The sequence below is a fragment of the Erinaceus europaeus genome, chromosome 23 (genome assembly GCF_950295315.1).
Source record: "Erinaceus europaeus chromosome 23, mEriEur2.1, whole genome shotgun sequence".
NCBI lineage: Eukaryota > Metazoa > Chordata > Mammalia > Eulipotyphla > Erinaceidae > Erinaceus > Erinaceus europaeus.
The window spans coordinates 4,364,743-4,424,751 of NC_080184.1; the positions used below are offsets into that span (position 1 = coordinate 4,364,743).

The 60,009-nt window shown below is 40.9% G+C and overlaps 2 protein-coding genes and 3 pseudogenes across 2 annotated transcripts in view; 3 read left to right on the plus strand and 2 right to left on the minus strand.

The window, feature by feature from the left end:
• Positions 1 to 6,146, plus strand: part of LOC132535633 (vomeronasal type-2 receptor 116-like) — a 20,698-nt gene extending 14,552 nt beyond the window's left edge. The window contains exons 5-6 of the mRNA XM_060182248.1: positions 3,588 to 3,708; positions 5,225 to 6,146. Of these exons, the coding sequence (XP_060038231.1) occupies positions 3,588 to 3,708; positions 5,225 to 6,129 (1,026 nt within the window). The 3' untranslated portion in view covers positions 6,130 to 6,146. The remainder of the gene's footprint in view (positions 1 to 3,587; positions 3,709 to 5,224) is intronic.
• A 7,536-nt stretch (positions 6,147 to 13,682) lies between these two features.
• On the minus strand, positions 13,683 to 14,631 carry LOC132535634 (olfactory receptor-like protein OLF4; annotated as a pseudogene).
• Positions 14,632 to 20,191: 5,560 nt separating this feature from the next.
• LOC107523051 (endogenous retrovirus group K member 5 Gag polyprotein-like) lies at positions 20,192 to 25,987 on the plus strand. Its single transcript, XM_060182249.1, has 4 exons — positions 20,192 to 21,575; positions 23,223 to 23,250; positions 24,916 to 25,011; positions 25,981 to 25,987. Exons 1-4 carry the CDS (start codon positions 20,192 to 20,194, stop codon positions 25,985 to 25,987), a joined length of 1,515 nt encoding a protein of 504 aa, XP_060038232.1.
• A 3,349-nt stretch (positions 25,988 to 29,336) lies between these two features.
• LOC132535635 (olfactory receptor 7A10-like) lies at positions 29,337 to 30,253 on the minus strand (annotated as a pseudogene).
• Positions 30,254 to 30,742: 489 nt separating this feature from the next.
• LOC132535636 (vomeronasal type-2 receptor 116-like) lies at positions 30,743 to 44,856 on the plus strand (annotated as a pseudogene).
• The last annotated feature ends 15,153 nt before the right edge of the window (positions 44,857 to 60,009 follow it).

The following is a 60,009-nucleotide window of genomic DNA, read 5'->3' on the forward strand; positions in this document are numbered from 1 at the left end:
AAAATCAAAAAGAAAGTGGACCATGTAAATGGCAAAACTCATGTGATATCTGAATAACATTAATATGTTGGATTGGTAACAGAGAATTGCAACCAGACATATCTTGCCAAATAAACTAGACACATCTTAATATAAGAAGTGGTTAAGGGGCTGGGTGGTGGTACACCTGGCTGAGTGCACACATTACAATCCCAAGGACCTGGGTTCCACCTACAGATGGAACGTTTCCCAGGCAGTAAAACAGACCTGCAGTTCTATCTCTTTCTCTCTGCCACTCTCTTCCCTTCCTCTTTCAATTTCCCTCAATCCTGTCTACTAATAAATAAATAGAAAATATGAAATATAGGGGAAAAAAGAGGAGCCAGTAGTAATTGGGAACAGTGGGTTCGTAGTTTTGTCAGTGATAGACCTAGAGTACATGGGAAGAAAAAAAGGAATAGGGCAGAGGGTTAATCAAACAGACTACCATGCCTGAGGCTCCAAAGTCCCAGGTTCAATCCCCTGCACAACCGTAAACCAGAGCTGAGCAGTGCTCTGGCAAAAAAAAAAAATAAATAAAGTAAAAAAAAATAAAGAAAAAAAAATCTAGTAACCTCAGTAAAAACTAAGACTTCTCTGGGTAGAAGACTTCACCAGTATATCCTCAGAGCTCACCTTTCCAGAACCCTACCACACTAGGAAAAGAGAAAACAGGCTGGGGGTATGGCTTCACCTGCCAACACCCATGTTCAGCAGAGGAGCAATTACAGAAGCCAGATTTTCTTCAGCCCATAGAGAATTTTTGTCCTTACTCTCAGAGGGATAAAGATTAGGGACACTTCCTATGCAGGGGACAGGACACAGAATGCCATTGGTAAAAACATTATGCACCTGTTATCTTAAAAAAAACTAAAATGATTATGAAAGATAATGATAAATGGGACTGTGGTTGGGGTACTGGGTGGTGGTGCACCTGGTTCAGTGCACATGTAGCAGTGCTCAAGGACCCGGGTTCAATCCCCAGGTCCCCACCGGCAGGGGGAAGGAAGGTTTTGCAAGCAGTGAAGCAGTGTAGCAGTGTTGCAGGTGTCTCTTTTTCTTTCTCCCTCTCTATCTCCCCTACCCTCTCAATTTCTGGCTGTCTCTATCCAATCAATAAAGATAATTTTAGAAACTTTAAAAAAAGAAATGGAACTGAGGGATAAAGAGATAAGTCTTTTGCTTTGATGGCTCTGGAACATTGTGGTAAACACAGTGATTCTTTTTAAAAATATTTTTATTTATTATTGGATAGAGAGAGAAAAGCTGAGAGGGAAGGGAAAGAGAGAGAGGGGGAGAGAGAGAGAGAGAGAGAGAGAGAGATGTCTGCAGCCCTGCTTCACCACTTGTGAAGCTTCTCCCCTACAGCTGGGGACCAGAGTCTCGAACCTGGGTCCTTGCACACTGTGATGAGTGTGCTTAACCAAGTGTGCACACCACCAGGACCCTTCCACAGTTATTCATATAAGTGTGTGTGTATGTGTGTGTGTGTGTGTGTGTGTGTCTGTGTGTCTGTGTGTGTGTCTGTGTGCACGCAAAATCCTATAACCTATAAAAGTTACAGTATTTCAAACCAATGTTAAACCCATGAATAATTATCTTAGCCTGGCCGAACCACCATATAGAATCTTATAGGACTCAGTCTATCAAACTAGTAAAGATGGCAGGCAATAGCTTTCTAATTTCAAAATAACATTACCCAGATTGTTAAATGAAAACAATGTGTTAGTAAATCAGAGACACTTTGATTAGTTGGAATGGAATAGAGACCTCAGAAATAAATCTTTGGGTCCTGGGCAGTGGTATATCCAATAGAGCCTATTTGTTACAATATGCAAGGACTGAGGTTCAAGACTTGGATCACCTGTAAGGTGAAAACATCATGAGCGGTGAGGAAGGGCTGTAGATATTTCTCTTTCTCTCTTATTCTCTGTATCCCCCTCCCCTCTTGATTTTTCTCTGTCTATATCTAAGTAATAAATTTATCAAAAAGGCAAAGAATAAATATTTTGTGCCAATAAACTTTCTACAAGAGTTCCAAAACTCACTCATCAACAAGTAGACTGCTCCTTCAGTAAATGGCTTGGGGGAAATCTTAAAGTCATCATGAAAAACTATGCCATTGAACACTGCTGTAGTTCTGTTTACAAAAGGGTTAAAAGTGTGTTCCCAGGTGCTGGGCGGTTGCTCAGTGGGTTAAGTGCACTTGGAGCAAGGACCTATGTAAGGATCCAGGTTGGAGCCCCCCACCGGCTTCAGGCAGGTCACTTCACAAGCAGTGAAGCAAGTCTGTAGGTGTCTTTCTCTCCCCCTCTCTCTCTTCCGTCCTCTCTCAATTTCTCTGTCCTATCCAACAACAACAACAGCTACAACAACAATAACAACTACAACAAGGGCAACAATAAGGGCAACAAAATGGGAAAAAATGGCCTCCAGGAGCAGTGGATTTGTAGTGTAGGCACCAAGCCAACTGATAACTCTGGAAGCAAAAATAAAAAACATTTTAAAAAGTGTGTTCCCCAAATGTTATTAAAGAACTAAAGGTAAACAAAGAAAAAAAAAAGGCATCAGAAGAAAATAAGTGAACCTTTAATGATATTGGCTGACATAATGACTTTTGGCTATCCTACCTCAAACACAGACAAGTACTTCAAAAAAGAACAAGATAAATAGAGAAAATAACTCTTCAACAAGTTGGATATTGAAGGCAAACTTGGACTCTGTGGGGTGCATTCCATCAAAGCAAAAGACTTTGGGGAAGGAGTTAAGGGAGGGAGGAGAAAAGAGGCCTTAAGGCTCAAGTGCAGGATGATGGGGAAAGGAACTAAGCTAGGGGTGAAATTGTTCTCAGGTGGGGACCAGAGTCTTAAACCTGAGTCCTTGCACACTGATGAGTGTGCTTAACCTAGTGTGCTACCACCTGAGCCCTTCCACAGTTGTTCATATAGGGGTGAGTGTGTGTGTGTGTACGCACACACGTGCAGAGAAGGGAAACTGAACCCAAGTTTCAACAATGTCCTAGAAATCATTAACCCCCAAGTTGAATGAGTCAAAATTTGTGTATCAGAGGAAACATTAGGAGGGATAAGTAAATTGTGGAATTGGATGTAGTATTTGAAAATAATATATCTGATAAGCAGCTATCAGGAATAGATGAAGAAGACTGAAAATCAGACATCAGAAATATATATATATATATATATATATATATATATATATATATTCTAAATGTGAAACCCCATAAATAGGAATTTTCCTAAAAATGATGTGCACACGATATCACGAATAATCAGAGTAACAAAAGTCAAAATCACAATGAAATTGTCCCTAATAATTATTAAATGGATACTAAGAATCCCAGTTGCTTAGAAGACCAGGTTTTGGATATCAGTTTCATGACAATTTATACACACACACTTTACAGCATTGGACTGCAAACCACTCTTAAATTATTTAAGACGACATATTTGTATTACCTGCATTTTTACTATGATACAAAAGATATAAAGGGAAAGTTCTGTCATGTTATGGTTAAATAATGGTGACAAAAGTTCTCTTTTGTACCTTAGCCTCCCATATCAGTGTGTAACCAGAGGTGTGGTCCGGGATTCAAGAAAGTTACACAGTCTGATGAAACCTGCTGTTTTGAATGTGTCTTTTGTCTGACAGGAGAGATTTCAAATACACAAGGTACGGCAATTTATAAATGCTCGCTAGGACTCCATAACTCTCATTACTTCAATGAAAAGCAAAGACCTATTATTGGTGTCTAGTTCACCAGTGCATTCTACATGTTGCTTTTTCAACATGTTAACTTTAAAAAAAAATTTTTATTTATTTATTTTTTATTTAAAAAAAGGAGACATTCACCAGTGCATTCTACATGTTGCTTTTTCAACATGTTAACTTTAAAAAAAAATTTTTATTTATTTATTTTTTATTTAAAAAAGGAGACATTAACAAAACCGTAGGATAAGAGGGGTACAACTCCACGCAATTCCCACAACCAGAACTCCGTATCCCATCCCCTCCCCTCATAGCTTTCCTATTCTTTATCCCTCTGGGAGTATGGACCCAAGGTCATTATGCGATGCAGAAGGTGGAAGGTCTGGCTTCTGTAATTGCTTCCCTACTGAACACTATTTCACCATACGTGAAGCTTCCCACCTGTAAGTGGGGGGGGGGCACTCGGGGCTTGAACCAGGCACCTTGTGCACTGTACTATGTGCATTTACCCAGGTTCACCACCACCTGGCCCTTGACATGTTCCTCTATGTGATAGAGGGCTTCAGGTATAATATCAAAGTCTCTGATTCATTTTGAGCTGATTCTAATGCACGGTGTTAAGCGGAGGTCCATTTTTCTTTTTACATATGCCTTTCCCAGCACCATTGGAATATTCCTAAAGAAAAGACCATTGTTACTGAATAAACAAACTATAATTTCAGTGTAAAAGAGAAGTATTCCTGCTGTTTACTTACACACTATCTCTCCTTTCACCTCTCCATGAAATGCTTCTGAATATCCGGGCATCTATTCCATCACTTCAGACCATGAGATCATATGAGAATTATTGAAACTGACCTCATGCTCAGATCAAGGGAAGACACCAGTCTAGAATAAAACCATGTCTTTCAGTATGAACTAATACATTTACAGGGCAGGTCTTTATTACTGGTCAGAATACAAAAGAAGAGCTGTGATGTATTTTTTTTCGGGAGAAAATTGGTTCTAAAAGCTTTAAGACTCTCAAGGTGGTTCTTCCTCTTTTTCAGTCTGAAAGTGAATAATAAATCCAGATGCCTAGCTAAGCACATGAAAATATATTTTAACAGCACATAATTTCAAGGTTTTGAAATCCCAGTGTTTGAAAGCCAGTGTTGAGTGTAGAGATCTATTATATAGACTCTCCATGATTGGTCAATCAGAGAATCACAGCATTCACTGATCAAGAACCATGCTAGGCTGAACTCATGTTTGAATGTGCTCAGTCTTAGTTGGCATTTGAAAATGTTCCCCTTGGGTTAGGAATAGAAAATCTTATCTTGGTGTAGCTAATGTTTACATCAGACGGAGTCATTATATAAAATGAATCCAAAGGTCATAAAATACAATGAATCAAAAAATCATAAAATTATATTTTGGCTTTGCCTTGACGTGAGGATGAGGTGAGTTTTCATTGTCAAGCCTTTGCTTTTCTTTCCAGATGCACGGGAGTGTATCCAGTGCTCTGAGCAAGAATATTCAAATGAAGAGAGAACCCACTGTCTCCCCAAGTTGGTGACCTACTTGGACTTTGAAGATTCCTTGGGGATGGCTCTGGCCTGCACAGCTTTGTGCTTCTCTGTGCTCACAGCTGGGGTTCTGTGGGTCTTTGTGAAGCACCAAGACACCCCCATAGTCAAGGCCAATAACAGGACTCTCAGTTACATCCTGCTCATCTCCCTCCTCCTCTGCTTCCTCTGCTCCTTTCTCTTCATTGGGCATCCACACCCTGTCACCTGCATCCTCCAGCAAATCACATTTGGACTTGTGTTCACTGTGGCTCTTTCCACTGTGTTGGCAAAAACCATTGTTGTGCTTTTGGCATTCAAATCCATGAAGCCGGGAAGAATCATGAGGTGGCTGTTGGCATCAGGGGGTTCTAACTATGTCATTCCCATCTGCACTCTTGTCCAAATGGTTATCTGTGCCATCTGGTTGGGACTGTCTCCCCCCTTCATTGATGTAGACACACACTCTGAGCCCAGGCATCTGCTCATCGTGTGTGACAAGGGCTCAATCGCTGCATTCTACTGTGTGCTGGGATACTTGGGCTCCTTGGCCCTGGTCAGCTTCTCCTTGTCCTACCTTGTCCGCAACCTGCCTGACACCTTCAATGAAGCCAAGTTCTTGACCTTCAGCATGCTGGTGTTCTGCAGCGTCTGGGTGACCTTTCTGCCTGTCTACCACAGTGCCCAGGGGAAGCTCATGGTGGCCTTGGAGATCTTCTCCATCTTGGCCTCCAGTGCTGGTCTCCTAGTGTGCATCTTTGCTCCCAAGTGTTACATTATTCTGATCAGACCTGACAAGAACTCTTTGAAAAGTCTAAGAAACAAAATAGACCGCTGAAGAAATATACATACTTAGGTTTTATTCCCACATGTCTCTATCACAATTTCATGATTCTAAACAAATAAAGGTAGCAGATTTTGTATTTCAGTAGTATCTGGTAACTGAACTGACCTCAATAAGAACTACAATTCTGCGAGCAAATATTAGAAAAAACTTGATGGTAGAACAGATTGAATATATGTCAGGCACCATAATCCCTTCCTTGGCTTCCTTGACTCTGCACAGCCATTTGGTACCTGTTCAGGTAGCACGATCTTCCTTCTATTCTTTTTTTTAAAAAAATATTTATTTATTTATTCCCTTTTGTTGCCCTTGTTGTTTTATTGTTGAAGTTATTATTGATGTCCTCGTTGTTCGATAGGACAGACAGAAATGGAGAGAGGAGAGGAAGACAGAGAGGGGGAGAGAAAGACAGACACCTGCAGACCTGCTTCACCACTTGTGAAGCAACCTCTCTGCAGTTGGGGAGTTGGGCTCTTGAACCAGTATCCTTACACCAGTCCACCAGTCCTTGTGCTTCATGCCAGGTGCCCTTAACCTGCTGTGCTACTGCCAGACTCCCTTCCTGCTATTCTTAGACCCCGTTTGATACACTGCCAACCACCTGTCTGTTACAGTTCATGGCACCCGTTGTGGGGCTTCAAACTTATATATACATAGTTCAGTCTGTAGAATGTGCTTTTAAAAAATAATTTTTATTTATAAAAAGGAAACACTGACAAAAACCATAGGATAAGAGGGGTACAACTCCACAAAGTTCCTACCACCAGAACTCCATATCTCATTCTCTTTCCTGATAGCTTTCCTATTCTTTATCTCTCTATAAGCATGGACTAAGGGACATTATGGGGCGCAGAAGGTGAAAGGTCTGGCTTCTGTAATTGCTTCTCCGCTGAACATGGGTGTTGACCGGTAGATCTAGTCTCCCAACCTGTCTCTATCTTTCCCTAGTGGGGAAGGGCTCTGGGGAGGCTGGGCTTCAGGACACATTGGTGGGGTTGTCTGCCCAGGGAAATCCCGTTGGCATCACGGTAGCATCTGGAACCTGGTGACTGAAAGAGGAGTTAAGTTAAAAAGCCAAAGAAGGGGGTCGGGCGGTGGTGCAGTGGGTTAAGCGCAAGTGGAACAAAGCGCAGGAACCGGCGTAAGGATCCCCGTTCGAGCCCCCGGCTTCCCACCTGCAGGGGAGTTGCTTCACGGGTGATGAAACAGGTCTGCAGGTGTCTATCTTTCTCTCCCCCTCTCTCTCTGTCTTCCCCTCCTTTCTCCATTTCTCTCTGTCCTATCCAACAACAAAGCAATGTCAACAATGGCAATATTAACCGCAATGAGGCTGCAAAAACTAGGGCAACTAAAAGGGGGAAAAATGGCCTCCAGGAGCAGTGGATTCATGGTGCAGGCACCGAGCCCAGCTAAATAACCCTGGAGGAAAAAAGAAAACAAAACAAAAAAAAGCCAAAGAAATTGTTGACTAATCATGAACCTAAAGACAAGAATATTTCAGATGACGGTTTGGGGTCTCTGTTTTGTAGATGGTTAGTAAGCCTGTTTTAGTTAGATTCTATATGACTATACTAGTGTCTGTTTGTTTTTTCTGAGCCTGACATCTGATATGCAAGTGGATCCAAGTGATTATCTGGTAATATGATGTCATGGCTGGAAAAAGGACCAGAAAGTTGGATGAAAGAAGAGAGTAGCTCCCAAATATGTGAAAGGAATATAAATGTTGTTACTTACTGGGGCAGCTTGGAACTCATGACCACAGAATGTGAGCTCAGATCTACAGGGATGCCGAGGTCACATAGGCTTCTAAGCTGAATATGAGCCTCAGATCTGATCAAATCAATGGAATTTACAGTCAACAACATTTATAGAATATGCTTTTTACAGACTGCATCTATGGGACCCCATTGTCACATGGGGTCCCTTGGCTGTGCTAGCCCCAATCACCCTCGGACTGGATCTACCAGTCTTCCTACTACCGACTGCTGCCCACATGATATTTTTTAACCAATAATGTTCAACTACTTTAAAAATTCCGTTATGTAAAATTACCCTCATTCAGTCATACATTCATAAATACAAGTAAAAAATATCAAAGTCATGATCACTGAACTTGTTGATTTCAAAATAGTTTTCTATGTTTGGTTCATCAGCTGGTAAGTTCTGTAGACATTTTGTTTGTATTTGACACAATATGTAAGCTGTTTCACTTTACAAAAATTCTTCTCAGCCCACAGGGATTTTGTGTGCTAACTTTAAAACGTATATATACAGACATTTCTGTGAGGTGTCTTAATGTCTAAGTTCGCATATGTACTGTGTATGGAACCCTCAGTTTCAATCATTGGCATGATGTGTGAATATTAATAACACTGAGTTAGTTCCATCCATAGTGAATCTGGTCTATGACATTTCTTACTCAGTTTCTTTCAGTTTATATTTAGTTTTTTTGGTGGATTTAAGATTTATATTTAGAAGATACTTTTTCCTAGATACTTATAAGTACCTGTGTTTCTTATTCATTTACTGCCTTGTGTTTTTAATTTTGCATGTTTCTTTATCCAGTATCACAATTTAGATAATGCTTTCTTTTTCATTAGAAAGTCCAGAAAATGATTGATTGGTCTCTGGGGAGGAAGGATATAGGGAGAGAGTGTGGGGGCTTTGAGTTTTTCCTTTCTGTTCTTGTTAAGTCTTGTCCATGAGTGAGATCTTCTCATATTCATCATTCTCTTTCTGGCTTCAGATAATGTTTTCTTCAGTAAAGTCAACACACCATAACCATAAGAACAAATCAATGAATTCATATAAACAACTACATAGATAATCACATGTGAACATGTTTTATGGGGTTTCTTGCATTCATCATGTGTATTGATTGCATTTACAAAGTGCCAAATTATTTTCCTCTATTCTAGATCACATTCTTTACTTTTAATTTTTAATTTATAAAAAGGAAACATCGAAAAAACCATAGGACAAGAGGGGTACAGCTTTGACCAATTCCCACCCACCACCAGAACTCTGTATCCCATTCCCTCCCCTGATAGATTTCCTATTATTTATCCCTCTGGGAGTATGGACCCAAGGTCATTGTGGGATGCAGAAGGTGGAAGGTCTGGCTTCTGTCATTGTTTCCCCACTGAACATGGGCGTTGACAGGTCAATCCACACTCCCAGCCTGTCCTTCTCTTTCTTTAGTGGGCTAGGGCTCTGGGGAAGCAGAGGCTCCAAGACACATTGGTGGGGTTGTCTGTCCAGGGAAGTCTGGTTGGCATCATGCTAGCATCTGGAACCTGGTGGTTGACAAGAGAATTCACATACAAAGACAAAAAAATTGTTGACCAACCATGGACTAAGGGCTGGAATAGTGCAGATGAAGAGTTGGGAGGTCCTCCATTTTGTAAATAGCTAGTAGGCATATTTTAATTAAATTCCAAAGGGCCTGTGGCTATACTAGTTTTTTTTCCTTTTTCTTTTTGCCCCTGAGCCTGAAATCTGGTATGGCAGTAGATCCAAGTTATTGTCTGGGGAGATGATGTCATGGCTGGAAAAAGGACCAGAAAGCTGGATCAGGGAAGAGAGTAGCTCCCTAATATGGGAAAGGGGTATAAATATTGTTGACTGTAAACCCCATCGATCTGATGTGATCTGGGGCCCATAATTAGCTTAGGAGCCTTTGTGACCTCTGCATCCCTCTAGACCTAGATCACATTCTTTACCCACTGAACAATCACTATCTTCATTCAATCAACACTTTTGTTCTATTTTAGTGGATTTAACTATCTTTGATTCCTCAAATAACTGAGATCATGTAATTTACAACCTATATTGTCTGGTTTACCTCACAAGGAATAATGTTTCCAGCATGCCTCATAACACTATTTCTTCACTCCATTTTATGGAAACACAATACTTTATTCCACTAACAAGTTTTTATACATTAATTCCTCCTTGAATCAACACTTGGGTTGTTTCCAACATTGGATTCTTGTACATTGGCCACTAGGATCAGTCATGTCTGTGCTAAGCTTTGGGTGGGGCTGACAAAGTACTTTATTTGATAGAGTGAAGCAAAAATGACTGAAGTAAATGTCCCAAAAATATCTTTAGAGAGAGAGAGAAATGGACAGAAATTGAGAAGGGATAAGGAGATAGGGAGAGAAAGAGACAGAGTCCATTGGATAATAGGGTTACAAGTCCACACAATTCCCACCACCAGAGCTCTGCATCTCATCCCATCCCCTCTATTAGAAGCTCCCCTATTCTTTATTCCTCTGAGATATGGGGTGAAGAAGGTGAATTGTCTGTCTTCTTTAATTGCTTCTATGTTGAACTTGGACATTGGCAGGTTGGCCCATGATCCCAGACTGTTTCTATCTTTCCCTAGTGGGGCAGGACTTTGGAGAGGTGGGGTTGAAGACATCGGTGAGGTTATCTGCCTGGGGAATTCAGCTTGGCGTTATGATAGCATCAGCAGCTTGGTGACTGAAAATCATTAAAATATAAATCAGAAGAAAATGTTGAATAATCAGGAATCTTAAGGTAAGAATAAAGCAGATGAGATTTTGTAACTCCATTTTGGAATAAGCTAGAGATTCTATTTTAGGTATATTCTAGTGGGCCCATAACTTTACTAGTTTTTTCCTGAGCACAATAGCTAACATGCAGGTGGGCTAAAGGTATTGTCTGGGGAGATGGTGTCAGAGTTGGAAATAAGACTAGAAAGATGGGTCAGGTAACTCCTAAATATGGGAAAAGTATAGAAATACCATTTACTATAAATCCCATCGATCTGATCTGGTCATATTCAGCACAGGAGCCTGTGTAAATTCTGTATCCATGTAGGTTTGAGCTTACATTTCTTTGTCATAACTAGGAACCTTCTAGGCTGCACTCATTTCAGGAGCAGTCTTCCTCAAGTGGCAGAGTATGTTGGCCCAACCTCTCTTTGGAGAGTGGAGCAATTCCTACCATTGTTGTTCCACATTAAGGGCAAAGTTCTGTAGAGGCCCACAAGTGGGTTCACAATGCTGTCCTTGATTGAGATGACTGGTGGCAGTAGAAAGAATGATCTGTTGGAGATTTACGTCCATCATATCTATATGGGAATCTCAGGATTTCCTGACTAGGGCCAACAGGGAGAACAGAAGCAGCTAGTGGTATTACTTTATAAGATACAGCCATATATAAATATCATAAAAGGTCATGAATTATGGTGAGGTCTTGTATGATACAGCAAATCCTAACAATGTGATTTTCAAAGTTAATCCAATTGCCAAATTGTTGGGAAATTGTGAGCATGTGGATGAACTTAGCATCCCTGCCCCTCAAAGCACCCTACATTCCATGCTACTAATGGCCCATCCCTTAATTATTTACATATCAGTCTCCTGCCTTGTCTTACAAATGACTAATGATCTCCTTCCTAAGTCCCCACAGGGTATTGCTAATTCCTGCCAGTTGAATCCCAAGTAATGGTTGCTAGGGAAGTTCTACCTTTCCAAGCCCTCCCATTTTTCTCTGCCCCTCTCCTAACTATGTATGGATGGTGAAGCCAGTTCAGGGGCAGGCTTCACTCTTCTGAGTCCTGGGGAAGGAGAAAGGGGAGGCATGCAGGGGGAGTTGGATGCTGGCCATTGTGGTTTTTGGATCCACGTGGTTTTAACCAGGTGCCTACACGAATATTCACCCACATGAATAAAGATTTGTATTGCTACCACCACGAACTTGGTTCCTGGGTTATCTCTCCCTCCCACGATGCTAGCCTGACACCAAATGATTTGGTCATAGCTATAATTACCTATTTATTGCCTTCTTAAACCCTAAGACAGCAGGAACCTTCCCCTTTCTCTATAAAGCCCATACACCTCCCAGTCCTGAAACCTCTAGGGTGAGGCTCACTTTCTTCCAAGCTTCTTCCAATTCATACCAGCTGATACTGAATCTGCTGATCCCAACCTAGTCAATGCAACCAGTACCACCTTAGCATGCTTCACTTTGGACTGTGTCCAGAGACGTCAGGCATGGAATGTCAACTCCTCAGCTTCATCACTCTGGTGAGACCATTCCTAGCTCATAGGACTCCTTAACTCCATTTTGAGTGTCACATTTCTTAACAAAACCTCAAAATCTAGATTTAGACCAGGGCCCATGATAATAATTTATTTTTAGTTCATCTGTATTAGTTCTCTACATTCCATGTATATTTAAAATAAAAACCAATGCGGTTCAGCGCATGTTGTGCAAAGTGCAAGGACCGGCAGAAGGATCCCAGTTCGAGCCCTGGCTCCCCACCTGCAAGGGAGTCGCTTCACAGGTGGTGAGGTAGGTTTGCAGGTGTCTATCTTTCTCTCCCCCTCTCTGTCTTCCCTTCCTCTCTCTATTTCTCTCTGCCCTATCCAACAATGACAGCTATAACAACAATAATAATAACAACAAGGGCAACAAAAGGGAATAAATAAATAAACAAAAAAAAGAAATTAAAAAATTTTTTTTTCTAAATTTGGCGTTTTGTCTGAGAGAGAAGAAAAAGCCTAGGGAAAATAACAATTCCAAATGAAGACACTGAATAGTTAATGAACTGAGTCACACAAGCTGCCTAGGGACAACAAAATCAAAGAGACAGCAACTCTTTAAGAAAGATAGAAAATAACAACTATAAAAAGAAGTCAGTTTCTGTCTATCCAATTTTGAGTCCTCAAAAGACTGGCCTTTTTATTTGTTTGCTTGGTTTGTTGTTGTTGTTGTTGTTAATAGGTTAATCTAAATGATCATATATTGACTCATTGTACTTGGCAGGAATTTTCTCTTTAAAAGAGTAAAACAGCAAGAGAGAAAGGAAAGAAGATAGATTATAGATAGATGATAGATATAGAGATATATGATAAATAGATGACATAGATAAATAGATGACAGATAAATAGATAAATAGATAGATAGATGATTGATAGATAGATAGACAGAAAGAGATAAATAGAACTGTGGCACTGCTCTATAGCCTGTGAAGCTTCTCCCCCACCCCTACAGCTAGGGATCATTATCTTGAACCCAGGTCCTTGTGCATAGTAATGTTTGTGCTGTATACACTGAGTACCAATTGACCCTGACTGGCATTTCTTCTCTTTCTTTCTTTCGTTCTTTCTTACTTTCTTTCTCTCTTTCTTTCTTTTTTATAAATGCTCTTACTTTTTTATATTTTATTTATTTATTCCCTTTTGTTGCTCTTCTTTTATTGTTGTAGTTATTATTGTTGTCATTGTTGTTGGTAAGGACAGAGAGAAATGGAGAGAGGAGAGGACGACAGAGAGGGGGAGAGAAAGATACCTACAGACATGCTTCACCACTTGTGAAGCAACTTCCCTGCAGATGGGGAGCCAGGGGCTTGAACTAGGATCCTTATGCCGGTCCTTGCACTTTGCGCCACGTGTGCTTAACCCACTGTTACTGCCCGACTCCTTCCTTCCTTCCTCCCTCCCTTCCTTCTTTTCCTTCCTTCTTTCTCTCTCTTCTCTGTCTCTCTCTCTCTCCTTCTTTCTTACATTTTTTTAGCCCTTGACCAATTGTAATTTCTGTGTTTCCTTCACAAAGAATCTTCTCAAAGCCCCCTTGATGTCTTTGTTCCTGAGACTGTAGATGAAGGGATTGAGCATGGGGGTGGCCACAGTGTACATTACAGAGGCTACCGCACTTGAGTGTGAGTTTTTGGGTAACAGGTAAACTCCAAAAATTGTAGAATAAAACAAGATGACAACAGAGAGGTGAGATGCACAGGTGGAAAATGCTTTATATTTCCCTTGAGCTGTTGAGATTCCACGTATAGAGGAGATGATCTTAGAGTAAGAGTAGAAGATCCCAGAGAGGCGACCACCACAGAGCAGTCCAGCTGAACAGCACATCACCATGTCATTGAGAAAAGTGTCAGCACAGGCCAGTTGGATCACCTGATTGACTGAGTTCACAGAAAAAGTGGGGGATTTTCATCTCTGCGCAGAAGGAAAGTCTCATCATCATTAAATTTTCTAACAAAGAATGCAAGGCACTAATGAACCAGGATCCAAGAACCATCCATCCACAGAGCTGGGAGTTCATGATAACCATGTAGTGCAGGGGGTAACAGATGGCCATGTATCTGTCATAAGCCATTACAGCCAGAAGAATGTCATCCATTGCTCCAAAGAGTAGGTAGAGAGAGATCTGGGCAAGGCAGCCTCCATAAGTGATGGATTCATTCTGTGTCCAGATGTTGTGCAGCATCTTGGGGATGGTGGTGCAGGTGAAGAAGATGTCCACCAAGGACAGGCTGGAGAGGAAGAAGTACATGGGAGTGTGGAGGTGGGAGTCTGAGCTGACAGCCAGGATGAGGAGCAGGTTCCCCCACACAGTGAGCAGGTACATGGAGAGGAAGAGCCCAAAGAGGAGGGGCTGCAGCTTGGGGTCCTCTGACAAGCCCAGGAGTAGAAATTCTGATAGCCTTGTGTGATTATCCACTACCATCAATTCACCATCATGACTAACAATAAGAAATAAGCATAATAAAATTTTACTCCATGTGCAAGCATTGCAGTAATATTGATACACTATTATCTTAAAAAATTAACTTCCTTTAAAATAGTATAATATGAATAAAACTGGGCACACTATGCCTTATTGTTTTATTGGAGGACTAATGGTTCATAGTCAACAATAAATTGAGTAGTTGGTACATATGCAACATTTCTAAGTTTTCTGCAAACTTTCTCACCCCCAACCTCCATTGTCATGCACTAGAACCTGAAAGGTCCCTCCTCCCCTAGAGTCCTTATCATTGGAGCAATACATCAAACCCAGTCCAAGTTCTGCTTTGTGTTTCCCCTTCAGTTCTTAGTTATCAGCTTTTGTCCATGAGTGATATCATTCCATATTCATGCTTCTCTTTCTTGCTTATCTCACTTCACGATTCCTGCAAACTCCATTTGAGATGAAGTAAAAAAAAAAAAAAAAGTTGAATTCACTATATTTAATAGCTGAGTGCCACTGGTTACCTTATATAGCCATGGCACTATATGCTAGGCTAGCGTGGGGGTGCCTCTTCCCAGGCTTGTGCTCTCTGGGTTGAAGAGGACTCTACTGGAGCCAGCCTGTGCTGTTACTCACTCAGCGATGCAGGAGATAAATGACTCAGGTACCAAACACATGGCACGAGGTAATGCAGCCTTTATTGATCAGAGACAATGCTTTGATAGGATAGAACCAGAAGTGGCAAGTTGGAAACGGAAATGGCTAGGAAAGGGGGTGGAGAAAGTCCAAAGTGGGCTGGGAAGGTATAAACTTCCTTATCAACTGTTGCTATGTTTTTAACTGATGGGATTAATGTTACCCTGCAGGCAGGGCAGGTCTCAAAGAAGGTAGATCAAAGGAATGGAATGGGTGGGGATCTTTCAGGCAAAACAATGATTATGTAAATAGGCCATAGTATCAGCAACACAGGGTGGAGCTGGAGGAGCTGGTTTAATGCCCGACCAGTATATAGTATAAGCGTAATATATTTATGACCTGACTATATTTCTAGGCAAAGGTTTTAGGGTGTCAAAAAAGACACTTCCTTCCTAAATCAAATAACAGAGAAAGAGGAAACATATATGTGGTCAGGCTCATTCACCTAAAGAGCATATGCATTAAATAATAAAGACTTTATGCAAAGTCTTATCTCAACTTCTTTGGTGTCTCTGTTCAAATGTCAGCTTGTTTGAAAGTTTCCCTTAGTTTGCAGTAAAAAAATAATAATAATAATGTCATTTTACCTATTTTATACCTATATCTTTGTTTATCTCCATAGCCTTTTCTGCTATCTCAAATTATTTGTGAATCTTTAATCACATATATTCTTTCTCTGCCAGTAGGTTTCGATAGTGTCTTTCTTAGCATGAGAGAAAGGACTTTGGATAAAGTCTGTGCTCATGGTACATGTGGAAGATACCTAAAATATACTTCCTAGCTTCTTTCTACACAAAGACTTCAGTTCCATTTGGTCTTTTCTTTCCTTTGGGCTCTTTTTCACTGAACATTTTGTTTTATATCTTGTCACCTTTTAGTCACCAAGTTGCAGATTCTACCATGATGCCATCCTGACTTCCCTGGTTAGAAAGCCTCACCAATGTGTCCTGGAGCCTCAATCTCCCAGAGTGCTGCCCTTCTATATTTATAAGAAAATATAGAAGCAGGCTGGGGTTATGAATCCACCTGCCAACATTCATGCTCAGCAGAAAAGCAATGACAAGTCAGACCTTCCACCTTCTGCAAAAAATAATTTTGGTTCTTAATTCCCAGAAGGATAAAGAATAGGGAAGTATCTCCCTGGACAGATAACCCCACCAATATGTCCTGGAGCTCTGCTTCCCCAGAGCCCTTCCCCAATAGAGAAAGAGGGAGACAGGGTGGGAGTATGGATTGACCTGTCAATGCCCATGTTCAGCGGGGAAGCAATTACAGAAGCCAGACCTTCCACCTTCTGCATCCCACAATGACCTTGGGTCCATACTCCCAGAGGGTTAAAGAATAGAAAAGCTATCGGGGGAGGGGATGGGATACGGAGTTCTCTTCTAGACTCTCTCTGGGATCATGAGCGTTCATCCCCACTCCTTCAAATGTCCATTTCTTCTTCTTTTGTGATATTTATACTAGTGACTTTATTTTATTTATTTAAAAAATTAATATTTATTCCTTTTCCCTTTTGTTGCCCTTGTTGTGTTAGTGTTGTAGTTATTATTGTTGTTCTTGATGTTGTTGTAGTTGGATAGGACAGAGAGAAATGGAGAGAGGAGAGGAAGACTGAGAGGGGGAGAGAAAGACAGACACGTGCAGACCTGCTTCACTGCTTGTGAAGCGACTCCCCTGCAGGTAGGGAGCCAGGGGCTCGAACTCGGATCCTTACATCAGTCAATTATGCTTTGTACCATGTGAGCTTAACCTGCTGTGCTACCACCTGACTACCCCTCTATTTTTATTTTATTTTATTTTATTTTATTTCTTTACCAGAGGACTATTCAGCTCTGGCCGATGGTCACAGAGATTGAACCTGGAACTTCAGAACCTCAGGCATGAGAGTCTTTTGCATAAACATTATGCTATCTACCTTCCATTCCTTTGTGATTTTTTTTTAATTTGATTATCTTTATTTATGTACTGAATAGAGGCAGCCAGAAATCAAGAAGGAAGGGGGTGATAGGGAGAGAGACAGAGAGACAACTGCAGCCCTGCTTCACCACTTGCAAATCTTTGCCCTTGCAGGTAGGGACTGGGGGCTTGAACCCGGGTCCTTGTACACTGTAACATGTGTGCTCAGAAAGATTCACCACCACCAGGCCCCCTTTGTGATTTTTTAAGCATTCAAGTTTTCTTTGAATTCTGGAGCAAATGAACAGAGGACAATAGGACCTGATGTTGACAAGTGGATGTTGAATTACCAACAGAAGATTATTATTATAATTGTTTTAATGTTTTAATTTGTTGTCACTTTAGTAGGAATTTAAATCTGACCTATCCTCACATAGAATTTCTCTGAAATAATTTAGACTTTTTGAGGGCATAATGAGGAAGGTATTACAATACAGTTATTGGCAAAACACAGGTGAAAAAAAAATAGCAAAGAATGTGATTATGTTCTCCCTTGAACATGGTGTCTTAGAAAATTCAATCATTGACTGCAGGTTTTCCAACACAAAGAACTTCATTGAGGTTGCATAGTAACAACTTCTTTTTTTTTTTATTTAAATTTTTAATTTAAGAAAGGATTAGTGAACAAAAGCATAAGGTAGGAGGGGTACAACTCCACACAATTCCCACCACCCAATCCCCATAACCCACCCTCTCCCATGATAGCCTTCCCATTCTCTAGCCCTCTGGGAGCATGGACCCAGGGTCGTTGAGGGTTGCAGAAGGTAGAGGGTCTGGCTTCTGTAATTGCTTCCCCGCTGAACATGGGCGTTGACTGGTCGGTCCATACTCCCAGTCTGCCTCTCTCTTTCCCTAGTAAGGTGTGTCTCTGGGGAAGCTGAGCTCCAGGACACATTGGTGGGGTCTTCAATCCAGGGAAGCCTAAAAAGGACAGCAGCAACAAATGCTGGAGAGGATGTGGGGACAGAGGAACTCTTTTACATTGCTGGTGGGAATGTAAATTGGTACAGCCTCTGTGGAGAGCAGTCTGGAAAACTCTCAGAAGGCTAGACATGGACCTTCCATATGACCCAATAATTCCTCTCCTGGGGTTATACCCCAAGGACTCCATAACACCCAACCAAAAAGAGGTGTGTACTCCTATGTTCATAGCAGCACAATTCATAATAGCTAAAACCTGGAAGCAACCCAGGTGCCCAGCAACAGATGAATGGCTGAGAAAGCTGTGGTATATATACACAATGGAATACTATGCAGCTATCAAGAATAGTAACAACTTCTATATCACATAGGGTGTTTTCGAACCAAAGGAAAATTACTTCCTTGAGTCTCTCATCAAACTAACTCACCACAAGAGATTTCTAATACATTCTTACCAAGATGTCTAAGTGAAAGTATGAACCAAGTCATGGTTTCAAAAAAGTTAAGGCAGATTCATTTACCTCAGAAAGAAAGAAAAAATACATGCAAGCTATCTTATAACTAAATCCCACTTTAATGTGAGAAATAAAAATATTTTGTCAGTATGCCTTAACAATCTATAACAAAGATGATACTCAGCATAAATAATGAAAGTTTTTAGTAGTATTTGTATTAGTATTAGTGATTGAATAATGATTAATGAGATTGTAAGATAACAGGGGTACAATATCACATAGTTTCCACCACCAGAGTTTCTGGTCCCATGCCCTCCACTGGATACTTCCCTATTCTTTTTTTTTCAAAATTTTTTTATTTATAAAAAGGAAACATTGACTAAATGATAGGGTAAGAGGGGTACAACTTCACACAATTCCCACCACCAGAACCACCAGGTTATAGCAGCTTTCCAAATTATTTTTATCTCTGGAAAGCCCAGAGTAGCTAATACAGCAGCCACATCTTACCTTCAAAAGAAAGCAGGGGGTTCCAAGGAGTGACACACTAGTTGAACAAACATGTTATGTGCCACCCCGTCACGACCACCAGAGAGACTGACAAAGTCATCTCCTCTGGACCTGCATTCAGACTTCAAAGAAGCTGGGCAGAAGGACAGGAATGGGTCGCGCATTCTCCCCCTGTTATTGCTACAAACAATTATACTGTCACAATTGATTAATAATGCTTTGGCAGTGCCTGGTGGGAATGGAGAGTCAGAAGCACCCCCTCTCCCTTACACAGGAGCATATTTGAAAGTTACATTATGAAAGTGGAGAAGGTGGGTCAGCATAGACGGACAAATCAAGTCATGTTATGACTTGCCCCTCATAAAAACAATACAGAGATTGAGGCCTCCCAGGTACAAGTTGACATATTGAAACAAAGAGAGATTAATAGTTAAACTGTACCAGACCTAGATGAGCAGTGGTCCACGACTAGTCAAAGATCTGTATGCCCCCATAGAAGATTAATGGTAGAGATAGCCCTCAGCAAAAGTCTAAAACAATTCTGGGTATGACCTCCCCTGGGAACAGAACAATACAAAGTATTGTACCCATTCTTTACAGTTATGGGGGAATAACATGTAGCCTGCCAAAGCCACAAGACTATTGTTACTTCTTTATGAGCTGGTTGCTTAGACAACCTGAATGTAACCTGAAAAAAGTATAAAAGCTAATGCAGTTTCACTATTAAAACGAGTCCAGATTCGCCCTCCAATAGAGTGTGGTGTCTATCTGTTCTCCCTCGCCGACTCCTGACCCACCTGGGAGGTTGCCTTCAAGACCCCTGACCCTCCTGCTGCTTGTTCACTGAGTGGTCCGCGGCAGGTGGCACCCAGACACAGGGACTTGGGGGAAGACCATCCAGGTAAGGTAGCAATCTGAACTATTAGGAAATTCAGGTCAGGACAGGACCCCGCACGTTAAGGGGACTGCAGCCCCGCCGCTGGAAGTAGCGGTCTCATAGGAAGCGGGAAGGTAACATGGGGCAGGAGAGCTCTAAGAATGAAGGGCTCTTCCTCTCGGTCCTCCAGCAGATGCTGCTGGGACGAGGAATTAGGGTACCCCACAAAGAGCTAAAGCAATTCTTAGCATTTATTAAGAAAAGCAGCCCATGGTTCCCAGAAGAGGGAACATTATCATTAGAGGACTGGAGAAGAGTAGGAAAAGATCTGAGAAAATTTTACTCAGAACAATGGCCCAGCGAGGTTCCAGCTTTAGCCTTCTCTTTATGGAGCCAGCTGAGAGACTTATTAGGAGACAAATCAGAGTATGAATGTTTGGTAGAAGAAACACAGTCTAATCCTAGGAAAAATAAAGGCTATGGAGCTCTTGAGGAACAAGTTAGTCGCCCACTACTAGAGAAGTATAAGTGGCAGAATGATGACTGGTTAGATCCTGAAGAAGAGGCAGAATTAGATGATGAGGCTGCCCATTGTCATAATGATGATGACGGTCTTTTGCCCACCATCCCTATGGCCACGGTGCCTCCCTTGAAGCTCAAAGACAGACAGGGAGGACATAGAGCCCCTGCTAATGCTGGGTTTATGGCCGCCGTAAAAGAGGCAAGAAGAGAAGGGGATGCTGGGTTCCTCTTCCCGGTAATATCATTGGATGATGAACCAGAGTGGGAGCCTTTACCATTAAAAATGTTAAAGGAATTAGCTCAGGCAGTTCAGTCCACAGGAGCTTCCTCACCATACACTTTACAAATAGTAGAAACGGTGGCAACTATGTGGTTAACTCCCTACGACTGGCAGCAAACAGCCCAGTCAGTTTTGAAGCCAGGACAATATATTTTGTGGAGAACAGAGTTTGAAGATCAGGCCAGAATTTACTTGCAACAGGCATTGTTTAAAAGAAGCAGAGGCCCCAAGCCAACATTCTCTATGTTAATGGGCAGAGATGACTGGGGGGATCCCCGGCAGCAGATGAAAATTCCCAGAGAGTCCCTACAAGCTATTTCTAAGATAGCCATCTCAGGGAAGGTTTCGGTTCTCTCTGGTATCAGGCAGAGACCGGAGGAGCCTTTTGAAGAATTTATTGCTAGGTTAGAAGAGACTGTAAAAAGAATGATGCCTGAGTCAGAAGGAGCAGAAATTTTATTAAAACAATTGGCTTGGGAAAATGCCAACACAGTCTGTAAAGACTTGCTACAGCCATTAAAAAGGACAGGGACAATAGAAGATTTTATCAGGACATGCATGGACGTGTCTCCTGCAGTTATTCAGGGAACGGCCATGGCAGCTGCCCTACAAGAACAGACCCTGCCACAATTCATTAAAAACAAGAACGCAGGGAAAAGACAAAAAGGGAAGTGTTTCAAGTGTGGCCAGACAGGACACTTTGAGAGGGAGTGCCCCCAAGGTAGAGGAGGAAACCGGGGGGCCTGGACCCCCACCTGGTCGGTGCCCACGGTGCCAAAAGGGACTCCCTTGGAGGAGGGACTGCAGGTCTAAAACTCACAAGGATGAGACCCCACAAGAGGACTCAAAAAACTCCATCACCCAGATGTGGTAATCTGAAAATAAAAATTATTTTGCTAAGGTAAATAGATATTTAAGGTAAAAGCCTAAGTATTTAAATTGACTAACTTCTTAAAGGTGTCAACGTGACAATTCTTCATCTCCAAATTAAAATACAAATTATATGTATGGTTTTAAGTCAGAGAGGTTCTGGGACATAATGGAGGGCCCCCATAATGCCCTGTGAAACTATTTCTGTGGAAATTAGACCACAACAAAATTTGTTGTTTGTTTGGCACTGTAAATCTTCTGAAAAACATTGTCACAAATGTGTGTTGACTCTTTAAGTAATTTGAGTTTGTTTAGAGTTTAAAATAAAATTAAGAAATCAATATACTTTAGTTAAATTTGGTGTAAAAAACCTGACATTCAGAGATTGATAGATAAGGTTAAATAAGCTAGACTTTAGATTTACTTCCTTTAAAATTCAAGCAGAGCCTTTTAAAATAGATATCACACACTTAGGGTGTGTCTCAATTTTAATTGAGTGTGACAAAAGACTAAAAGAGATATTATTGATATATATAAAGTTGTCTAGTACCCTCTCACTTAAAAAGATAAAATAAACCTAGATAAACAAAAAACATAACTTGTCAATGGTTATGCTGATAAATTTCATGCCTAGAGCTTTTGCTCTGGTACCCCCCTATATATCTTTCCACATTTAAAAATATCTCATTTATTTCAAGACAGTGTCAAAAGTCTATTTTTGATACATACATATGTTTCTGATCTGATAAAAATTTTAATATTTGATAAATCCTTATTAAACAAAATTAGTCTAAAGATGTCATTATAAGATGGTGTAAAAGTAAAAGATTATTTTAAACATATATGACTTTTATAATGAGTAAAGTACTATGATCCTAACATTAAACTAAGTTCTAATAATATGCTTAAATTGTTTAAGTGATTTTAAAATTATACTACAAAGATGATAATCATTTTATTGTTAAAAAGGCCTTCTAAAATTATATAAATACATTTAAACAAATTCTAAGTCATTAGATTATCAATTTTAATATTTTTCCTGGCTTTGTGTATGTCTTGCTGGTCACAAATAAAAGACTACAACCATGACAAGCCTTCACATAAAGAACTAGCCTTTCATATGGTAAAAAGCTTTCTTAAAATAAAAAATTCCCTATATGTAGCCCAATTTCAGTCTATGTGACTTAACAATGTTTTTATGTTTTTCCAAAGATAACAAAATCTCAGCTGATTCCAACAGCCTTAATAGTCTTTACTGATGGGTCCTCCTCAAAGACAAGACCGCAGACTCCACACAACATTCTTGGTGGAACACTCTTTACTATTAATATTTTAATTAAACACACAGAAAAAATATGCCAGTGATGGGTTCTGAAGAACTACAACTAACAGTAGATATGCACTGGTTAAATAAAAAGACCCCCTGTCAGGGTCCTAACAAAGACCAGATCCCGTCCTCATGTGGGGCGAGGGCATGTTTGTGTTTTCTCCTGTACAGATAATGAGGCCCGCTGGCCACCAGAGAGGTCCGTCCAACAAATGGAGGAGAAAGAGACAAAACGCCTGCAGATGCCGAGACCTATGAAAATTGACAGAAAGGATGGAGAAGCTGAGGCTTGAGATCACCCAGCGTTGTTGATAATGATTATACAAGAGAAATTAAGCTCATGACCTTCTCCCCATATGGGGTCGCTGCCATAGTAGTTATAGAGCACCATGTGTTACTCCTTTGCCTTATAATTCCTCCATTCCCTGGGATAGGACTAGGAACCACCTTATGGGCATTTGGCAACACAATGATATTTCCCATGACATTGATACCCTTCAGGCCCAGATTAGCGCCATAAGCGCTTCCTCCCTAGATACCCCGGATGTTTGGGAATTTGCCCAATCTCTAAAAGAGGGTTTGACTCTCAACCCTATTAATTGGCAACATATTCTCATATCACTGGGAGGCATTGTTTTCGTTCTAGTAATTATTCTGCTAATTCTTCCAGTCCTCTTCAAGCTCCTCTCCAGATCCATCAGACAGCTCCAAACCGAATTCCACCGCTTTAAACTAAATAAGAGGGAGATGCGCCACCCCGTCACGACCACCAGAGAGACTGACAAAGTCATCTCCTCTGGACCTGCATTCAGACTTCAAAGAAGCTGGGCAGAAGGACGGGAATGGGTCGACGCATTCTCCCCCCGTTATTGCTACAAACAATTATACTGTCACAATTGATTAATAATGCTTTGGCAGTGCCTGGTGGGAATGGAGAGTCAGAAGCATCCCCTCTCCCTTACACAGGAGCGTATTTGAAAGTTACATTATGAAAGTGGAGAAGGTGGGTCAGTATAGACGGACAAATCAAGTCATGTTATGACTTGCCCCTCATAAAAACAATACAGAGATTGAGGCCTCCCAGGTACAAGTTGACATATTGAAACAAAGAGAGATTAATAGTTAAACTGTACCAGACCTAGATGAGCAGTGGTCCACGACTAGTCAAAGATCTGTATGCCCCCATAGAAGATTAATGGTAGAGATAGCCCTCAGCAAAAGTCTAAAACAATTCTGGGTATGACCTCCCCTGGGAACAGAACAATACAAAGTATTGTACCCATTCTTTACAGTTATGGGGGAATAACATGTAGCCTGCCAAAGCCACAAGACTATTGTTACTTCTTTATGAGCTGGTTGCTTAGACAACCTGAATGTAACCTGAAAAAAGTATAAAAGCTAATGCAGTTTCACTATTAAAACGAGTCCAGATTCACCCTCCAATAGAGTGTGGTGTCTATCTGTTCTCCCTCGCCGACTCCTGACCCACCTGGGAGGTTGCCTTCAAGACCCCTGACCCTCCTGCTGCTTGTCCACTGAGTGGTCCGCGGCAATGTTACCATCCTCATGCACCAGGGTTCAAGTCCTCTATCCCCCTATGCAAGGTGGAAGGGGTTCACTCCATGAGCAGTGAAACAGATCTGCTGTTTACCTTTTTCTCTCTTTCTCTACCTCCCCCACCCTCTTTAATTTTTCTCCATCTTATATAAAATAGAAAGGAAAAATGGCTGCTGGGAACAGTGGATTTGTACTGTGGACACTGTGCTCCAGTGGTTACCCTGGTGGCAACAATAAAGAAATAATAAGAGAGAAAGCAATGGTGCATGTGTGTAGTCATAGTTCTTATTATTGAATATCCCTACAGAAAACTGAATCAAGAGGAAAGGTCCACACTTCGCAACAGAAAACACAGAACCTACGGAAACGGTGAGGGCATTAGACTTGGAGGTGAGCTGAAAGGGTAAGTGACAAAAAGGGTAAGATTTTTCTAAATGGTAACACATGGAAAACAAACACTAGACTCATTACAATGAATCTTTGAATATTAATAGTTGAGGTGTTAAGACCAACGAACTCACCCTAAATGTGAGGCTTCTTACTCAGATGGTAACACGATTTCTCTTCCTATAAGGTGTTGGACAGAACAAAGTAATACTAATATACATGTTCGCAAAGTCTCCTTGTTAGTGAATGTTGTTGCTTTTAAAAAAGTTTTTATTGTCTTTATTTGTTTATTGGAAAGACACAGTCAGAGATTGAGAGGAGGGGAGCTACAGAAAGGGAGAGAGACAAAGAGACACCCGCAGCCCTGCTTCACCACTGGTGAAGCTTTCCACCTGCAGTTGGGGACTGGAGACTGGAACCTGGGTTTATGCATTGTAATATGTGTGCTAAACCAGGTGAGCTACTATCTAGCCCCCGAATGCTATTCTTTTAAGGAGGCATGGTGAAGCCCTTATTCTCTCTGTCTCTCTCAAGTAACTAAATTTTTTTGTGGCAAGTGAATCAAAATGTACCTGTAACCCCACCATTACTAGGCAGTATGTTCCTCCATTAATCAGATTTATAGATGCAACACATGCTAGCAGGACCCCATCTTAAAATTTTTTTAAAATCACAATGGTATACAAATGGCTTCCATGACCAAGGCTCTGAAGTCCCAGGTTCAATCTTCAGCCCATCCTAAGTAATAACTGAGCAATAGTTAATTAAATTTAACACACACACACACACACACACACACACACACACACACACACACACACACACACACCTCGAAGTCTAATATCATAAACCAGAGATGATCAGTTCTGTCATTAAAATTAAAGATTAAAAGCAAGTCTAATGCTCTTTTTCCCTATTTATCCCAGTTGCAAAATTCCTTTAATGTGTTCTAATTTTAATGTCTAATGCACCCTTCTCTTTGAAGGTATTAAATACATTGTTTATAGATAAATTAATCAGTGGAACCAAACAACATGATTTCAGCTCTAGGCTAGGAAGGCTGAGTTCTAAGTTAGAGCCCTCAGGAAAAACAAAATGCTTATTTTCCATCCGCTCTGAACCTTCCTCATAGAAGCTAATGGGCATCCAGTCTTACCTGGAGTGGTCTGTTTTGAGGTTGAAGTCTCCATTCAGAAGTCTAGAATCTCCCCTCTGCATGGCTGATGATGGAGATAGATGCTCTGTTCTGATACAAGAGTGCAGGAGGGGATGAAAATACTGGTTTGGGGATCAGACAGAGGCATTCAGACCAGACATGGTCACCATGCCTGCTGAGCTCACGGCTGAGGGAATACAGGACGGGAGGTATTTACAGCCCCTCAGGTCTACTCATTAGGCTCTGTCTCCATGGTGTCTCCAGTCCTGATCATCTCATTTCCACATGGGACACTGGTCCGGGCAGCAGAAAATTTTCTCCTGTTGATTCTCTGTTCTCAGAAGACATGGGTAAAAGTCAAGTGCGTCCACTTACTACTATTTCTTCTTGAACTCATCTGGCCTCTAGGGTTTTAACTACTTGCACCAACCTTGAGTCAATCTTTCTCTCTTCTGAGTATCTCACATTTAACAATCCTAGGGGTCTCCAATTATTGTCATGGCTGGATACAGCTCCTGATCCTCTAAAATCACGACTTCCCCTTCCCTACAAGGAAGAAGAGTTGTACCTTCTGCTTTGAAACCATGGGTACTGTGATTCTTTTTTTTTTTTTTTTTTTTGCTTATTCAATAGTCATCACCAGGGCTTCATTGATCCAGGTTATTTAAGAGACAGAAGAGGATTATATATATATATATATATATATATATATATAGAGAGAGAGAGAGAGAGAGAGAGAGAGAGAGACAGAGACGGGGAAGGTAGAAGGTAGGTAAAAGAAAGAGGTGTGGAGGTAGAAGATAGGTGATAGATGAAAGAGAGATGAAAGATATATATGATAGATGATAGATAAACAGATGGTAGGTGATAGATATTGAAGATAGATGATAGATCGATAGTTCTGGTGGTGGGAACTATATGGAGTTGTATCCCTCTTATCCTATGGTTTTGTCAGTGTTTCCTTCTTATAAATAAAATTAAAAAAGAAAAAGAAAAAAGAAGTCTGTTGTCTGAATAAAAAATGGCTGATTCTGACTTTGGAATTTTCTGAGACATTTCATTAGGAAAAGTCAAAATTCATTGAACTGTGGGCAACCATACTTCTTTTTTTTTTTTTTAAGAAAGGATTAATTACCAAAACCATAAGGTAGGAGAGGTACAACTCCACACAATTCCCACCACCCAATCTCCATATCCCATCCCCTCCCCAGTAGCTTTCCCATTCTCTATCCCTCTGGGAGCATGGATCCAGGGTCATTGTGGGTTGCAGAAGGTAGAAGTTCTGGCTTCTGTAATTGCTTCCCCCCTGAACATGGGCGTTGACTGGTCGGTCCATACTCCCAGTCTGCCTCTCGCTTTCCTTAGTAGGGTGTGTCTCTGAGGAAGCTGAGCTCCAGGACACATTGGTGGGGTCTTCAATCCAGGAAAGCCTGGCCAGCATCCTGGTGGCATCTGGAACCTGGTGATTGAAAAGAGAGTTAACATACAAAGCCAAACAAATTGTTGAGCAATCACGGACCCAAAGCTTGGAATAGTGGAGAGGAAGTGTTAGGGAGGTACTCACTGCAAACTCTAGTGTACTTCTGCTTTCAGGTATATATCTTGCAGTAGTTTATGGATACGTATGAATATAAGCTCTCTCTCACAGAAACTGGTGTATATCTAGGTTATGGGACTTAGTTAGAAAGTGAACCACCTGAGATGAAATTAGAGTGTACTATAAAAGGAAAGGTCTCACGCGAGTAATGAAGCTGAAGAGTTGTCATTCCATACGTGAAGTCTCTGGACATAGTCTGAGGTGAAGCATGTTGAGGTGGCAATCATTGCGTTGGTTAGGTTGTGATCGGCGGATACAATATTATTTGGTATGGATTGGGAGACGCATACGGGAAAGTGGGCCCTATCCAAGGGTTCCAGGACTGGGGGAAGTAGGGGCTCTATAGTGGAGATGTGAGGTTCTTGCTGTCTTAGGGTTCAAAAAGACAATTGATAGTTAATGTTATCATCACATTATTTGGTAATTGGGTTAACTTTGAAAAGTCCTTTTGTTATGGTTTGCTGTACAGTATCCAGTATCTTGTATATAGCTGTGCTATTGGATGCTTCTAACCTACTTGGTCTAGGCTTTTGAGAGAGTTCGCACATCAAATACACAGCCTATATAAAAAGATTCAGTTTGTGTTTTGAGAAACTTTGAGACATACAATTGATTTTCCCCCTCTCATATTAATTAACTACTGATTTATATGTCTACATTTTGCTAAGAGTGTACATAAACATCATTCCCACCACCAAAAGACTGTGACCCATCCCTCCCACCCACTCCCACCCCCCACTGGCCCAGGAAGCTGCATGTCTACCCCTCACCACAGGGTTTTTACTTTGGTGCCCTACTTACAATTTGATCAGGTCCTGCTTTTGTGTTGAATGCTCTTCTACATAGAGGCTAGAATGTTGAACACACACTTAAGGTGCTATTTTTGTACAGTATAACATTCAACATACACACTGTCACATATACAACATGTTCAAATTGTGTTACTAGTGAGATAATGATTTATAAGACAGTTTTTTTCCTCACTTGAGTACAATTCCTTATCTCCCTATAACGTGTTCATATAACACTCCCACCCCCAGGTTATTCTTTTATTTTTAAATATTTTATTATTTCGGGAGATAAAGAGAAAGTGAGAATGAGAGCAACACACACACACACACACACACACACACACACCAGAGCCCTGATAAGCACTGGATGATATTTCAGCCACCAAGTTGCAGATGCTACCATGACACCAACATAATAAATTCCTTGGGCAGACAACCTCACCAATGTATCCTGCAACCCCACCTCTCAAAAGCCTTACCCCACTAGGGAAAGACAGAAAGAGACTGGGAGTATTACCAGTCCATGCCTATGTCCAGTGGAGAAGCAATTACAGAAGCCAGAATTTCCACCTTCTACATTCCATAATGATCCAAGTTCTATACTCCTAAAGGGATAAAGAATAGAAAAGCTTCCAATGGAGGGGGTGGAATATGAAACTCTGATGGTAGTAATAGTACCCCTCTTATCCCACAATCTTGGGATAATAATCTCAATCATTATTAAATCACTAATAAACAAAAGATATCATGTTTGAGTCCTAGAATTACTGACTTTTTTCTTAGTCCATAGACAATTGTCATTTCATTGTGTCCCTGACAAAAAGTCTTTTCAGAGCCCTCTTGATGTCTTGGTTTCTGAGGCTGTAGATGAAGGGGTTCAGTATGGGGGTGACCACGGTGCACTTGAGTTTGAGCTGTGTGTACCAGAACATCTCAGGTAAACACCTAAGGATGTAAAATAAAATAAGGAGCTCACAGAGAGGTGAGAGGCACAGGTGGAAAAGGCTTTATACTTCCCATGAGCTGAAGAGATTTTTTAAATGGAGAAGACAATCTTAAAGTAAGAGTACAGGATCCCACAGAAGGGACCCCCACCTATGAACACAACTGCAGAACACAGCACTAGGTCATTGAGAAAGGTATCAGAACAGGCAAGTTGGATCGCTTGAGTGAGCTCACAAAAAAAGTAGGAGATCTCCAAGTTTTCACAGAAGGACAGTCGCAACATCATTAAGTTTTCTAACAAGGAATGCAGAGCACTAATTATACAGCACCCAAGAACCAGAAGGCCACAGAGCTGGGGGTTCGTGATGACCATGTAGTATAGGGGGTGACAGATGGCCACATAGCGGTCATACGCCATCACGGTCAGGAGGACGTCATCCAATGTTCCAAAAATAAGGTAAAAAGATTCCTGAGCAAAGCATCCAGTAAAGGTGATGACTTTGTTCTGTATCCAGATGCCATGCAGCATCTTGGGGACGGTGGTGGAGGTGAAGCAGATGTCCACGAAGGGCAGGTTGAAGAGGAAGAAGTACATGGGGGTGTGGAGGTGGGAGTCTGAGCTGACGGCTAGGATGAGGAGAAGGTTTCCCCACACAGTGAGCAGGTACATGGAGAGGAAGAGCCCAAAGAGGAGGGGCTGCAGCTTGGGGTCTTCTGACAAACCCAGCAGGAGAAATTCCATGAATCCTGAAAGATTCTCTGATTTCATCTTGTAGAAGGGACTCCAAGAACTAAGTAAAAGATTATGATTAGCTTCACATAGTATGAATTGAATTAATTATTTATTACTATGTGTTACAGTTTACATTTGCAGTCAAGAAATTCATATTGTAAATGACATTTTTTTTACTTCCTGTATGTTCCCATTACCATATCTGTATGGAAGTTTCCAACCCAAGATGACATTCATTCCAGTATTTTGAAATTTCTCATGTGTTTGAGAATACTAAGTGCTGAATAAATGCCTAGCTTGATCCACCAATCTGTGAAGCTAAAGGAAAGCCTCTCTGATAGGAAATCATGGTAGCCAGCAGACCCAGTGGAAGTCTCAAATATTATGACAGATGGTGATGAAAGAGGTTATAATAAAAGAAAGGAATAGTAGCCCAAAAATGGAAGTAACCCAGGTGTCGAAGGACAGATGAGTGGCTAAGTAATTTGCGGTAAATAAGCACAATGGAATACTACTCACCTATAAATGTTAAAGTCGCATCATAAACCTTTTTGTGGGCCTCTCCAGGACCTTGCCCTTGCTGGAGAGCAGGAACGGTATAGACTGCCCCACTCTCTGAAGGGATGCTGTGACAGCCTACTCTCCCATTCAAGGAAGACTGGTCTTGAAATAAGTGCAGCCTAGAATATTCCCATCTGTGACCATGAACCGCAAGCTCAGACACACAGGGACTCAGAGTTTGCAGAGGCTCCCGTGCTAAATAGGAATAGATATGGCTTCTAGGTCAGATCAGTGGGGTAAACAATGAACTGTATTTACATATTTTCTTCAAGTTTGGGAGCTCCTCTCTGCCCTAATCCAACTTTGTAACTCTATTCTCAACTCTGATACCAGCTTCCCAGACAGTATTTTTACGCCACCTGCATGCTAACTAAAGGGCTCAGGCAAAAAATCACTAAATTCTTTGCCCCTTTGGAACATCCTTAAAATAGACTTCCTAGTTTCTTTCCACCTGAAGACGCCTAATTGCATCTGCTCTATTCCTACCTTTGAGTTTCTGTTTATTAAGCAGTTTTTCCTACTTTAGATCTTACCACTTTTCAACCACCATGTTGCAGATGCTACTAAGATGACATCTCGACTTCCCTCGGCAGAGCACCTCACTATTGTGCTCTGATATCTTGCTTTTAAAAAAAGATTTTATTTATTTATTAATGAGAAAGATAGAAGAGGGAGAGAGAGAGAGTAAGAGAACCAGACATCACTCTGACACATGTGCTGCTGGGGATGGAACTCAAGACCTCATGTTTGAGAGTCTAGTGCCTTAGCCATTGTGCCACCTCCCAGATGCCCCCTTTTTTAATGAGAAGTTCTGACATCTCACTTCTCCAGAGCCCTATGCCACTATGGAAAAGTAGAAACAAGCTAGGAGTATGATGGATCCACCTTCCAATGTCCATGTCCAGTGGAGAACCAATTACAAAAGCCAGACCTCCCACCTTCTATACCCTCGAAACAATGTTGGCCTATACTCTCAGAAGGATAAAGAATAGGGTTCTTACAATGGAGGGGATAGGACAATTCATAATTTTGATGAATCATGTGAGAGAGTCACAGAAGTATCGATCACTCAATCTTACTACAGTGTCTTAAGGAGCCATCTAGATAAGGAATCAGGGCTTCCTGGTTGAATGATTGAAGGAATGATTGAAGGAATGTCCACTTGGCATTTGAATGAGAAGGAGAGAGAAGACAATTTGAAAAGCAAGACATAAAGGTCGCAAGTTGTGTGGACAGGATTCCACTTGTACTCTTGGATTAAAAGGGTATAGATATTTGTGAGTATTAGACTGTAAAATGGTGGGTAGGGGTAGATATTATAATGGTTATTCAAAGAAACTCTCCTACCTGTGCCTCCAAATTCCCAGGTTCAATCCCCAGATCATAAGCCAAAGCTGAGCAGTGCTCTGGTGAAAAAAATAATAATAAATAAATGAATAATTACAATGTTTAACTTATTTTATTGAGGAGATGTTATTTTACAAGCCTGTCAGTAGTGCAAGGACTCATGGTCCCCACCTGCAAGGGAAAGCTTCAGAAGTGGTGAAGCAATGTTGCAAGTGTCTCTCTGTCTCTCATCCTCTCTATTTCTCTCTACCCTATTGATTTCTGACTGTCTCTATCCAATAAATAAAGATAATAAAAACTTTTAAAATAAGAATAGAAGAAAGAGTTTCATTATGTTGAGATCAAAACAGTCCTGCAAGGTGCTACAGTGTAGATGAAATGAACTAAACGTTTAAGTATCCTCAATCTATTAAAATTCAGTGATAAAAGAAAAAAACATACAAGTCCTACAATAAAATTTAGGGAAACCATTTCATGATTTTAGAGTGTGTAATGAATTTTGGTTATAACACTAAAGACAAACACAAGAGCGTAAAGAACAAAATCATAATGACAATGAGTTTTCAAATATTTGTGTGTCAGAGCCAGCAACAGAGAAAATAAACATTCTACGAAATATGAGGTAGCATCTGCAAATCATACATCTGATGAATGGATATTCAGAACAGAAGAAAAGGGCTAGGGGAGATATCGTAATGGTTATGCCTCAGGCCTGAAAACACAGGTAAAATTCTCAACCTAAGCCAAAGCTCGGCAGTGCTACAGTCAAATAAAAATACTGATAAACCTCAATGCATGAAAAGCAAAAATTAGACAGCATTTGGTGTATCACACTAAAGTAAAGGACTCTGGAGTGTATGGGGGGGGGGGCTTTTGGGAGGCTTTCAACTGTACTTACATAAACCATTAACCACTTATAAAATACATTTAAAAGAAAAAATATGTGCATTATTCATTTATCTACTTATTATCCATTTATTATTTATAGCTACAGAGACAAATTCAGAAGGGAGGAGACAGAGAGGGAGAGAGAATGAGAGACTCCAGCAACAGGGCTTCACCTACTTGTAAAGTGACCTCCTGCAGGTGGAGTGCCTGGGTTAGGGTTAGGGTTAGGGTTAGGGTTAGGGTTAGGGTTAGGTTTAGGATGCCTGGGGTGCCAGCTGGGATCCTTGTTCTTGGTACTGTGTGGTACCTTTCAGTCCCCATAGACATTTTCCAAAATATATGAACAAATGGTCCAAAACAAAAGATCATCAACATCATTAATCAACAGAGTAATACAAAAATGAAAATTTAAAAAAAGATGCTTTAGAAAAGGTATTAGAATTGTAGCTCTACTCCCAGAGGGGTAAAGAATAGGAAAGCTATCACCGTAGGGGACAGGATACGGAGGTCTGGTGGTGGGAACTGTGCGAATTTGTACCCATCTTATCGTACGGTTTTGTCAATGTTTCTTTTTTATAAATAATAAAATTTAAAAAACAAAAAATATACCTTTTACAATAGAAAAAAATAATTGTAGCACTAAGTCCTGGGAGGTGGTGCACCAGGTTAAAGGAAATGAGTACTAAGTTCAAGGATCTGCACAGAGTTACAAGTTAAAGACCCTGGCTCCCACCTGCAGGGAGGACGCTTCACAAGCAGTGAAGCAGGTCATCAAGTGTCTATCTTTCTATGTCCCTCTCTATCTCTATCTCCCCCTCCTCTCTCATCTGCCGTCATGATGGCTATTGTACAACAGAATTCTTATTTATTTATTTATTTCCTTTTGCTGCCCTTGTTAATTTATAGTTGTAGTTATTATTATTGTTGTTATTGATGTCATTAAATAGGACAGAGAGAAATGGAGAGAGGAGGGGAAGGCAGAGAGGGGGAGAGATGTATAGACACCTGCAAACCTGCTTCACCACCTTTGAAACGACTCCCCTGCAGGTGGGGAACTGGTGCCTCTAAATGAGGTCCTTGCACTTTGTGCCACCTGTACTTAACCTGTTGTGCTACTACCGGATTCCTGTACCACAACTTTCTTATCCTCTCATCTGCCATTGGACAGCAAGTTTGCTTTCATAGTTGGGCTATTGTGAATTGTGCTACTATGAATAGGTGTGTCTATAAAAAATAATAGTCATATATTCTAGATTGTCTGGTTTAGTGGAACACAGTTGTAAATTATAACTTCATATGATCCTTTCAATTTCATTATAATTTGTCCTAACTTCTTCCCTTCCCTTTACAATCCTATTCACTAGGTCCTCTATCTTTTCTAAAAAAATTTATTGGGGGACTAATGGTTTGCAGTGGACAATAAAATTCAATAGTTTATACATGCACAGCAGTCCCCAGTTTTCCACTCACCCCCTTCTAGGTCCTCCTCTGCCATCATGATCCAGGACCCAAGCCCTCCCCCCACACCCCAGAGTCCTTTACTTTGGTGCAATACACCAGACCTAGTCCAAGCTCTGCTTAGTGTTTTCCCTTCTGATCTTGTTTTTCAACTTCTGTCTATAAGTGAGATCATCCCACATTCACTCTTCTCTTTCTGACTTATCTCATTTAATATGATTTCTCCCAGCTCTATCCAAGATGGGGTAAATAAGGTGACTTTGCCATTTTTAGGGTCCTCTAGCTTTTCCTGTGAGTTTGGCTAAAGGCTTAGCAACTGTATTTAGTCTTCAAAGAACTTAGTTTCATTGATTTTTATTGTTTTCAATGTTATTTATTTCTTCCCTAAATTTAATTTTCTTCCACCTACTGAGTTTGTTTTTCCTTTTCTAGACCCTTCAGATGTAAGGTTTGATTATTTATTTTTGTTGTTTATTATTATTATTATTATGGCAAACACTAGAAGAAGAATTATTATTATTATTATTTGATATGAGTCTGTATCACCACAAATGTCCCATATATTCTGGTAGCCCCTGTCTCCATTTTTATTTGTTTCCAGGAAAGGTTTAATATCTTTTCCTTTTTAAAATTTATTTCCTCTTTCCCTTCTGTCTCTGATTTCTCGGGAGACTGAGTTTTTTTTTTTTTTTTGTAATAGTATAAGAATTTGAACTTCTGATTTTTTTCCTTAAGTGCAGAGGCTGTCTAGTGATTACTATGCTTTCTTTTCCCATTAATATGCTAGTGTAGGGCCTTGGTGGCGGCACATCTGATTGAGCGCAAATGTTATAATGCTCAAGGGCTCAAGTTTGAGCTGCCAGCCACCATCTGCAGGAAGGGAAAAGCTTTGTGAGTGATGAATCAGGGCTGCAGGTGTCTATCTGTCTCTCTCCCTCTCTATTATTATTACACCTGCAGACCTGCTTCATTGCCTGTGAAGTGACGCCCCTGTGGGTGGAGAGCCAGGGCTCAAATGGGAATCCTTACTCCAGTGGGTGAGCTTTGCGCCACCTGAGCTTAACCAGCTGCGCTACTGCCTGACTCCCAATGTCCTAACTTTTAACTTTATTAGTTTGTACTGTCTACAATAAGCAACCAAATGAAAATTGTGTTTGAATAGGTTACCTGCCATTTACAATCATTCTATCTGGATTAGGTATAGAAAATTTTAGCACAGTGTATGCAACTTTGGACAGGTGGCCTGTATTAAGCTTCTTAAAAGGAAATGTTTTGGAGGTTCCCAGAAGATGGCAGACTGAGAAGCTGCTATGGCTTGAGCTCTTACCACATCTCCTGAAACGGTAGGATTTTCTGTCTTTAGTAGGCCCGTCAATAAGGGGTCCTAGCAGTGACACCAAGGAGGTGACTATAACTTAATTTGGGTTAAAAAAATAGAGTAGAAAGAAAGGGGAAAAATGTTTTTCTTTTAAATTATTATTCCCAAAGCACACCTCCTCCCCCTTGCCCCCCCCATAACCAGTCCCTGGGGACCGGCTCCTAGCAGGCTCCCCTGCTGAGCTTCTTTCTTTACCAAGATTCCCATCCCACCAGAGAGTATCATTCATTCTAAGTCTATTCCCTGCTGAAACCTTTGGCCTTTTTTCTTTCTAAGTAGCGAACCAGCTGCCTCTGCACAACAGCTCCCCTCCCCCCCAATAGATAATTAAATAATAAAAAATAAATAAATAAAAAACTCTTTCCTTTCATTGCTTTTTATTATTGTTCTTTTTCTTATCTTTTTCTTTTTTCTCTCTCTCTTTCTTTTTTTTTCTTTTTTTTCTCATTCTTGTCATACTTTCTTCCTTAATCCTACAGCTTTCTGAATTCACTGATACACATTTGGGAATTATTTAGGGGAAGAAATCTGACTCAGAGTGGACTCTGTGAGTATCTCTGCTCAACTTCCCTTCTTCCTTTAGCTATCCCTAGAATATACAGTGGATAGTAGATTTGCATAACTGTCTATTCCTGCTATCCTTGTCTAGTCCAGAGGGTTTTTTTTTTCTTTCTTAACAATTAGCTGCCTCTGCTCAGGAGGCTTGAGGCAATCTGGGACAGGGTGTTTTACCCTGCTCTATTTTATTATTAATATTATATAAAGGCATATATCTCCCCCCCCCCCTTTAGCTTGATCAGAATTAACTCTTAGGGTATCTTTAATTGCTAGGGTAGTGGGCATCTTATCTATTGTGAGAGGAACTTGTCTCATTACTCCTACTTCCTCTACAGACTCTCCATTCTTCCTCCTCCTAGCTAATTAAAAAAATAAAAAATAAATTAATCAACTAAAAAAAAACTTCCCTTTCACTGCTCTTTAATTACAGCTCTTTTTCTTAACTTTTCTCTTTTCTCTTGTTTCTCTCTCTCTTTTTTTTAATCTTGTCATACACTACTTCCTTCCTTATTCTTTGCCTTTCTGAATTTGTGAATTATTTTGGGGAAGAAATCTGACTCAGAGTGGACTCTCTATGTGTGTATCTCTGCTCTACTTCCCTTTATCCTCTTGTTACCCCTTGAATATACAGTGGATAGTAGATTTGAATAACTGTCTATTCTTGCTATCCCTTCTTTCTTTTCTCTTTCTTCTTCACTTGGACTTGGTTGTTATTTTTTCACGGACTGGAGACATTGTTTGGCTAACTGGTAGTGCCTAAATTGCTTCAATACTTGCTTCAGTTGCTATTGTAAATCCTAAGGTTGGTGAGTGCATTTGTCATAAAGGTATTTAGTACAATGTTGCTTGTACTCAAGACACAACAACTGAGGAACAACAGAGCATAAAAATGAGAAACACATAAATCAAAAAAATGGGTAGATCAAAAACAAATAAAACTGCTACTCCAATGAATGAAGACAAGAGCCCAGAAGAAACTACAGATCAGCCAGAAGTAACCATAGATAAGAAAAGTATGCAAGCAATAATAAACTTATTAATCACAGAAATGAAAACAACATTGGAGGAAAGGAATGGCAGTATTAGGGAAACAACAGTTGAGACCCCCAAGGAAAATACTGATTATCTTGAGGCAATTAGAGAACTGAAAGCTGAAATAGCTGTAATGAATAAAGAAGCTGAGGCAAGGGAAAGCAGACTAATATAAGAAGAAAACAGAATTAGTCAGACAGAGGATGAGTTAGAGAAAACTAAGAAAGAGGTGAAAGAGCTCAAAAAGAGATTTAGAGACACTAAAAACAACAACATGGACATATGGGATGATCTCAAAAGAAGTAACATTCGTATAATTGGCCTGCCATAGGAAGAAAGAGAGGAAGGGGAAGGAAACATTCTAGAGGAAATAATAGAAGAAAACTTCCCAGACCTGAATAACAGAAAGGACATCAAGATTCAAGAGGCCCAGAGAGTTCCAAACAGAATCAACCCAGACCTGAAGACACCAACACACATCATAGTCACAATGAGAAGAAGTAAGGATAAAGAAAGGATCCTAAAGGCTGCAAGAGAGAAACAAAAAGTCACATACAGGGGAAAACCCATAAGATTATCTGCAGACTTCTCCACTCAAACTCTAAAAGCCAGAAGAGAATTTCAAGGTATCTATTGATCCCTGAATGAAAAAGGGTTTCAACCAAGGATAATATATCCTGCTAGGCTTTCGTTCAAACTAGATGGAGTCATCAAAACCGTCTCAGACAAACAACAGTTAAAGGAAGCAACCATCACCAAACCGGCCCTGAAAGAGGTTCTAAAAGACCTCTCATAAACAAGAACATCACTATAATACTTGCAATATATCAGAGCAAACAAAAATTTATTTTGAACAATGGCACTACAATACATTAAATGCATAATATCAATAAATGTCAATGGCTTAAACTCACCCATCAAAAGGAACAGAGTGGGGGGATGGACCAGAAAACATAACCCAACCATATGCTGCTTGCAAGTGTTGTTTTCGCCGGGCTGGCTTCACGGGCGGGTAACAGACGACCCGGGACTCATGGCTGGGTTGTACGCAGTATCTCTTTATTCATGCAGGATGCAGTGCAATCTATACCAAGCTAAGCTAAACTAAAAACTACAAACAATCTTGTCCTTATAAATATACTAACCCAGTAGGGTGGTAACAGGATGCGACAGGATGCGACGCAGAGAGGGTGGAGAGAAAAGTGACTGGTGAAAATCAGGGTATGACAAGGAGAGGGGGCGGAGCAGGCAAGAATTCTACCACTGAACCACCAATGCCCTGGAGGGAGGGTGGTGCTTGTTAACAGAGGTTATGTAAATAGAATACAGTGTTATATAAAAAGAATGCAGGAGGGATTAAACCATATGAAACAGAAGGGGTTTTTATAAGCAGAATTAGAAGCATACCAACATGCAAGAATCCCATCTGTCACAACAAGATAAACACAGACTTAAAGTGAAAGGATGAAAAACTATCATACAGGCTAACAGACCACAAAAAAGGGCAGGAACAGTCATTCTCATCTCAGACACAATAGATTTTAAATTAAATAAAGTAATAAAAGATAGGCAAGGACATTACATAATGATTAGAGGATCAATCAGCCAAGAAGACTTAACAATTACTAACATCTATGCACCCAATAAGGGACCATCTAAAAACAACAAGCACTTACTGAAAGAATTTCAAAAATACATCAATAGTTATACAATAATAGTGGGAGACTTCAATACCCCACTCTCACACTTAGAACAGCAATGCAGAGAACCAACAAAGATACAATAGAATTGAATGAAGAGATTGACAGACTAGACCTCTTGGACATTTTCAGAGTCCTTCACCCCAAAAAACTGTAATACACCTTCTTTTCAAATCCACATAACACATACTCAATAATAGACCACATGGTAGGCCACAAAGACAGCATCAATAAATTCAAGAACATTGAAATTATCCCAAGTATCTTCTCTGACCACAGTGGAGTAACACTAACATTTAACAACAAACGGAAAATTATTAAAAGTCACAGAATTTGGAAACTAAATAACATACTCCTTAAGAACCACTGGGTCAGAGATTCACTCAAGCAGGAAATTCAAATATTCCTGGAAACAAATGAAAATGAAGACACAACCTATTAAAGTATTTGAGACACAGCTAAAGCAGTACTGAGAGGGAATCTTATAGACATACAATCACATATTAAACACCAAGAAAAACCTCAAATGAACGACCTTACTGCACACCTTAAGGACTTAGAGGAAGAGGAACAAAGAAACCCTAAAGCAACCAGAAGGACAGAAATCACTAAAATTACAGCAGAAATAAACAACATTGAAAATAAAAGAACCATACAAAAGATCAATGAAGCCAAATGTTGGTTCTTTGAAAGATTAAACAAAATTGACAAACCCCTAGCCAGATTCACCAAACAAAAAAGAGAGAAGACTCAAATTAATAGAATTGTAAACGATGGAGGAGATATCACAACTGACAGAACAGAAATCCAGAGAATCATGCAAAACTTCTGTGAAGAACTATACGCCATCAAGATAGAGAATCTGGAAGAAATGGGACAATTCCTAGAAACATGTCCTTCCAAAACTGAACAAAGAAGAACTACAAAATCTGAATGCACCAATCACAGACAAAGAATTTGAAACCATTATTGAGAACCTCCCTAACAACAAAAGTCCTGGTCCCGACAGCTTCACAAAACTTTCAAGAAACAGTACCCATTCTTCTTAAGCTTTTCCATAAGATTGAAGAAACAGGAATACTCCCTTCCACCTTCTATGAAGCCAAAATCACCCTGATACCAAAAGCTGATAGGGACAGAACAAAAAAGGAAAACTACAGACCAATATCGCTGATGAACATAGATGCCAAAATATTAAACAAGATCTTGGACAACCGGATACAGCAACATATCAAAAAGATAGTTCATCACGACCAAGTGGGATTCATCCCAGGAATGCAAGTCTGGTTCAGCATCCGTAAGTTAATCAGTTGTCATTCACCACATCAATAAAAGCAAAGCCAAAAACCACATGATTATCTCAATAGATGCAGAGAAAGCCTTTGACAAAATGCAACACCCATTCATGCTCAAAACTCTACAAAAAATGGGAATAGATGGGAAATTGGGAAATTCCTCAAGATAGTGGAGTCTATATATAGCCAACCTACAGCCAACATCATACTCAATGGACAGAAGCTGAAAGCATTCCCCCTCAGATCAGGGATTATACAGGGCTGTCCACTGTCACCATTACTCTTCAACGTAGTATTGGAAGTTCTTGCCATAGCAATCAGGCAAGAGAAAGAAATCAAAGAAATACAGATTTTAAGGGAAGAAGTCAAGCTCTCACTATTTGGAGATGATATGATAGTATACATAGAAAAACCTAAAGAATACATCAGACAACTACTGGAAGGTATTAGGCAATATAGCAAGGTATCAGGCTACAAAATCAATGTACAAAAATCAGTGGCATTTCTTTATGCAAACACTAAATCTGAAGAAGAAGACATCCAGAAATCACTTCCATTTACTGTTTAAGTAAAATCAATAAAATGCCTAGGAATAAAGTTGACCAAAGAAGTGAAAGACTTATATACTGAAAACTATGAGGCGCTGCTCAAGGAAATAGAAACTGATACCAAGAAATTGAAAGATATCCCATGCTCATGGATTGGAAGAATAAATATCATCAAAATGAATATTCTCCCCAGAGTCATATACAAATTTAATGCAATACCCATCAAAGTTCCACCAAGCTTCTTTAAGAGAATAGAACAAGCAGTACAATCATTTATCTGGAACCTGAAAACACCTAGAATTGCCAAAACCATCTTGAGGCAAAGAAACAGAAATGGAGGCATCACACTCCTAGACCTTAAACTATATTATAATGCCATCATCATCAAAACAGCCTGGTAATTGAACAAAAATAGGCACACAGACCACTGGAACAGAATTGAAAGCCCAGAAATAAATCCCCACACCTATGGACATCTAATCTGTGATGAGGGTGCCCAAAGGATTAAATGGAAGAAGGAGGCTCTCTTCAATAAATGGTGCTGGGAAAACTGGGTTGAAACAGGCAGAAAAATGAAATTGAACCACGTTATCTCGCCAGAAAAAAAAATCAACTCCAAGTGGATCAAAGACCTGTATGTCAGACCAGAAACAATCAAATACTTAGAGGAAAACATTGGTAAAATACTTTCCCACTTACACCACAAGGACATCTTTGATGAATCAAACCCAATTGCAAGGAAGACTAAAGCCAAACAAACCAATGGGACTACATCAAATTGAAAAGCTTCTGCACATCCAAAGAAACTATTAAACAAACAAAGAGACCCATCACAGAATGGAGAATATCTTCTTATGCCGTACATCAGACAAGAAACTAATCACCAAAATATATAAAGAGCTCAGCAAACTTAGTCGCAAAAAAGCAAATGACCCCATCCAAAAATGGGCAGAGGATATGAACAAAACATTGACCTCAGAGGAGATCCAAATGGCTAACAAATATATGAAAAACTGCTCTAGGTCACTGATTGTCAGAGAAATGCAAATTAAGACAACACTAAGATACCACATGACTCCTGTAAGAATGGCATACATTAAAAAGGACAGCAGCAACAAATGCTGGAGAGGATGTGGGGACAGAGGAACCCTTTTGTATTGCTTGTGGGAATGTAAATTGGTCTACCCTCTGTGGAGAGCTGTCTGGAAAACTCTCAGAAGGCAAGACATGGACCTTCCATATGATCCAGTAATTCCTCTGCTGGGATTATACCCCAAGGACTCCATAACACCCAACCAAAAATAGGTGTGTACTCCTAATAGCTAAAACCTAGAAGCAACCCAGGTGCCCAACAACAGATGAGTGGCTGAGAAAGCTGTGGTATATATACACAATGGAATACTATGCAGCTATCAAGAACAATGAACCCACCCTCTCTGACCCACCTTGGACAGAGCTAGATGGAATTATATTAAGTGAGCTAAGTCAGAAAGATAAAGATGAGTATGGGATGATCCCACTCATCAACAGAAGTTGAGTAAGAAGATCTGAAAGGGAAACCAAAAGCAGGTCCTGACCAAACTGTAAGTAGGGCACCAACGTAAAAACCCTGTGGTGAGGGGTAGACATGCAGCTTCCTGGGACAGTGGGGGGTGGGAGAGGGTGGGAGGGATAGGTCACAGTCTTTTGGTGGTGACAATGGTGTTTATGTACACTCCTAGTAAAATGTAGTCATATAAATCACTAGTTAATTAATATGAGAGGGGGAAAATTAATTGTATGTCTCAAAATTTTTTAGAACAAAGACTGAGTATTTCTAATATATAGGCTGTGTACTTGATATGCGACTCTCTCAAAAGCCTAGACCAAGTAGATCAGAAGCAACCAATAACACACTATATACAAGATACTGGGTACTGTACAGCAAATCCTAACAAAAGGACGTTTCAAAGTTAACCCAATTACCAATTAATGTGATGATAACATTAACTATAGATTGTCTTTTTGAACCCTAAGACAGCAGGAACCTCACATCTCCACTATAGAGCCTCTTCTTGCCCCAGTCCTGGAACCCTTGGATAGGGCGCACTTTCCCGTATGCCTCTCCCAATCCATATCAAATAATATTTCCTCTGCTGATCACAACCTAATCAACACAATGATTGCCACCTCAACATGCTTCACTTCAGACTGTGTCCAGAGACTTCACGTGTGGAATGACAACCCTTCAGCTTCATTACTCGGGTGAGACCTTTCCTTTCATAGTATACTCTAATTCCATCTCAGGTGGTTCACTTTCTAACAAAGTCCCAAAACCTAGATATAAACCAGTTTCTGTGGGAGAGAGCATATGTTCACACGTATCCATAAACTACTGTAAAATATATACCTGAAAGCAGAATTACACTAGAGTTTGCAGTGAGTATCCCTCTAACACTTCCTCTCCACTATTCCAAGCTTTGGGTCCATGATTGCTCAACAATTTGTTTGACTTTCTATGTTAACTCTCTTTTCAGTCACCAGGTTCCAGATGTCATCCGGATGCTGGCCAGGCTTCCCTGGACTGAAGACCCCACCAATTTGTCCTGGAGCTCTGCTTCCCCAGAGACACAGCCTACTAGGGAAAGAGAGAGGCAGACTGGGAGTATGGACCGACCAGTCAACGCCCATGTTCAGCGGGGAAGCAATTATAGAAGCCAGACCTTCTACCTTCTGCATGCCACAACAACCCTGGGTCCATGCTTCCAGAGGGATAGAGAGTGGGGAAGCTATCATGGGAGGGGGTGGGAGATGGAGATTGGGCGGTGGGAATTGTGTAGATTTGTACCCCTCCTACACTAAGGTTTTGTTAATTTATCCTTTCTTAAATAAATTTAAAATAAATAAATAAAACAAAAACAAGAAAAAACAAAAAAAGGAAATGTTTTGTAAAAGTCAATATGATATCCCAGATACAGAGCAGTGTATCTAGTGCTCTGAGCAAGAATATTCAAACCAAGAGAGAACATTCTACCTGCCCAAGTTGGTTACCTACTTGGACTTTGAAGATCCTTTTGGGATGGCTCTGGCCTGAACAGCTTTGTGCTTCTCTGTCATCACAGTGGTGGTTTGTGGGTCTTTGTGAAGCACCAAGACACACCAATAGTCAAGGCCAATAACAGGACTCTCAGCTACATCCTGCTCATCTCCCTCCTCCTCTGCTTCCTCTGCTCCTTTCTCTTCATTGGGCGTCCACACCCAGTCACCTGCATCCTCCAGCAAATCACATTTGGACTTGTGTTTACTGTGGCTCTTTCCACTGTGTTGGCAAAAAAACATTCTTGTACTATTGGCATTCAAATCCATAAAGTCAGGAAGAACCATGAGGTGGCTGTTGGCATCAGGGGCTTCTAACTATGTCATTCCCATCTGCACTCTTGTCCAAGTGGTTATCTGTGGCATGTGGCTTGGGCTGTCTCCCCGCTTCATTGATGTAGACACACGCTCTGAGCCCAGGCACCTGCTCATCGTGTGTAACAAGCTCTCAGTTGCTGCGTTCTACTGTGTGCTGGGATACCTGGGCTCCTTGGCCCTGGTCAGCTTCTCCTTGTCCTACCTTGTCCGCAACCTGCCTGACGCCTTCAATGAAGCCAAGTTCTTGACCTTCAGCATGCTGGTGTTCTGTAGCGTCTGGGTGACCTTTCTGCCTGTCTACCGCGGTGCCCAGGGTAAGCTCATGGTGGCCTTGGAGATCTTCTCCATCTTGGCCTCCAGTGCTGGTCTCCCAGCGTGCATCTTTGCTCCCAAGTGTTACATCATTCTGATCAGACCTGACAAGAACTCTTTGAAACATCTAAAGAATAAAATGGACCCCAGGAGAAATGGACATACTTAGTTTTTATCCCACATGTCTGTCATATTTTAGGGGATTTAAACAAATGAACGAATCTTATTTTGCATTTCAATATTATAATGCAACTGACTCTAAGTTTTTAAATTTTCTTTATAATAAGGTAACACTGACAAAAACTATAGGATAATTTGGGTACATCTCCACACAATTCCCAACACCAGAACTCTGTATCCCATCCCCTCCATTGATAGCTTTCCTATTCTTTATCCTTCTGGAAGGATGGACCCAGAGTCATTATGTGATGTAGAAGGTGGAAGGTTATATTGCTTCCCCGCTGAACATGGGCAATAACAGGTCAATCCATACTCTCAGCCTGTCTCTCTCTCTGTTTCTAGTGGGGCAGGGCTCTGAGGGAGCAGAGCTCCAGCACACATTGGTGGGGTCATCTGCTCAGAATAGTACAGATTCATCATGTTAGCATCTGAACCTGGTGGCTGAAAAAAGAGTTAACATATAAAGCCCAATAACTTGTTGACTAATCATGAACCTAAAGGCTAGAATATTACAGATGAAGATTTGGGGGGGTCTCTGTTTTTTAGATATTAAGACAGTAGAACTATTTTTGTTATATTCCAAAGAACCAATGACTATACTAGTTTTGTTTTTTTTTCCTTTTTATGAGCCTAACATCTGATATGCAGGTGGATACAATTTATTGTTGGGGAGATGATACCATAGCTGGAAAATGGACCAGAAAGCTGGATCAGGGAAGAAAGTAGTTCCCAAATATGAGAAAGGTGTATAAATATTGTTGACTATAAACCCCATCTATAAGATCTGATCTGCTATAGTGCCCATATTCAGTTTAGAAGCCTATGTGACCTCTGCATCCCCGTAGATCTGAGCTCACATTCTGTGGTCATGAGTAGGAACGTTTCAAGCTGTCCCAGTTTCAGGACTCATATTTCTTAGGTGTAGCATTAAGTATGTTGTCCATCCTCCCTTTGCAGGATGGAATATTCTCTACCATTGCTGATCCATGCTGAAGACAAGGTCCTATGGAGGCCCACAAAGGGGTCCATTGTGTTGTTCCTGATAGAAATGACTGGTAACAATGGAGAGCGTCTAGGCACATCATGTCTGTGTGGGAATCTCAGGACTCCCCGACTAGGGCCCCAGGTGATAGGGTGGCCTGATAGTGACTAAAGTGTCATCATTGAAGTCTCTTGACCTTATTCAGCTTTTGCAGTCCTTGCTTTGATAAGGTTAGCTTTGGAGTAAGTGAGAGAAGTGTAACAGGAAGTAGGTGAGGAGGGTAACTAAGTCTAAGTAGAAACTATTTCATTAGGAACTGTATGGTGTCTTTTCAGGTCTTTCTCCTTGCTTGCTGCATATATTACCTCACTGCAGACTACTGTGCACTTTTGCTTTCAGGCATATACTTTGCCCTAATTTACAGATACATGTGAATATATGCCCTATCTCATGAGACACTACCTTTTGATTACCAATAAGACCCCCTCCTTTTAACATGGATTTGTTGTGTGAAATTCCCCTCATTTAGACAGAGATATTTAGAAACACAAATACTGTCTCAGATGCATCATACTGCCTTTTTACTTAAAATTAATTCCTTTGTTCTTGTTATCATACAAAATTATATATATTCACATTTGACCATGCAAGTTGGTGATATTGTCCATTAATATTTCCTTTTTTATTCATTTAGAATATTTATTATGTTTATTTTAAAATACATTTGTCTGGATATAACTAGAAAGACATTTATTTTGTAAAATGTACATCTCTCCCCATGTCTTAAGGCCCTCGCATTAAATCCTGGTACTGCATGTGAATACTGGGGAAGCCTCGCTTGGCCTGCATGAATGGTGGTGGAGCTCAACTTCTATATCTAACAATATAGATTTAGATATATATTTCCTCCTGAATTTGATTATTACATATATAAGCCAAATATTCTGAAATATGATTGTCTCACTACAAAAATGTGTAATAAGCCATTATTTTAAAAAAATTTTTAAATTTTGTATTAGTGGTTTACAGTAGACAATGAAATGTAGTAGTTTAATGTAAAACATTAATTCCCCAATAAAGAAATTAAGAAAAAAAGAAAAAGAACCATGTAAAATCTTATAGTCAACTAGAGACTATTTTAATTGGGTCACCATTTGCAAAATAGAAAGAACATCTATATTCCAACACATTGGGCAATCTAGGAAAAAAAAGATGAATTCTTAGAATCAAAAACCTTCTAGGGAGTGGGCAGTGACCCACCAATTGCATGTACATGTTACAAAGTGCAGGGACGTGGGTTCAAGCCCGTGCCCCCACTTGAAAAAGGAAACCTTGAAGAGTGGAGAGGCAGAGTTTCAGGTGTCTCTCTCTATTTACACCTTCCCTCTTGACTTCTCTGTGTTTTTCTAATAAATGAATAAACAAAATGCTGTAAAAACCTAAGACTAAGAAAAAAAAAGCAATACAATAGTTTGTACATGCAGAATATGTCCACATAAAAATACAATCCCCACTGGTCCTCCTCTGTCATCGTGTGCTAGGACATGAATCCCTACCCACCGCAGAGTTTTTTTTCTTTAATGCAACACACCAACTCTAGTTCAAGTTCTGCTTAGTGTCTTCTCTTCTGATCTTGTTTTTAAATTTCTTTTTATTTTTTTGGCCCAATTGTTTTATTTATTTTATTTATTTACTTTTTAATTTCTTTTTTCTTTATTGGGGAATTAATGTTTTACATTCAACAGTAAATACAATAGTTTGTACATGCATAACATTCCCCAGTTTCCCATATAACAATACAACCCCCACTAGGTCCTCTGTCATCTTTCTTGGACCTGTATTCTCCCCACCCACCAACCCCCACCCCAGAGTCTTTTACTTTGGTGCAATATGCCAGTTCCATTTCAGGTTCTACTTGTGTTTTTTTTTTTCTTTTGATCTTGTTTTTCAACTTCTGCCTGAGAGTGAGATCATCCCATATTCATCCTTCTGTTTCTGACTGATTTCACTTAACATGAATTTTTCACGGTCCATCCAAGATCAGCTGAAAATGTTGAAGTCACCATTTTTTACAGCTGAGTAGTATTCCATTGTGTATATATACTACAACTTGCTCAGCCACTCATCTGTTGTTGGACACCTGGGTTGCTTCCGGGTTTTGGCTATTACAAATTGTGCTGCCAAGAACATATGTGTACACAGATCTTTTTGGATGGATATGTTGGGCTCTTTAGGATATATCCCCGGGAAAGGAATTGCAAATCATAGGGTAGGTCCATTTCTATCCTTCTGAGAGTTCTCCAGACTGTTCTCCACAGAGGTTGGACCAATTGACATTCCCACCAGCAGTGCAGGAGGGTTTCTTTGACCCCACACCCTCTCTAGCATTTGCTGCTGTTACCTTTTCTGATGTATGACATTCTCACAGGAGTGAAGTGGTATCTCTTCATTGTCTTTATTTGCATCTCTCTGACAATCAGAGACTTGGAGCATTTTTTCATGTGTTTCTCAGTTTCTGGATCTCTTCTGTGGTGAATATTTTGTCCATGTCCTCACCCCATTTTTGGATAGGGTTATTTGTTGTCTTGTTTTTGAGTTTGGCAAGCTCTTTATATATATATATATATATATATATATATATATATATATATATATATATATATAGGCTATTAAACTTTTGTCTGATTATGGCATGTAAAGATCTTCTCCCATTCTGTGAGGTGTCTCTTGGTTTGGGTAGTGGTCTCTTTTGCTGTGAAGAAGCTTCTTAATTTGATGTAGTCCCATAGGTTTATACTTGCCTTAGACTTCTTTGTAAGTGGATTCGTTTCATTGAAGATGTCTTTAAAATGTATGCAGAAAAGAGTTCTGCCAATATTTTCCTCTAAGTATGTGATAGTTTCTGGTCTAACATCCAAGACCTTGATCTACTTGGAATTTACTTTTGTACTTGGCGAAATACAGTGGTTCAGTTTCATTCTTCTGTATGTTTCAACCCATTATTTCCAACACCATTTGTTGAAGAGACTCTGCTTTCCCCATTTGATAGTGAGCTCCTTTGTCAAAGATCAGATATCCATAGGTGTGGGGGCCACTTCCGGGCTCTAAATTCTATTCCACTGGTCAGTGTGTCTATTCATGTTCCAGTGCCAAGCAGTTTGATGACAATGGCCCTATAATACAATTTGAGATCTGGGAGTGTGATGCCTCCTGTTCTGTTCTTTCTTCTCAAGATTGTTTTGGCAATTCTAGGTATTTTCTGGTTCCAGATAAACATTTGTAGCATTTTTTCTATTCTCCTAAAAAATGTGCTTGGGATCTTGATTGGGATATGTTGTTAAAATTTGGAGGCTCCAGCTGGCCGGGCTAGCTTCACGGACGGGTAACAGAGATGACAAGAGACATACGGCTGGGCAGGGAAGCTGTACTTCTTTATTCAGGAACAACATTTTATAAACTAAACCACACTAATCACCAAACAGAACTCTGCTACCTCTTTCCCCCGCAGCAGCGCCAAGCACTCTCGAACTCTCGAACTCTGGAACTCTCTTGGGGTTCCTTGGGGTGGGGACAAGCGGGCTTGAACCAATTTTCTTGGCAGGGGGAGAGCTAGAACAACCCAATGTAAAGCATACAACAATTCCCCCTTTTCTTTTTAACTAAATGACCACAGTATCAGGGGTGAGGGGTGAACAGAAACCTCTATCATACAGGCATTTTTAAAAAAGAAACTGGCACAAACTTGGAGAAACATGCAAGCAAGTAACAAGAACCAGTGTGCTGCCAAGGGAAGGGCTGAGGGGGCCATTTTTTTGCCTCTGTGGGCAAAACTTTATCAGCTTAAAAAAACATTTCTTGCCTCTGGGGGGCGTACTTGCCTCGACACGCATTTGTATGGGGGCGGGGAACGGCCTAGAGTCCCAAAGGCAGCTGGCTGCAATTTACTTACTATGAAACAAAATTTGTCATTAGCATAATCATAGCGCAATCTAATGTTTCTAATAGAGAAGGAATTTGAGACTTTTACATATCAACAACGTCTTTTTAACCTTTTGTTACACCCATTCAAGATGGAGACACACCCTAGGTGTGCGCAGGAAAGGAAACCTCAGGCATGAGAATAATTAGCATAGCCATTGTGCGATCTACCATTTCTAATAGAGAAGGTAATGGAGAGTTTTACATATCAACAAGTCTATTTAACCTTTTATTTAGACCAACTTAGTTAAAATATATTGATTGTTAACTAATTTTACCTCAGACTTTAAATGTAAGTTAATTTTATCTTTATGAGAATTACGTTGAAAACCTTTTAAATTTAACTTTGCCTAATAAGAATTTAGCATTAGTTACTGTTTACCACCAAACTTTATTTATTTATTTATTTTTTTCCTCTTTTTTTTATTTTTTTATTTATTTATTTTTTATTTAAGAAAGGATTAATTAACAAAACCATAGGGTAGGAGGGGTACAACTCCACACAATTCCCACCGCCCAAACTTTAAACATACACATATACATGGTCATTAATACACAAGGAGAGAAACCTTTGTTATGAAGACATGTCATTTCAAACATGAATTTAGATATGTACTGTCTTAGTTGTTGGGGGGTGCATTGTCCAGTGGTGGTCTCTTGGGCACCTTCACTGCTAGGAATTGCAGGTTGTGATCTCTGTACAAATATCTGTGTACTCCAGCTTGTCTGCCATCAGACCGGAGCTGGAGATCTCGGCCAGTGTGCCCAGTTTCGGCAGGGAGCCCGGGGGGTTCGGGATCTGTCCAGAATTCATAGCACGAGGGCGGGCGGGCCAGCGTTGTAGAAGGCGCAGGCTGAGGTGCCCAGGGGTGGCGGCCATGATAGGCCGCCGCAGCCCTGTCATGTCTGCTGTCCTGCTCACAGTGGCTGAGCAGCGTGGAGGGATCACACGTCCAGTGCCCTGCGCCACACGGTGGAGAGCCGGCTCCTGTGGGCTGGCCTCAGGCTCCTGCATGTTGGCATCAGGCTCCTGCATGTTGGCATCGGGCTCTAGCGTGTTGGCATCGGGCTCCTGTGTGCTGGCGTCGGGATCCTGTGTGCTGGCGTTGGCCTCCTGCAGGCTGCGGGACTGTGGGGCTGCGGGCATGGTGCGCGGGGTTGTCTGAGCACAGCCGGCTGGCTGGCTATTCCACTAGGTGGAAAAGGCAGCTCCGTGCCTGGCCTCTTGCCCGCTGGCTCTTCCCGACTCCTCTGGCTGTTTTGAGTGCACCCGAGCGAGTGAAAACCACAGAGTGGTCAAGAGATAAATGTTCCAGAAACAGCAAAACAGTCTCGTGAAGAAAGAGCAGAGGCCTTTGCAGATCTCTTCACAAGCAGAAGAGAAGGCCATAGTACATAGGTAGCCAAATTGTCTTCACTTACCTGAGAGATGCGCAGGTCAGATCCACATGGACGCAATTTGTTGTTAAAATTCGGAGGCTCCAGCTGGCCGGGCTAGCTTCACAGGCAGGTAACAGAGATGACCAGAGACATACGGCTGGGCAGGGAAGCTGTATTTCTTTATTCAGGAACAACGATTTATAAACTAAACCGAACTGATTTCCAAACAGAACTCTGCTGCCTCTTTCCCCTGCGGCGGCGCCAAGCACTCTCGAACTCTCGAACTCTCTTGGGGTTCCTTGGGGCAGGGACAAGCGGGCCTGAACCAATTTTCTTGGCAGGGGAAGAGCTAGAACAACCCAATGTAAAGCATACAACAGGGATAGCATTAAATTTGTAGATGGCTCTGTGTAGTATATTCATTTTGATGATGTTAATTCTTCCAACCCATGAACATGGAATATCTTTCCACTTCTTTGTGTCTTTTTCAATTTCCTTGAGAAGTGACTCATAATTTTCAGTATACAAGTCTTTCACTTCTTTGGTTAGGTTTATTCCTAGATATTTTATTGTCTTTGTTGCTACAGTAAAAGGAATTGATTTCTGTATTTCAATTTCATCTAACTTAGTGTTTGCATAGAGGAATGCCACTGACTTTTGAATGTTAGTTTTGTAGTCTGGCATCTTACTGTACTTGCTAATGATTTCCAAAAGCTTCTTGCTGGATTAATTAGGTTTTTCTGTGTATACTATCATGTCATCTGCAAATAGGGAGAGTTTGACTTCTTCTCTTCCAACCTGTATCCCTTTAACTCCTTGCTCCTGGCTGATTGCTATGGCAAGAACTTCCAACACTATGTTGAATAGTAATGGTGATGGTGGTCAGCCCTTTCTACCTGACCGAAGAGGAAATGCTTCCAGTTTTTCACCATTGAGTATGATGTTGGCTGTAGGTTTGCCATATATAGACTCCACTATCTTGAGGAATTTTCCATCTATTCCCATTTTTTGTAGTGTTTTGGTCATAACGGGATGTTGTATTTTGTCAAAGGTTTCTCCACATCAATTGATATGACCATGTGGTTTTGGTCTTGCTTTTGTTATGAGTGAACTCATCCAATATTTATCCCTTCACTCTCTCTCTATTTATCCCTTCTCTCTCTCTCTCTCTCTCTCTCCTTTCTATTTTATCGGAGAGGGCAAAGTGAAATTGAGAGGAAAGGGGAAATAGATCTGGAGAGAATATTATCTGCAGATCTGCTTCACTGCTTCTAAAGTGCCCCTATACAGTTAGGGGAATGAGGGCTCCAATCAGGTTCCTTGCATATGGTAATGGTATGTGCTCAGCTTGGTGCACCACTGATCAGCCCCCTGATAAATTCTATAATATTTTTGTGTAAAGCAGTTTTTCTGCTTTATAGAGGGGACAGGTTAATGTTTTTCTGTCAACAGGAAAATACAGTAGTTTGTACATGTGTAACATCTCTCACAAAAATATCTCTTTGTCTCTCTTTGTCTCCCCTGTCTCCACTTCTCTCTGTCCTCTCCAACAACAATAACAACAACAATAAAACAAGGGAATAAATAAATATTTTTTAAAAAAGAAAGAAATTCAAATCAGAACATCCCACAAGGTGAGCAACAGTGGTGAGTGCTGAGAACTGAGAGGAGAGGCCACTCTGTAGTGCTGCTGGTGTGCTTGTCTCTTATCTTATTCAAGTGATTTTTAAATTTTTTAATTTTCCCTATCATTGTCCTTGTTTTCTATAGTCTCACAAACCCCTATTCAATTTATATGAGAGAGGACGAATGGATTGAATGTCTCAAACTTTTTGATGCATAGAACTTTTTTATATTTTGTTTTATTATCTTTATTTATTTATTGGATAGAGACAGCCAAAAATCAAGAGGAAAGGGAGAATAGAGAGGAAGAGAGATAGAGAGACACCTGCAGCACTGCTTCACCACTTGTGAAGCTTTTTTCCTGTTTGTGGGGACCGGGGACTGGAACCTGGGTTCTTGTGCATTGTAACATGTGTGCTTAACCAGGTGCACCACCACCCAGCCCAGAACTTTTTTTAAGGGAAAAGTGCAGTTTTATTTTTACTGCCATCTAGGTTATTGCTGGACTTCGTGATTCTATGATGCATACACTGCTCCTAGTGGTCATTTCTTCCATTACTAGCTTTATTCCTTCCCTCTTGTTTCTATTATTATTATTATTGTTATTGTTATTATTATTATTAAGGAACATTTTTATTTTAGTATAACACTGAAAGAAATTGTGTTAACGGGTTGAGTGGTGTCACACCTGGTTGAGCGCACATGTTACAGTGTGCAAGGACCCAGGTACAAGCCCCCAGTCCCCACCTACAGGGGGAAAGCTTCATGAGTGGTGAAGTAGTGCTGCAGGTGTCTCTCTGTCTCTCTCCCTCTCTGTCTCCCCCACACTCTCAATTTCTGGTTGTCTCTATCCAATAAGTAAAGGGAATGCAAATTATTTACAAATAGTGTTCAACAGTTATGTTATAGGCAGGCATAATAGTTATACAAACAGACTCTCATGCCTGAGGCTTTGTAGACCCAGGTTCAATCCCCACACCACCATAAGCCTGAGCTGAGTAGTGCTCTAGTAAAGAAAAATAGAGTTTTATTATTTGAAATACAAAACCTTATTAAAATTACTGCAACAACAAGGTAAGTCAACAGGCAGGGTGTCTGCTGCCAGTCATGTGACCCAGCTTGGAGCCTCACTCCCACTGCACTAGGGTAGCTGGTGTCTTGGTGTCTTTCCCTCTCCTGCTTTGTCTGAAAAAAATCACTCTGCTGCAGTGAATACCTCTGAGGACAAAAGAAAAAAAATTCAGAACGAAGAGGAATTAATTATTATTAATTCTTGACTTATGTGCTTGTTTCTATGAATGGACTCAGAATTACAAATACAAAATGCAACAACTAACAACTAAATCTAAAGGCTAATATCAGGGCCAGGTGGTGACACACCTGAGTGAGTGCACATGTTATAACACGCAAGGATCTAAGTTTGAGCCCCTAATCTCCACCTGCAGGGGGTAAGTTATGGGAGTGGTGAAGCAGTGTGATACAGGTGTCTTTATTTCTTTTTTTGATAATTATTTATTTACTTATTCCATTTTGTTGCCCTTGTTGTTTTATTCTTGTAGTTATTACTGTTGTTATTGATGTCATTGTTGTTGGATAAGACAGAGAGAAATGGAGAGAAGAGGGGAAGACAGAGAGGGGCAGAGAAAGATAGACACATGCAGACCTGTTTCACTGCCTGTAAAGTGACTCCCTGCAGGCAGGGAGCCAGGGGCATGAACCAAGATAGTTAAACGGTTCTTGCGCTTTGCTCCACCTGCACTTAACCTGCTGCGCTCTTTCCTGACTCCCGATACAGGTGTCTTTCTGTCTCTATCTCACTCTGCCCTCTCAATTTCTGATGGCCTCTATCCAATAAGTAAATAAATAAAGATAATTAAGAATAACACACAAGAAAAACTAATATTAACCATAATATCCTTTGAAAATTCCCCTGGAGAGTGAGAGAGACAGCATAGTGGTTATGCAAACAAACTCTCATGCTTGAGGTGCCAGGTTCAATCTCCTGCACCACAATAAACCAGAACTAGGCAGAACTCTGGGAAAAAACAATAATGAAACATAAAGTTCATCTGGAATACACGCTTGTTTTCTGCAAAGTACTAATGTAGTGAGCACTGAGGCATTCCCCTTAGTGGGACATAAGTAAAAAGCCCATCTTGGGTGTGCTCTCTCCTCCCAACAAAAGACTGACAAGAATATTAAAGAATAGGAGAGGGAGGAGAGAGAAGAGGAGAGGGGAGTCAAAGAGACTCTAGAATCGCTCTATGCACATTCTTTTTAGTTTATATTTGCCACATAGCTTTATGCCTAATTTCTCACCACCCATCTCAAATTGAAGGCAGAAGATTCAGCCTGTGCCTAATGACCAAAAATTAGTATGAACTAATGTGCCTACTCCTTCAGTCACCCTATTAGTAAATAATAAATTTAATCCAAATCCATGCCTAAGATGTTTAAAATGGGAATTAACAGAATTTGTCTGTCTTTCTGTGTGTTTAATTTCCTTGACTTGTTTTTTTCCCCCTAACTCCATCTGATTCTCAACTTAATTCGCAATGGGCTGTCTTGAAGGGAATCAATGAAATATTTCCTACTTCAAGACTCTGAAATTATGCAAAGTCTTTTGAAATTCATACTATCTGTAATGTCTAAAGGTGAATTCACAAGGTCTTGGGCATTGTGGGAGATGGGCCATTTGCCCAAAATAAAGGTGGCCCAGCATAGGAGCATAGGAGCGATGACTTTCAGAAAGCATCTTCTTCTTTTTTTTTTTTTGTACAGAAGAAGGTGGCCAGGCCCAACAAGAATTTAGCAGGTTGACACACCAGGTGGGGAATCTGTCTGTATTATTATGATGATGGTGATTGTGAGAGATGGTTAAGTCTTCTCTTCAAAAGAACATGAATACGACTTTTTAGTACAAAAATTCTTTAATCTTTTAATCTTAACAAAAAAAATTCTTTAATCTTTTGTTATCTGTGACCACCTGTGGGCAGCAGTGTGGTATTCTTTAGGTCAGCTCCTTGCAGTGCCTGCTAATCCTCCAGCAGAGACAGTCAGACTCTCTTCCTCCTTTCCTTATTTAGGCAATGGGGAGACTGTGAGCTCTGAACCCCATCCAGGGGTGGAGGAGACAGTTCTCCATTGGTATAAAAGATGGGAGTTCAAATATGATTACAATGTGCCTACTGTCTATCTACAAAGTGGAGCACCCCAAACCAACTCTTCATCTACACTATTCCAGCCTTTAGCTCCACGATTGGTCAACAATTTGTTTGGCTTTGTATGTCAACTCTCTTTTCAGCCGCCAGGTTCCAGATGCCAACAGGATGCCAACCAGACTTCCCTGGACAGACAACTCCTCCCCTGATAGCTTTCTTATTCTTTATCCCTCTGGAAGGATGGACCCAAGGTCATTGTGGGATGCAGAAGGTGGAAGGTCTGGCTTCTGTAATTGGTTCTCCGCTGAACATGGGTGTTGACGGGTGGATCCATACTCCCAGCCTGTCTCTCTCTTTCCCTAGTGGGGTGGGGCTCTGGGTAAGCAGAGCTCCAGGACACATTGGTGGGGTTGAAGCGGGATCCTTCCTCCATACCTTGCGCTTTGTGTCACGTGCACTTAACCTGCTGTGCCACTGCCCCACTCCCTTAAACAAACTTTTGGGGGGGTTATGCGGTGGCTCTGGGGTGGGAGTGGGGGCTAGGGGGAATGAACCTGGGACTTCAGAGCCTCAAGCATGAGAGACTCTTTGCATAACCATTATGCTATCTCTCCCTCTTTAAATATTGTGTTTATTTGATGGAGACAGAAACATAGAGGGGAGGAGGAGATAGGGAAATAAGACACCAGAGCCCGGTTTTACCACTGAAGCTTTCCCCCTGCAGGGGGGGGCAGGGGCTAGAACCTGGTGCCTTGTGTACTGTGTTGTGCGAGCTTAACCAGGTATACCACGCCTTGCCCCCTCACGAAACCCTCTCTAGCCCTTTTCTAGAACAAGAGGTGTAATCAGGTACAAAGGGCTCTTACCTGCCAGGCCTAGAATTCTGAGTGTTAGAGGTGAGTGAGGTCATAGGGAAGAAACAGTCACTGGGTTGGAGGTCACCCCTAGTGACAGCCAAGTTGCAGTGTGGCTTGGTCCATGACCAGGACAAGAGACCAGGCCCTCCTACATCAATAGGCATCCCACCTGCGCCTGAGTGTAATGCCCTCCACTCCAGGTCACTTGAGCTGACCTGACCATCACTGAATGTTTCCACCCCTCTTGTTCATTAACACCATCATCAGGGGAAGAGACTGTGACCTGAAGAAGAGGTTGATGAGACAGGGGCCAGGCAGTAGTGCAGTGGGATAAGCGCACATGGCACGCAGTACAATAACCGGCATAAGGATGCAGGCTCGAGCCCGAGGCTCCCCACCTGCAAGGGGGGTCACTTCATAGGCGGTGAAGTAGGTCTGCAGGTGTCTATATTTCTCTCCCCCTCTCTATCTTCTTCTCCTCTCTCAATTTCTCTCTATCCTATCCAACAATGATAGAAATAACAACAATAATAATCACTAAGAGAAGGGCAACAAAAGGGAAAAAAAATAGCTTCCAGGAGCAGTGGATTTGTAGTGCAAGCACTGAGCCCCAACAATAACCCTGGGAGAGAGGGGGGAAAACAGGCCAATAAACCAGTGTTATTTCAGTTGAAGAAGAAGGGGAAGAAGACAAAGAAGAAGGGGAAGAAGAAGAAAAGAAGAAGAGGAAGAGGAAAGGGAAGGGGAAGAAGAAGAAGAAGAATGAGTAGTAGTAGTATTTGTAGTCCGGTCTCCAGGGACATGAGGAGACCATCCTCAAGCTGAGACACCATTGAAGAGATGACACACAAGGGCCAGCACATCACACTAGCAAAGCAGGACAAATTGACCTTCTTCCATTTTGGAGGCTGAGGACTGGCCCTCAAGCTGAAAGACCAAGGTCTCTGCAATCCTCCTTTGTCTGGCTGGACAGGCTCTGTGGATGCTCTCAGACACGGCCCTCAGTCTGAGAGCAGACCCCCTGAGCACCACTTCTCATATTGACGATCACTTTGGAGACTTCAGGACCTGGCTTTGTCCTGGTCTTGAGGACAAGCAGAAAGTGAGGACTGTGTCACTCTAAGGAAAAGGGAGGGGGTCCTCCTTGTGTTGAAAGACCTCAGTAGTGTCTACCCATTTATTTGCAGTTGCCCTCCTTCTGTTTTTGCTTGGGGATTTAGTACAAAACAGGGCTGCAGATGCTTCTCTGTCTCTCTCTATATATATCACTCCCTTTCTTCTCAAATTCTGGTTGTTTCTATTCAAAAATAAAGATAATTACAAAAAAATAGAAATACATAACCAAGACAACAATATTGTAAATGAGTTCTCTTTAAACAGTGGAATAGTAAAGTTGACAAAAAGGAAAATACATAACCTTCTAGTCTTCATAGCACTGGCCTGTGTGAGGACATTCCTACTTGTTGAGCCTGTTTTCAATTTGCTCTCAGCAATCATCATTGCTTCTGTGTAAAAGGAATGCCAACTGTGAAGAAATCTTAATGTACTCTCAAATATCTTTTTCATTCTTTCTGATACAGACAGAGCATTTGAGAGAGAAGGGATACAGAGTCAGAGAGAGAAAGAGAGACACCTGCCCCTGCAGGTGGGGAACAGCTCCTTTCTATGCCCACGACTGAGTACATCCCCACCCAGACACTCAGTTCTCTTCTGAGCATGAGCCCAAGACCTGGGATTAGAAAGGCCTTCTGGGTATTCTTTACATGTATCAGATTTTAGAAAGCACACATTTCTCTACGATCTCTTGGCCAAAACTCCTCCTTGCAAATACTTTATCTTCCAATTGCTTCTTCCACCTCTTCTTCATTGTCCACAATGATAGTTACCTGATTTCTGAAAGGTATCACAGCTACAAACTGATTTTCTTTTAGTAATTTAATAACAAGATTGTGGCATAAAAGGGGTACAAGTCCATATACTTCCTACCACCAGAGCTTCATATCCCATCCTTTCTATTGAAAGTTCCCCTATTCTTTATCCCTCTGGGAATATCGACCCAGGATCATTATGGGGTGCAGAAAGTGGAAGGCCTGTCTTCTCTAATTGCTTATCTGCTGGGTATGGTCATTGGCAGGTCGATCCATACCAACAGCCTGTTTTTATTTTTCCCTTATGGGGTAGGGCTCTCGGGAGGTGGGGCCTTTAGGATACATTGATGGGGTCGTCTGTCCAGGCAAGTCTGGTTGGCATCATGGTAGCACCAGCAACTTGGTGGCTGAGTATTGGACCTGAAGGGTTGACATCCAATGTCTGGCATCTCTGGACACCATCCCAGGTTAAAACCTGTTGAGGTGGCACTGGTTGCACTGATTGGATTGAGATCGGCAGGTGTAGTATCAAATGATATACTTCCAGGGAAGCATGAAAGAAAATGGGTCATGCCCCATTTTCCATAATGGGAGACATTTGGTTTCTATAGAGAATGAGGAAGGTTCTTAGCTGTCTTAAGAAGGCAATAGATTTAAGAAGGCAATAGGTAATTATTATTGTTATAACCTATTTATTTGGGAACTTGGTTTACTTGACAATCCCATGGATAGGATTCAGCGTACCATACAAGACCTTAGCATGCTATTTACAATATTGCTCAGTTTCAGAAGAAGCAAATATATTATTTTGCACATTCTGTTAGGGAATTATATGAGAGTTGAATTCTACAGTCAAGATTTTTTGCCTACGGTATAGTTTTTTTATTATTAACTTTAGTTTCTTGGACAAAGACAGTCAGAAATTGAGAGAGAAGGGGGTGATAGAGAGGGAGAGAAACAGAGACACACCTGCAACACTGCTTCAGCACTTGTGAAGTTTTCCCCCTGCAGGTGGGGATTGGGAGCTTGAATCTAGGTCCTTGTGCACTGTGACGTGCAGTCTACCAGGTTTGCCACCAGCTGGTGCACATATATATATGCGTGTGTGTGTGTGTGTGTGTGTGTGTGTGTGTGTGTGTGTGTGTGTGTATTCCTTCCTTATGCTCATAGCTCAGCTGACTTGAGTTCTGAGTGGCAAATGAGTATGTAACTGAGGTGCCACTGAAGCCACTATCACAAAACTATGCCAGTTCAGTCAAAGCTTGACCTAAATCTGGTAACTTGTTGACTTTT

Coding starts and splice junctions, on each gene's coding strand:
- LOC107523051 (XM_060182249.1), top strand. CDS start 20,192: ATGGGGCAGGAGAGCTCTAAGAATGAAGGGCTCTTCCTCTCGGTCCTC. Junction 21,576..23,222: donor TGAGAGGGAGTGCCCCCAAG/GTAGAGGAGGAA, acceptor TCTCCTGTACAG/ATAATGAGGCCCGCTGGCCA. Junction 23,251..24,915: donor GCCCGCTGGCCACCAGAGAG/GTCCGTCCAACA, acceptor ATATCCCTACAG/AAAACTGAATCAAGAGGAAA.